Source organism: Clytia hemisphaerica, unplaced genomic scaffold (assembly GCF_902728285.1).
Source record: "Clytia hemisphaerica strain Z4C2 unplaced genomic scaffold, Clytia hemisphaerica genome assembly, whole genome shotgun sequence".
Taxonomy (NCBI): domain Eukaryota; kingdom Metazoa; phylum Cnidaria; class Hydrozoa; order Leptothecata; family Clytiidae; genus Clytia; species Clytia hemisphaerica.
In genome coordinates this window covers 297-72,385 of record NW_027104121.1, presented here as the reverse complement: position 1 = coordinate 72,385, position 72,089 = coordinate 297, and the positions used below count along the sequence as shown (strand labels likewise).

The window sequence follows — 72,089 nt, the reverse complement described above, 5'->3', positions numbered from 1 at the left end:
GATCATTCATAGAACCAATTTTTATCACTAGCCTAACAGAAAAAAATGGTCACGCTTTTAATTGTTTATTATGTTGTTGAGCAGGAAAATCAATATCATGAATTTAAATATTTCAAAAGTTAAATATAGTGCTAATTATATATAATAATGCAATACTGTAATTTGGGTAAGATATAATCAAACATTTGTAGCTCCACAAATAAGATTAAAATATTAAACAAATCAAATCAAAGGATCCGAAACGAAAAATTGTTTTTACTAAAGTTTCTATAAAAAATTACAAGGAATTCTCAGAAGATCTCGGAAAATCTACCCTTAAGGGTGGCACACGCCACCTAATTTGAAATAGACTTTAAATTAGACATTTAAAATCTATTGTTTTCATCTCATATTTACAATTTTGTGCTAAAAATAAAAGAATTTTTCGGACCAAATTATATTGACACATTAATCAATCATTCAGAAATAAAACTGAAGTAAAATTAACGTTGTAGCTTTCAGTTTTTCTTTTCATCATAGATCGGGGAGAGTGTCGGGATAGAGGATAGGGAAGGGGATCGGTAGAAACAAGCTATTCACAAATTCAATATACAGTATACTATTAACAGACTTCATATATACATTTTTTAATTTAACAAATAACCAAAATAAAAATACAGTCCTATTTTAATTAATACAGTATCTATATACTATAATTAAAATCACAATTATGAAAAAAAAATATTTGGAATGACATCAACAAAAATGGAAAAGTGATCGCTGTAAGGTGATGGCATCCACTTAGCAGGGTTGTTGCAATTGTCATCAAAAACGAGATCTAAGATATTTCCGTCGATGTGGGTCGGGTATTGACAGCGTTGATGAAAAATGTTTGGTGGCAAGACTTCATTCAGGTCATCTTTGTTGATAGGACCTTATTTGTTCTCATTTCTTGCATAGCTACTTTGACCTTTTTATTGACAACAACATGTTTCTCAGGATTGAAATTCAATAAGCGAATCCTTTCACTCGAAGTTGCTCGTAAAAGACAAGTGTAAAGTAATCCTGGTCCCACTGGTGCTAATCCTTTACCACTTCTTGTTGATTGATCTAGATCTCCACTGACGTATTCCAACGTACTTCCTTGTGCTTTATGAATGGTAGTTGCGAATGCAACAATCAATGGAACTTTGCTTGCGTGTTACTGAAATGTTATCTACTTTTATCATAAATGTCAAAGTTTCTGGCAAAATTGGAACACACGTTTTTAATTCACCCCGATATCTTTTAATTTGTTACCTGCGGAAGGGTTGTCAAATTGAACCAGTATCAATCCTGATGGTTTGTTATCTCTAATGCCTTGAATATATTTCACAATCCCTGTTGATCCATTTACCAATTTGTCCTCTATATCTTTGTTAATGGTTAGCATGACTTTGGCTCCAACATAAAATGTCACTTCTTTTGGTAGTCCTACAGTTTCATTGATCGGGACATTTCTGTTCAAGGTTACTTTTGATCTTGATTCATCTTTTGCAATTGAGGTATGTTTATTGCGATAATCATCACACCTTCTCAAGGACATGTCATTCTGTTGGTCTTTCAAATGATTTGTTAGATACATTTTCATAAAATCTCATTCAATTCATGAAGTGAAAACTCTTCCCACGCATAACTGAAAGGTTTAGGCTCGTAAATAGAATCTTGACCAACAGGGACTAGTTGAAAGAAATCTCCAATGAATAATATTGATACACCACCAAAAGATTATACATTGTTTTCTTTGACTTCTTGCAGCCTTAGATTTAAATCATTAAAACTTTTATCTCCTATCGTCGAAATTTCTTCGACAAATAACACTTTCAAATACTTGTACCTTTTTCTCAAAATGTTCATCTAATCCCCATTTAATTTCTTCTTAACGAAAAAAGCTCCCTTTCCATATATGGGTAATTTAAAAACAGAATGAAGAGTAGTTCCATCAATATATGCTGCAGCTTTTCCAGTGGATGCAGTAACAAGAACAGAAGGCTCTTTGTCATAGTTTTGTCCTGGTTCTTTCAAAATCTTTTTCAGTTATTCAGTTAATATTGGACCAAAAAGCTTTTTCCTACGCCTGCCCCACTACTTAATAAAAGTCTAAATGCATTCGGTTTCTCTAGAAGTGGATTTGTCTCAGCTAGTTTAAGAGCGATGACATACTTGAAGAGGTAGTTGAATAAATTTCGTTGCATTTCATTGAAGTTAGAGCACATGTTGTAAAATAGGTCAAGTGGCATATCCGGATTCCGTTGAGCTGTTGTAAATGGTACTGAGGAAGGCACGTTTATATCATCATTGCCGTCATTTTCATTATCCAAATTTATTAGATCAGGATGAATCATACCATAGTCAAAATCATCTTCATCTTCACTGCTATTTTCTGAATCCGAATTATCATAAATAGGCACATCATTAATGTCAATTTCACCTCTTACCTCAGTGAATTTTTCCTCAAATGTTGCAAAAATTACTTTAATAGCATCTTCACTTTCCCAGGGCATGTAAAGTTGGAGGAGTACCAAGAAGTATTCTTCTCTATTTTTAAGTTTACTGACTTTATGGTGACGCATCACGCAGGGGCGACTTCTCTTTTTCCAATTACATTTTTTAATGTGGTATTTTTGGGTAATCTGATTGAGTTTTCATGAGTAGCTAATTCATCATCTGTTTCATTTTGTTCTTCATCGTCTTCATTTTGTATTGGATAAGTGTATGTCGTTGAAAAATCAGCATAACACATACCTTTTAACTTATTCGGATGATTTTGGTACTTTTCAACCATATTCTTTTTGTACACATTTTTTGATTCGGATTCAAGTTTGGCTAGGTCAGAGGGACAACATCATTCTAACGCGCTTGTCTTTTGGTCCAGTTGGAATATGTCAATATTCGAGGTTCTTTAAGAGGGCTGACACTTCACGCTTTCTCAAGAAGACATTGCCTATTGCACGCAGTTTATCTTTAACAGCTTTTCCGGTTGCTTCTTTATGTGCCTTTTTCATAACTTCGCTCATAATTGCGTTCCGGTTTGCACATATAGGAAGTAATATATGCCAAAACTGCATACATATTTGTGACGTACTGGATATTTATGTTAGACTGTAAAAGGATAATCATAACAGTATTGTACGGGCCAATATTGGTTTCATTCGGCGCTCTCTTGTAAATCACGGTAAGTTTTTTCTGAACTTTATTCAAAGCAGAAAAGTATTCACTTCTGGTAAGATCACAAGATAACAATAAATCATCAAGAGTAACCTTTTGGAGATCAGAGCTACAGCTATTTATTTGATCAAGAACTTTATCGAGAACTCTTTTGCATTGTTTATACTCATTTCTATCGATCTGCTAACCCCGAATAATTTGAGTTTCTTCGCATGGGGGCCAAGGAGCTTTAAATATACATCGCGAACCCTTTTTCTTTCTACGTGTCGTATTATGGTGATGTTTTTGAACCGTGTTAACTAAATCGTGTAAATTAGGAAATTCTCCCTTATCAGGTATTGAGCAGGTGATGTATTTATCAATGAAATGAACAACTTCCTGATCGTTACTGCTGTCTTTCTCATTGATTTGAGGAGCATCTTTAATATGTACTTGTGCATGAACGTGCTCTAGTCCGGTTCGATGCTGAAACTCCCTTCGATCATAATAATTCAAAATCTGTCCGATAGGATGCATTCCGCTTATAAGCATTTTAGGAAACACTTTATTGAAAATATGGTCAATTTGTCTAGCTACTGTAACAGGATTCCTTTTGAAGTATTTAAGTTTTTTTCACTCCAGTCCATTTTATTTACATCCTCATCAGTTAGATTTTCACCATATTGCGTAGCAAGAACTTTTACAATGTTAGTCAATTTAAACAAAGCTGCTGTCCAAGTAACAAAAACTCCAAAAACTCTGCATTTGGCTAAAACATCTAACATCATATTATGACACCATTGAGGGGCTCCTCTTATGTTCTTGAAAGAGTTTTGGAAAATTTGGTCATTACTAATCATTTGTCTAATGTTATCAGGATTTCTTAATCTTCCTGCAGTTATATCACCTTGAAAATATTTTTGTTGTGAAAAGCTAATCGCACTGGCAACGTTCGAACTTTCAGTCCAATGTAATGCATTGAAAATATATTGTGGATCTGAAGCAAATCTATCATCAGAAGATTTCAATCTCGCATTGGCGTAATTTATTGGAGAATTGAAATAATTCTTTGCATCGGGGTAATGGCCTGGAAAAGCTAGAGTTTCCCAATCAGGTTCTAAATAAAAAGAGACAGGAATTTCATTTTCACAGGGGCGATATTGACAATTTGATCAGAAGATATTTCAGATGATAGAGACTGCCTGTGAGCAATTTCGACAGCTTCATTTGACGAAATCATTGCCCCATCTATGTTATACAATAAGGTTGGCTGTGAGGAACCTTTATAACTTATTAGTTTTTCAAGATCATTATCATTACCTTCGATGTTATCATCACTATCACTTTCATCATCCTGAGGCTTTACATTCTTATATGTCAAAAGTCTCCACAATTCTGGATCTGATCGTAAACTTTCGTCTTCCCATTTTGAATTTGGTACTACATTTTCATAGAATTTATTTATTTCGACTAATTTTTCTAATGTTTTAGCGACAGATGCGGGACGGATGTTTTGCTTATTAACGAAACTTTTATCTGTTAGTCGTCTTTTCAAAGCAAGTGATATCAAAAACTCGTCAATGCAAACTCTAGGTAATATCTTCTGAATTTTATCTAAATTTGCAGGTACCATGACACATTGTCCTTTCAAACCTTGTTGTCCACCTTTGTGCTTTGGAACTATGAACATAAACGGGATAATTTGAGAAATAAGCAGCATTTCTATCGGACATAAATCTTGTAATTCAGGTATTTGAGCTGACAGCTGAAGATTATTAGCTTGAGCTTGAACCGGTAATATTTCTTTTTTTATTGCTTTATCGCATGAAAAGCAAATCCAATAACTTTTTTCCGGGTCGCAATCTTTATTTGAAATATCACAAATTCTTCATATTCTTTATGGAGAAAGTTCTTACCATTTCCTTTATATTCCCACTTAATGCAAATGTGACACTTATTTGTCGGACCTTCTTTTATTGCAGAATCAAAATTTTGTTTCAAAATTTTAAACGCTTTAGTTAAAGTTATTAATGGATCAACCATACTAGCATTTTGAACTTTTTCAAACTCCTTTTGTTGTTGCGCTGTATTATAATTTCGGTAATCTTTCATTCTTTCCCGGGCAGATTTTCGGTCATTTTCCTTTTCAAATTCGTCTTGATTATCCCTGGTTCCTTTCATTCTTTTTTGAGCAGATTCTCTCTCTTGTTTCCTTTCAAATTCGTCTTGATTATCCCTTAAATTCTTCTTTCTTGCCTGGTCAGATTTTCGAACCTTTTCTTTTTCAAATTCATTTTGGTTATCCCTTAAATTTTTCTTTCTGGCCTGATCAGATTTTCGAACCTTTTCTTTTTCAAATTCATCTTGGTTATCCCTTAAATTCCTCATTCTAGCATGGTCAGATTTATCAAACCTTTTCATTTTCAAATTTATCTTGGTTATCCCTTAAATTCTTCATTCTAGCATGGTCAGATTTTCGAAACTTTTTTTTTTCAAATTCATCTTGGTTATGCCGAAAAAGTCTTTTTCTAGCCTGGTCACTTTTTCTAAACAACCTCTTTTTGACCTCATCCATATTATATCGTACATCTTTCATAGAGTTTTTCTTTGAAGAAGTTGATAATTTTCGCTTTCGCTTAACCGGAGTAAAAGGTTTATCGGGAGTGCTTCTGGTTTGAGTGCAGGAGTGCTTCTGGTTTCTTCTTGAGATTTTTTATCGTTGCCGAGGATTTGAAAGGTTTGTCTACAGCGGCATCAAGATTAGCGTGCGTGTCTTTAGAAGTTGGATTTTCATTACCAGAACTAGCTATGTCTGGAGAAGGAGAATGTCGAGCATCAGAATGGATTTTGTTTCCAATAGGTGTTGTGGACATCTCTCCATTAGTTTTTTTGTAAATCAAAAGGTACGGAACACTACGATCATCAACTTTATACTGAGAAAAAACATTCGGAGTGGGTACAACACTCTCATCGTCAACTCTATGCCAAGTTTCTTCGTATTTTACAACAGCAGTATAATGGCCACTGTGGTAAATGATTGCTTGCAAATGAAGCTTTCCCAGCAGAACATTCTCAAATTGTGTTTCAATGTTTAGGTTGGGGGCTAGCTTTTTAGACACGAAAGTATCCTGGTCAAATCCGAAAATAACTGATTGAATAACTAACACATTAGAAACATTGAATAAAGTCCTGAATTTTTTGGCAACTGTACGAACGGGACAGTGAGAACACTCGTACGCTTCTTGTAGAAATTCTCCATATGGATCATTAACCATTTTTGAAACTGCATTTTCAATAGAATTTCTACTGAGACGGTTTGGAAACTGTATTTGGCATATATTATCAGTGACTTCTTTGTTAGAGAAATTACCGCAAGTTTGACATAAAATTGATTCTGCAAATGATATACAGAAAATACTATCATTGGGCACGAACTGGTCTGCTGTTAGAGGATTTACTTGATTCAAAATAGGAAGCATACATTCTTGTGCATCAAACTGTTCTCGAAAAGTATGGTCATAATGTGGTAATTCTATAGATTTGATAAACTGATATGTTTTCAATGGGTTTTCAGAGGATTCGATTTTGGTGAAAAGCCCTTGATTGCAAGTTTTATTGGGCAGATTCGCGGAAGCTATCAACAGAATATAATACTTGAGTTACGGAATTGAAAAAGCAAACATTTTGACCCAAATTTTTCAGTCCCAGTGGTGTACTTCTTCCACGTAAATCATTGAATGGAATCAAAGTTTCATTATTTTTTGCATTTGACGGTTTAAGTGGTATTCCTTTAAAACCATTATTTTTATTGGGTGTAACTTTTGGTCTACCTCTACCCATTATTTTGTTAGATAAATAATAATAATAATAATAATAATATTGTTTTACAAATTCGCAGGCCACCGTGCGGACACATGGGCCTCTATGAATCGCTCATACATTTTGGGTTAATTATTTACATTGTTAATATAGACAGGTATGCAACAATAGTGACACTTTCAATCATATTCAAACTTTTTAGCTTTCCAGGCCACACTAAGGGTCTCTTTAAATTCTTCCACTGAGGATGAGTTGACTACTTTAGAAGGCAAACTATTCCACTGCTTAATGCCCCGATAGTATAGGGAGTTACTCTGCGGACCGCGAACACCATCGTTCCCAAAGATTACTACTAATTCAGAGTCGTGCGTTCTCATAGGTCTCCCTCGCTGGTTACATTTCTTAGGGATGCAAGATTTGTCATAGTAGTTTAGATGTTTAAAGATCTCAACCATGTCACTTACCTCGCGTCTGTATTTTAGACTAGTTATTCCGATTCTTTGCATTCGATTTTCATAGCTTAGCTGTCCACATGTCTCAACTGTTTTAGATGCGCGTCGCTGAACACCTTCTATCAATCTCGCGTGTTTTTTCAGTTTTGGTGACCAGATAACCTGGGCGTATTCTAAGTGTGGTCTGACAAATGTTACGTACAGTTTTCGAAACAGTTCTGGAGTGAGGTACGTGAAGGTCCGCCTGATAAGACCAGCCATTGAATTAGCTTTTTTCACCTGATTTGATATGTGTTGGTCAAAGGAGAGATTCTTATCGATGATAACACCAAGATCTTTTTCGAATGATACACGTTCAAGAATTTTATCCCCTAGTGTGTATTCGTGTACATGTTTGATATTATTTGGCTTTCCTAGGGTTAGCACATGACATTTGTTAGGATGAAAAGTTAATAGCCATGTTTCGGACCACTTTTGTAGTTGGTTAATATCGTTTTGTATTACTAGTGCATCCTCAACTGATTCCACTTTATTGACGAGTTTGGTGTCGTCAGCAAAAAGGAATAGTTTTGACTTAACGGATTCTGGTAGATCGTTGATATAGAGAACGAAAAGGGTAGGCCCTAGGACACTACCTTGAGGTACTCCACTGAGCACTGCTTTTTGCACCGATTCAACTCCGTTTACTTTGACAATCTGGGATCGATCCTTCAGGAAGTCTTTGATCCATTCAAGCAACTTGTTTTTTATTCCATATGCTTCTAGTTTGATTAGGAGACGTTGATGAGGAACTGAGTCGAATGCTTTTGCAAAGTCAAAGTATATTGCGTCTACGGCTTTACCGTTTCCAATATCTTCGGTGCAAGCATCTAGGTAGTTTAGTAATTGTGTTACAGTTGACCGGCGGTTGATGAAGCCATGTTGTTTGCTAGATAGTAATTTCTCTTGATCAAGATATGTCATAATATGGGTTTTGAGAATCTTTTCCATTATTCGGCAAACTATAGATGTTAAACTGATTGGACGATAATTTTCTGCTATGTTTTTGTTTCCTTTTTTATAGACAGGTGATACGTTTGCAAGCTTCCAGTCCTTCGGAAGACAACTCTCATTGAAAGATTTTGTCATTATCAGGAAAACGGTTCTGCGATGTATTCGGCAAGCTCCTTGAGCATCCTTGGGTGAAGCTCATCTGGGCCGAGGGATTTATTTGGATTTAACTTTTTTAGTTCTTTCCTTATAGTTTCAGTGAGTATGTTGATCTCAACTTCTTTATCCGTCCTAGAATCAAATTCAGGGAGCTCCTCGAGTGGCTCACGCGTAAAAACACTACAGAATTGGTTCTGGAGGATGTCAGCTTTACTTTTATCGTCATACTTAATGGAGTTTTCATCATTTGGATTCTCAAGCAGAGGGTGGATTCCAGATCTTGCCTTAAGGTTACTGTATGTATTTCCAGAATCTTTTTGGGTTTGTTTTGGACTGTTCGCTGATCTTTTTCTCGAATTCTCTTTTGGATCGAGTCAGGGCTCTTTTGGCGATATTACGGCTTGTTACATACTCTCTTCTATATCTTTCAGTGTCTTCATCATGTAGAGAGTTGATCCATTTTCTATGTGCTTTTCGTTTCTCATTAATTAGGTAACAAGTGTTTGAATTTAATGGGCATTTGCCTTTTTTGATCTTACTTGACAAGTCTTTGTTGTTATTGTTGGAAGTTGGCACATAAAGGTTTCGGAGCTCGATCATTTGCTTTAGGAACAGGTCCCAGCTCTCATTTACATTTAATTCTACTGACCGCTGGATGAAGTTGGTGGACCAGTTTATTTGGCTCAGATGGGTTCGCATTAGGTGGTAGTTAGCTTTGTTATATTGATATCTATTTAGTTCATCCTTGAGAGTGAAGTAGCCATAGAATTTAAAAAAGAGGACACTATGATCACTGAGATGGAGTGGGGCAAGATATTTTATCTCAGAGACTTGGTTTTCTTCCCCTGTAAGGATGAGATCGAGTGTCGATGGCCTATCGGTTCCACGTCGGCGTGTTGGTTCGAGGACATGTTGGTATAAGAAAGAGTCTCTTAGAGCATCGAGAAATCTTTCCTCGTTGCTATCTTCCTCGCATGGGGAAGACCAATGTTTCCAGTCGATCTTTCCGTAGTTAAAGTCTCCTACAAGACATAGGTGAGTGTATTTTGGGTTTAAGCAGAGATCTTTTATGAGCTTGTTCATGTTCTTGTTATTTTCATCGTAGTCGTTTGTTTCGGTTTTGGTCGGGCTTCTATAAAAGCAGCCAAATAACATTGTGTCTTTGTTCTGCATTGCTATTTCTATCAGGCAGACCTCTTCAAATCGAATTTTTGTTTCTATTTGTAGGATAAGGTGTTCAATGGAGTTGTGAACTAGTATTATAATTCCTCTTCTTTTTTTCATTCCAATATTTGTTTTATATGGTGTGGAGTAATTTTCGAAAGAGTAGTCTTGATCTTTTCTCTCGGAGACTCGTTTGGTGTTTACCTCAGTGATGGCAATTATATGTGGTTGTTCTGCGATTACAGTTTTTAACAGCTCATTTTTCTTTTTACTTGTCATTTGGTCAGCGTTTGTGTAAATTATCTTAAGTTCTCTAATTGTTGGGGTTGTTTCTGTAGGTTTGTTCATGTTTTGGTTTGATGGGTTTTCATTTGAGCTATCGTCGTTATCATTTTTGTTTGGCCTTATTGGCTGGTTGGGTTGTTGTCTGTTACGTTGGTTTGGCTGTTGTTTAGTGTCGTTTTTTTGTAAACCTTCTTTAGGTCGAATCCGTTTTTTGAGGATCCTCGGACTCTCCAAATGAACTCATTCGTGGTGAGATTACGATTTCGGTCTTTAGCCTGCTGGGACAGTTCTTTATAGCACTCGCGGTCGGATCTACAGAGGTCTTCCGTGATGCTCATGCCCTTATACTTTTCGTTTCCCTTTAGTGACGGGAGATTTCCCATTAGCTTATCTTTATCTTCCTCACTATTGAGGCATATCAATAGTGGACGGTTGGGCTTCTTCCCTATTCTAAAAACTTTCTTTATCTTAGAGGTGACATGAAGATCTTTTACTAATTGTTCACTCCATTCACAGTCCCTAGTATGATTGGGTGTGTCACTATTATCACATACCTGCTCTTGCTCTTTCATTCCATGCACAATGATGTTTGTACATCTTCTTCTCTTCTCCATCTCGTGGGCTATCTCTTCGTCTCTTGCTTGTTTTATCGCAATCTTGATTCCGTTTGTATCACTCGTCTGCTGAGAAAGACCAGATTTGGTGACTTCAAATTTCTTTTCCGCAAACTCAAGTGTATGCAGGCCAAAATAAACAAAACTTAAATCTTTCAATTTCAAAAGTATGTCTAAATATAATATTTTCAGATTTCGTATTCTCAGTATTTGTAATGATCGTAATAAGCGTAATGAGCGTAATGAAAGCCAAGAGGTAACTCTTTGGCATGATTTAAATACCCCTCCCCACCGCTTTATAGGTGACACCGGACAATAAATCAATCTTATCTACAATAATAAAATTATATATATATATATTTTTTTATAGTTATTTTTCTTTTTTTAATATATTTTTAACTTTTTTTTCTTATATTAAAAATAATCAGTATAACTAACTCTTTCTTCTCGAGCACTTTTCTTCTTTCTTCAAAAGATGTTTTGAATTGATGAAAGGGCGTTTGTTGTCGGTGATTTTTGCTCAAAAGAGGTTTTGAATCGATGAAATGGTGTTTGTTGTCGGTGATTTTTGCTCAAAAGATGTTTTAAATTGACGAAAGGGCGTTTGCTGTCGGTGATTTATGCTTTCTCTGAAACGACTGCTCCTTGAATCTGGAACTTAAATTTTCGTTGATTCGTTGCCAGAAATTTGTTATTGGTATTGTTATGGTGATATTATTAATTTTCTATATTGGTTTAATAAGTATATCTAGCTCTGAAACGATAAAAATTAGCAATATTATAGTGCTAGAATATAGCAAAATGTTAAAATGATTTCAAGTCCCTTTCAAGTTAAAAGAAGAGGCACACAACATCATTCAAATGTATTTCTTAACAAAAATGATAAAAATTTATAAGCTACTCTGAAAATATTTTCTCCAGTTCAACTCTCATCTCTTAAATCACTTCTTGTAAATATTAATGTGTTCTTTTACCTGGCGTGTTTTTAAAACTAAAAGGAGAATCTGTTCTCCATCAGCTGCTTGATAACAACAACAAAAAATTAGCTTCTTTGAAATTCTGTAAATTCTCTACGATGGAGTTTTCTTTTTGCTACCGCGAGAAAGATTTTTTATTAACCTAATGTCTGTTATCTATCATCTTTCTCTCCTTTCTTTATTAATCAAAAATCTATTCATTAAATGAGCAAAAGATCTTTACATACGCTCACTTTCTCTGTTGTGACAAGATTTTTTGTCTTTGGGTTTTTTGAATTTTTCATAACTAAAATTAACTTAGAGACAGCATATAATTTTTACATAACAAACTCTAGCTTTATTCAAGGTTTTTTATCGGGCATAAGTAAATTATGACCTGAAATATCTTTTTTTGGTGATTATCATTTCTGTCAGATTTTAGCACCCCTGTCTCACACTTTTTCCCTGATCGCACCGAGACACTTTCATCTTTTTTTTTTTAGTAATAAAAATTATAATTTGGATAAGAACATTGATCTATGCTTACAAATAGTGATTCTTATAGATAAAGATTCGTTTTTACAGCCAAAAATATTAAAATCTGCTTGAGCCAACTTCTACCTATGATGGTACCCTTTTTCATGCAAAAAAAGAGAAAAATTTAATGAACCAATTTTTTACCAAAAATTTTCAGTCCAAAAAACCCTATTTTTGGGCATTTTTGGGTCCAAATTGGCCCAAAAATTTTCTTTTCGAAAATCGGGCTCCGTCACATTTTGGTAATCACCATTTTTCACCTTTGTACTAACAATCACAAAATTCCTATGATTCAATCCCGAGAAAACTTAACAGATGTACGATGTAGGTAACAGATGAACGGACGGACTGACGGACGAACGAACACAGGTTAATTTATAGGACCTCCACCCCACTGGGGTAGGTCCAAAATCCTGGAAATCTTTCTCGGATTACCCCCTGGAAATGTTCGTCCATCCCCCCTGTATGGATATAAAATGGAATGGCCCATTCTTATAGAAGAAAGCGTGTAGTTTCTCATTAAGTTTCTTATTTGGAATGTAGGCCCGAACCAGACAATTTCTTTTCGATTGGGAGGGGGAGGAAAAATTACGTACTAACAAGGGGTTATAGGCGCATATGCATACGCTCACATACATGGGGGGAGATGCTACTCGACTTTTGACATTTTAGCCGGTCATATTCTCCCCCTATGGATAACGGGGTAAAAAAACTGCTTAAAATACCCGGTATGTATAATGAGTGAGCCAAGTGTAAAAAGTCAGACCCAGTGAAACTCTAAGTACCAATGTTCACGTCTATTAATTCTCACGCATCAGCCAATTGTTTTCAAATTGTCGGTATTAATATTTGCGCTTCAAGGCGCGAAATAAAAATAAAGAAACCTATTGAGATAAGAAACTTCTATATACTAAAAGTCAAATTTTCTATGAGCCGTGGGGTGGCCATTATGGATTTTTTTCCAAGTCTCTTTTTAGATCGAGCTCCGAGCGGGAAAACAGTACAGTGTTCTTTTTTCGAGGCGGAGTACGTTTCGTTTGAGACACGTCACCGGAAAACATGCCTACGGTTCCTTGCCGATCGGGAAACGTCGCCCGGTTCGGAAGCGTATCTTCGTTTTCGAAATTCTACTTTACTGGTAATTTTCGTAAAAGTAAATAAACAGAACAGCTACTTTGCTTTTTCTTTCTTTGGTTTCTTAATATTGATTGATTTATTATATATTTCATTTCAGCAACAGAAAAAAGTAATAATTTGAAAGAATTGTACATCTGGTCTCTCTGCTCTGGTCACTGGTGCCATCGTTTGTAAATGGATAGGGAATGGTGTAAATGCTAATGGTCATGGTATTCCTGTTTCTTAAAATAGAGAACATTTTGTTATGGATTTGTACGGTTGTTCTTCAGAAATTATTATGGGGCTTATCGCAACCAACCACCCTAACAAAATAAACAAAGACCAAAGACCGACCAATGGAAACATTTACTTTACCCCTCTTGAAAAATTGAGAGTGGCATATTTTTGCTGCTGCATGATATGGTAATACATCTAAGTAATTTGGTAGTCTTTATAGGCGGCAAACACAAATATGTTCGTTCACCCATCGACTCACTTTTTAGGACGATCGTCTGACTCACTTTTTAGACCGGCCGACTCACTTTTTAGACCCAACGAGGATATTTGTTATTACCGCCTTATACGTTTCTCTTCGATACTTTACTTTGGTTGCGGGCTGCGCTGCGCAAGAAGAAGCAGCAACAATGAATATTTGGTACGTACAATAGTGTAGATACATTATCATGTTGAAACGTATGATTGCATGGATATCATTGACACGACTATATATTAGACTTTTTCCTTATCACAATGTTATGTTGTTTAACCAAGAACTCTAGAACAATGATAAGCAAAATTAAAGATACACTTTCACTTTATTTTCCATCATTTTTATTATGTTGTAATTAGGAAAAGGTTATAATAGTTATTGACACCATCATATGATAAAATGAATCATTCTAATTTCATTCAGATTTATATACATTAAATTTATCACAAGCACCTCTTCAATTAACACTAAACCTCATTATGAAAATATTGACATTATCCTATCTTCCATTTCTTTGGGTTCCTTTTTAATATTGAGCGGCTGATATTTTCATTACCAGTTTTTTGTCCTCAATAAATTCATGTTTTCTGTGTAGTAAATGATTTTGGCCTTCGAGCTTAGCTTCTTTCTTCTGTTATTAATCATTATATGTCTGTATAAAAAGTAAAATGGTTAATCGGGAGGGAAAATAGGTAAATAATATGTGGCACATTTTTGTTCCTTGTGTTTTTGTTTATATTGGGAATCCGCCATTTTTCTTTAAATCTGTTCACATAGCAACGTGATAGACCGTATATTTTATAGCCCGCGCTTTTACGGAAGATATAACTAGCTAAGAAACTCCACGGATTTCTAGCCGTGAAGCTAATCTTTTTCCTTATATGGCTATATAGACCGTATATTTTATAGCCCGCGCTTTTACGGAAGATGTAACTAGCTAAGAAACTCTACGGATTTCTAGCCGTGAAGCTAATCTTTTTCCTTATATGGCTATACTTACTCCATATTTGGAAAATGTCAATATAGCGGCTTCAAAGTCAAAACACTGGAAGAGCCTCCATAGAAATCCAAGTTCATCTTCCAACGAAAAAGAAAAAATTCTCAAGCTGTCAAGGCCAAAAGAAAAAGAAGAATATCAAGATTTATTGCTGTAGTCAACCAAATTTCTCAGCTGCTGTTGGGTAAACATTTCCTTCCATTTCCATTTTCCTACATACAGGTATGTTACTTTTTTTTTAATTATTAAGTTATGTTTTTTTGCTTTCAATGGGAGATCATGATTATGCAAGGGCTCAGCACCAGTTCGGCCCAATTGCTGATCATCATGATGGCCAAGAACAAGAAGTAAGGAATGTATTCAGGAGAGTTGCAGATGATGCTGATATAGCTGATGCACGCCGAAGAAGAGGTGATCACGCAATCAATGCTGTAGGAATCATTGCTAATCAGCAACAACAACAACAGCTTCCTGCTCCTCCAGTAAATAATGATCGTATTTTATTGATTGATGGAGTTTTGGCAGTGCTGCCTGATGTTGCGAATGATGATGATAATGTAGTTATACCACCTGCTGGTGCAGCAGATGCTGGACTTGAAAACATAAGGAGACAGAATAATGCCGATCGTCAAAGAGTCTATCAAATGGATGAGTTACAAGAGCAAGGAGTCAGAAGAAGGAGACGTGCTAATTTGAACCACCAAAATCTGAATCAACCATTGCTCAATGCTGCACGTGCTCATATTTGGCAAGTTGTTGGCTTACCTTCAAGACATTACATTGGGGAATTTAATGTTCAATGTCCACACTGTAATGCAACCAAGTTCCCTGATGAATCATTCAATTGTTGTGTCCAGGGAGCGGTACGACTGCCCCCAGCCATGCCATTTCCTGATGATTTACGTGAGCTCTTTACATCTAATTCTGCAGAAGCAAAGAATTTCAGGAAGCTGATTCGTGTTTACAACAATTTGTTTAGTTTTGTTTCCATGTCTGCCAATATCGTTGACCCACCTGGACGGGGACCTCCCTGTTTCAGAATTTGTGGACAGATATGTCATAGATATGGTGCATTATTTCCTGATGACAATGCCCAAGCGTCATTCAGTCAAATTTATCTCATTGAGGCAGCACAAGCATTGAACAACAGAATGGCAAATCCTTCCGCTGCCGATTGTAATCGCAATACTATGGCTACCATACAAACTGTTTTACGCCAAGTTTCCCCTTGGGTAAGACAATATCTGTATATGAAAGAAGTTGAAGAAAGAGAACAGATCCGTGCTGCTGAGGAGAATCGTCCGACATCTGAAGTGAGGATGATCATGCGTTCTGATAATGATAACAGGCGTGGAAATGCACCAGTCAACAATGAAGTTGCTGCTGTTTTTGTTGGCGATGATGGTGCTCCCCCAACCACCAGAGATGTTGTTGTTTATCCCAGGGACCAACCATTGAGAAAAATTGATTATACATCACAACTCAATGATCCATTAACCTATCCGTTGTTGTTCCCTCACGGTGATCTAGGATGGAATACCCAGATGGCATACAATCTTGATAATCAAATACTAAATCGTCCTCGAAGAGACAGGGTAAGCATGAAAGAGTTCTATCAACATCGTATTGCTGTACGCCCTGAGTTTTCAGCACTTCATCATGCTGGTAAACTCTTCCAGCAATACCTGGTTGATAGCTATACAAAAATCGAAGGTGATCGATTACACTGGTATAGAACCAACCAGGCTACAATCAGGGCTGATCGCTACAGGGGTTTGCATGATTATCTGAATGATCAAGCAGAAGCACGCCAGGCCAGAGTTGGTAGGGTCACTATTCTACCATCAACCTTTGCAGGAAGTCCCCGTAACATGCATCAACTCTATCTAGATGCTATGGCAGTGGTTGCTGTATTTGGTAAGCCTGATTTGTTTGTTACAATGACATGTAACCCAAAATGGAGAGAGATTACGGAAAACCTTTTACCAGGCCAAACCGCAAGTGATCGTCCTGATTTAGTTTCCCGTGTTTTTAGTGCAAAGTTGAAGGCACTTAAAAACGACATTCTAACTAAAGGTATCTTTGGTAAAGGTAAAGTTTCTGTTCATGTAATTGAATTTCAAAAGCGTGGCCTACCCCACGCTCATATGTTGATTACTCTTGAGGATGGTGACAAAATACGTTCCCCTGAAGACATTGACAGTTTGATCTGTGCCGAGATCCCAGATATCAATGAGGATCCCGAATTGTATGAAACCATCAAAGCAACGATGATTCATGGTCCATGTGGTGCCATCAATCCCAACTCGCCATGTATGGAAGACGGTCATTGTAGTAAAGAGTATCCTAAGGAATTCAGCGATGAAACCATTATGGCAAATAACGGTTATCCAATTTACAAGCGGCGAGAAGATGGTCGTACTGTCACTGTTCGCAATATGGAGTTGGATAACAGGTGGGTTGTCCCATATAATCCCTGGGCTTCCAAGAAGTACAACTGTCACATCAATGTTGAAGCATGTACCTCTATTAAAGCTATCCAGTATTTATTTAAGTACATATACAAGGGTCATGATCAAGCACGCATTGAAATAGTGGAAGAAATTGAACACGATGAAATAAAGCAGTTTATTGATGCCCGCTATGTTTCAGCCCCTGAGGCAGCATGGCGTATTTTTGGTTACAACCTCCATGATTCCACCCATACTGTCATCCGGCTTGATTTGCATCTCCCGAATGAGCAAATGGTATATTTTAGAGAAGGTGATGAGGCAAATGCTTTGGAGAGAGCAGACCGCAAAAACACAAAGCTTACTGCATGGTTTGAACTGAATCGAACAGATCCAGGTGCACACGATAAACTTTACACAGACATTCCATACCATTATGTCTTTGACGCTCGAACAAAGAAATGGAAGATACGTCGAAGAAATGTAAAGTTAGTAAGTCGCATGTATAATGCTTCGGTAAGAGAGGGTGAGCGATTTTATTTAAGAGTTTTATTGCTTCATGTGGCTGGAGCAACATCATTTGAGGAACTTAGAACGTTCGATGGTGTTTTTCATCCATCCTTTAGAGAGGCATGTATTGCACGTGGGCTTTTGCAAGATGATAACCTTTGGATCACAACTATGGAGAATGTAGCACAGTATGGTACTGCCAGTAAAATCCGTAAGGTTTTTTGTATGATTTTGATCCATGGAGAGGTCAATAATCCTCCAGAAATCTGGGAGCGCTTTCACCTCGACATGATGCACGACTTCTTGAGAAATCATCAAGAAGCTATCGCCCAAAATATGGTACTTCAACGTATTGAAAGGCATCTTCAGCAATTCGGTAAGCATCTTGCTGACTTTGGGTTGCCAATGTTAGAAGAAGCATTGCCTGAAGATGATGATCTTAATCTCGACGAAATGAGACAACAAGCAAATTTGTTACGACCTCAACTGAATGCTGATCAACAAACAGTCTGCCAAGCAGTTATCAATGCTGTGGTAAACAATGATAGTGCACATCCAAATGTATTCTTTTTGGATGGTCCAGGAGGTACGGGAAAAACTTTCACTTACAACTTTCTCATCCGGGAATTGTTGGGGATGAACAAGAAGATTGCTACGTGTGCCTGGACTGGCATAGCTGCAATCCTACTAGATAAAGGTAAGACCATGCATTCCCTTTTCAAACTACCAGTCCCCATTCTGGATAACTCTACCTGTAATGTAACTGCAAATAGTGCACATGCGCGATATCTGCGTAGACGTGATTTGTTTGTTATTGACGAGGCCAGTATGATACCAAAATTTGCATTTGAAGCTATCGATCTCATGCTCCGAGATATATGCAATAGTAATGTTCCTTTTGCCGGCAAAGTAATTCTTCTAGGTGGAGACTTTCGTCAAACACTTCCAATTGTTAGACGTGGGGGTGCTGCTCAAATTGTCGAGTCTTGCTTAAAACGTTCCCGCCTTTGGCATTATGTGCAAATCCACTACTTGCGCCGAAATATGAGGGCTGCTGAGGGTGAACAAGAATTTGCCAATTTTTTGTTGCGTCTTGGGGGAGCTCAGTTACCTATAAAGCCAGATGACCCGTATCAAGGCTGCATTGAGGTCCCAAATCACTGTGTCGTTCCTTCACAGGCTGAATTGATCAACAGTATTTTTGGGAATTTGGATGTTGATTTTTCTAAACGAGCAACTCTCACACCCACTAATCTTGACTCTTTTCAAATAAATGATGGTGTTTTAGAAAGATTACCAGGGGAAACAACAACTTATTTCAGTTTTGACTCAGTCATCTCAGATGACCAGGATGAAATTGATCGTTATCCTCAAGAGTTTTTACACAGCTTAACTCCATCAGGCATGCCTCGACATCGCCTGAATGTAAAGGTAGGTGCCATAGTAATGCTTTTAAGAAACCTTTCCATGCAGGAAGGTTTGTGCAATGGTACCCGAATGATTGTTAGAAATTTGCACCAAAATATTATTGAATGTGAGATCATTTCTGGTGCACATCAGGGAGATAGACACTTTATTCCTAGGGTGGCTCTCGACCCAAATGATACTGGTTTGCCCTTTTCATTCAAGAGGACTCAATTTCCATTGAGACTCTCTTATGCCGTGACCATAAACAAAAGTCAAGGCCAAACATATGATAAAGTAGGTATACTTCTTGAAAAGCCTTGCTTTAGTCATGGTCAACTTTATGTGGCTTTTTCCCGGGCAAGATCATTTGAGAGTGTCAAGATATATATCAAAGACACTAATCATCAGGGAAAAGTTGGTCAAACTTTTTTCACAAATAATATTGTTTATAGACAAATTTTATAGTTTTTTGAGGAGTTGGCTTTAATGAAAGGGTTAAACAATTGAATATTTAATCTCATGAAAATTCTACCTAGACTTTTTCTTCTGGACTCTAACCAACATTCTATGATATAATGTACATTTAAATGAAATGGATTCACATTCTAAAGGCTCTCCAAATTGTTTCCTACATCTACATATAACAGACCCTTCAAATGCATTAAAATAAAAAAAATCAATCTGGAGAAGTTAAAAGTAACCGTTTACCCTTTCCTTAAAGTCATATTCAAATAATCAATTTGTTGAGGTGTGATTATTTTCTATTTCGTTTAATTTAAATCAAAGCTGCTTACTTTCTTGCTGCACAAATTTTATTCTGTTCCTTAACAAAAGATTTTGACTCTTTCAATTATTTGCTACTTTCACACAACTGAATAAAGTAAAATTGCCAACCAACTAATGCCATTTTAGATATTTAAATCATCATTTTATGACTTAATGGTTGACAAAACCATTTGAATGAAACACAATACAAATCCAAATCGTTACTTATTAATTATTTCGGTTTCTAAATATTAGCCAAAGGCTTCACGATCTAACATAATGTTTACCTTTCCGATTTTCAACAATAAGTTGATATGTCCATATGCTTATCGTACTATATAATGATGATTGTAAACTAAATTAACTTTCATATGACACCAAATTTGACATCAAAATAACAAATCAAAGGTAATAATAATAAAGTGGACAATATTTAACGTTCTCTGGATAGATAACTTTTTTTAATTTGTACGATAAAATTTGTGCAGTTAAGTCCTTTTGCATCGTTTATTATTGTTTCTGAGTTTCCACTATGAATGTTGATAATGTTTTCATAGTGTTGTAGTGTTATAACTACAAATTTTTGTAACATGCTGATAGTGTTTGTTACAGAGATGATTATACTCAATTTTTAAGTGTTGTTTTTTAAAAGAGTTTCCGCTATGAATGTTGATAGTGTTTTCATAGTGTTGTAGTGTTATAGCTACAAATCTTTGTAACATGCTGATAGTGTGTTTGTTTCAGAGATGATTATACTCATTTTGAAGTGTTATTTTTTAAAAGAGTTTCCGCTATGAATGTTGATAATGTTTTCATAGTGTTGTAGTGTTATAGCTACAAATTTTTGAAACATGTTGATAGTGTTTGTTTCAAAGATGATTATTCTCTCAATTTTTTTTATAAAGGGTTAATTAAACTTTGTTTTACTTTTTTTGTCGTTTAAAAAATCAGTTTTTAAGATGCCTATAAGCAGCTTTGTACCCTAAACGTTGTTGTACGTTTGTGTTTAGGGTGGGGTACAAAGTCCTATGGCTTATCCTTCACGTGGTGTACCCTGTTACACATCTTTAAAGCATATGTAATATGCCTTAAAAATGCTAACTGAAAGTCAAGGCTTAGAAGAACCTTAAAGGAATAAATTTTCGCTGAAAAGATTTCGAAAAATTTGGTGTATTTTGCCTGTCCAAATTTGAAATAATCAATGCTTTCTTCATCTTCACTTAATTAGTGATTTGCTTTAAGCAAAACTTAATCTCCACTGTAAAGTTATTTTTCATTTTTTAACTGAAATATGTTTACGCCAAAATTTGTTCCTTTAAGGAACAAGTTATTTTGTCCAACTTTAATATGAAAAATGTATGGAGATGTATTTATATGTATTTATCTCTTCAATACCCAAAGAGACATTTGAACTAACTTCTTTTTTTCTCATGTCTAAAATCTTCCCCAATGTAAAAATCACACTTTATTTTTAAGGCCTGTTTTATATGAATTGTTTTGGGATTACCATTAATTAATATATATCTTTTCTTTACAGACAAAAATTAAAAACAAATTAGAATTAAAAATCATGTCACAGACTAGGGATGACTTTTTAATGGAAGAAATTACAGCGGAAGAGAAAAGGATAAGGAAAATGAAAGCAGCAATTGAGGAAGATCGAGAACAACTGAGGAGTGAGAAAGTATGGCTGAGCGAAGAGAAAGAAAAGGTGGAGAGGGAACAATTAAATAATCGGAACGAAAGGCAGGAATTAGAAAGGATGAGAAATGAATTGGAGCAGGAAAGGGAATTATTAACGGTGGAGAAGGCAAGACTAGAAGAGGAAAGGAAGGTTTTTGATGATGAGAAGCTGGCCAACTAGAAAGACCTTTCAAGAAAGGCTTACGACCGCTATCGTGGCATACACGGCGGGCCACGGTCGACGAAATCTTTTAAACATTGGGTGGAGAAAGGTGGGCAGGATTCAGCTGGTTTTTTGTCGTCCTGGAGCGCGAAGAATAATTCTTTGCAGCTTGGAAATCAAACCCCCCAACACCAACACCATTATAAAATAGACCAAAAAGTCTTCCATGTAAGTCTTTCTGGAGAGGCAGCCACTGGTGTCAAGCTATGATCGATTTAACATAGCTTGACTGCTTACATGGAAAATTTTTTGTATTAGTCTTGCACATTTTAGTTTTTACCTTTCTGACTAAGCCTAAAATTCTCACAAAACCACTATAGCAAGAAGGACAAGATAGTTGCTTGAATATACTTTTGTTACTCCAACAAGGTTCCACTTGCAAGTTTAAATCTTTGATTATATCCCATAATGTATCGTTTCATTCAGAAAAATGTTTCCAGGATTTGAGTTCCCGTTGAGAATTTACAAAATGAAGTATTCAGATCATTCCCTTAAAAAAGGAAAGGTTTCTACTGTTGACAATTTCGTTTAGAGTTTGCAGTTAGGTATTTTACCAGATAAAGATTAAACATCATTGCCATATGCATAAATTAATCCCTGAAGATCGCTTATTTAACCTACCTTTGCCCAGTCTATTTATTCATAAGAGTTAGCATTTTATAGTTGCCTGTGCATCATACTCAGAGGTGTATAGATATTTCTATTATTTAGTTGCCTGTGCATGATACTCAGAGGTGTATAGATATTTCTATTATTTAGTTGCCTGTGCATGATACTCAGAGGTGTATAGATATTTCTATTATTTAGTTGCCTGTGCATGGTTCACACAGGGTTAGATATTTCTATTATTTAGTTGCCTGTGCATGGTTCACACAGGGTTAGATATTTCTATTATTTAGTTGCCTGTGCATGGTTCACACAGGGTTAGATATTTCTATTATTTAGTCGCCTGTGCATGGTTCACACAGGGTTAGATATTTCTATTATTTAGTCGCCTGTGCATGGTTCACACAGGGTTAGATATTTCTATTATTTAGTCGCCTGTGCATGGTTCACACAGGGTTAGATATTTCTATTATTTAGTCGCCTGTGCATGGTTCACACAGGGTTATAGATGACAAGTAGAGAATTAACAAAACAGTCAGTCACAACTTTGAAATAATATTGCTTAATTCTACTTAAAGTCTTTCAGGGCAAGATAGAAATCTTTATTATTACCTCGATATTCTTTGCAAAATCAAACATAAACTTTTGTATCTATACATTTCAAGGTTTATTTAATACGCCAATCTTTCAATGTCAATGTCCCATTCATATCATTGGAATCGTTAGGAAAAGGTTCTTCGATATTATTTGCAAAAATATACCAATTGTTATCAATTTAAGATTAATATGATTCATCTTTTTGTCATTTTCAGTAAGATACTAATTTAATGAATGTATTGAGTATTGTATTGGTATATGGTATGGTTGTATTGTTCCCGCTATACATAAAAGGTAAGTAAACATTTTTCTATAAGTTTAAAAACAGTGTCCTTTTTCTAACTTATTTTAAATAGGTACATTCCATTTATGTTTTACCTTTTCATTCATTATAGAAAACATGGCATGTGACGTGATAGCGTAACAGATTGAATATATGGCGAAATGTAAGAATAACTTTTTTTCTTCATACCTTACTATCCAATTTTATATTTTGTGCTCTTCGCCAACCTGTCAATAATATTTACAATCCAAAGGGCTTATGATGCGTTCAGCTTATCTACTCCTCGGCGGGTGCGACGCCGGGTGACGGCTAGTCTATATACTAAAAGTCTAATTTTCTATGAGCCGTGGGGAAGCCATTATGGATTTTTTTCCAACTTTCTTTTTAAATCGAGCTCCGAGCGGGAAAACAGTACAGTGTTCTTTTTTCGAGGCGGAGTACGTTTCTTTTGAGACACGTCACCGGAAAACATGCCTACGGTTCCTTGCCGATCGGGAAACGTCGCCCGGTTCGGAAGCCTATTTTTGATCGGACCATACTGCTTTCTAACAGTCAAAATAAAGATGGCGGCAAAAAAACAACTGGTTGCTACTGCTCATTTGCTCTTTTTCTTTGGGTTTTATGCTTTAATGAGTTGAATTGGATCATGATTTTTGTGTGATTGTTACAAGAAATGGACGATGATGAAGTTTATTGTTAATCTTTCCTGGATTTGATGCTTCGTTTGGTTTGGCATGAGAGATGCAATCTCTTCTCTTCTATTCTTGAAAAACAGGACATTTTATCAACTTTGATCATGCTAGGTATATTTGAAAAATTAAACCGCCTCACTTTGTAGACCGACCGACCGCCTCACTTTGCAGACCGACCGACCGCCTCACTTTGTAGACGGACCGACCGCCTCACTTTGTAGACCGACCGACCGCCTCACTTTGTAGACCGACCGACTCACTTTTTAGACCGACCGACTCACTTTTTAGACCAACCGACTCACTTTTTAGACCGGCCGACTCGCATTTTAGACCGGCTGACTCACTTATTAGACCGGCCGACTCACTTTTTAGACCGACCAACTCACTTATTATATTAGACCGACCGACTCACTTATTAGACCGACCGACTCACTTATTATATTAGACCGACCGACTCACTTTTTAAACCGACCGACTCACTTTTTAAACCGACCGACTCACTTTTTAAACCGACCGACTCACTTTTTAGAATCTAAACGTCCAAATTCACAACCAAAAGGTTTTTCACGTTTAAAATGCACGTTTAGATTATATATTCAAAGATAATCGACCGACATGATACAATATATCATTATCGGTCGACATTTTCTTCCACATGCGTTTAAAACGTGGAAAAAACTTTTGGCTGTGAATTTGGACATTTTCTTCCCGCTGTGCGTGTAAAACGTGGAAATTTTTGCTGTGAATTTGGACACTTTCTTCCACTTGTGTTTAAAACGTGGAAATTTTTGCTTTGAATTTGGACATTTTCTTCCACGTGCGTTTAAAATGTGGAAATTTTTGCTGTGAATTTGGACACGTCCCTTGCCATCCAAAGGGCTTTTGATGTGTTCAACAACACTCTACTCGGCGGGTGCGACGCCGGTGACGGCTAGTATTATACTAATTGGCGTATTCATTAAAACATGAAGTGTAACGCTTTTATAATTAGAGAGATGCTTTTACCCAAAAGGTATTGCATGAAAAAAAAAGTCCAACCATAGTATTTCCAGTGTTATATTAGGCCAGGGGTCGGTTAAAGCAGTTTAAAGCAGTTTAGAAATATTGTTTTAATTTTGCGTACCCCTTGTCAGCGTATAATTTCGGTATAAAATATTGCACTTTTAAAACACCAATGGGTCACTAAAGACAGGGTTATATTGTTAAATCGGTTGTCATTTATCTTATCGATTTATAGTTTAGCCCATGGACACGGACGAGCTTAGGGATTGATCGAGTTTTACTATTTTTCTTCTAAGGTGAATAAAAGCAGTTTGAATCACATAAAATTAAACTGAAACTGTTTTTCGTATTTATGTAGTTGTACTGATGGCTTAGTTGTACTGATGGCGTAGTCGAAAAGCGTTTTCTGAAACAAATTTGACTTTTAAATAAAACTATGGCGAATGAATTTAACACACATAAGGGAAAACCTTAGACGGACGGTTGCTTAGAAGGAGGGAGCGCTATATTTGATAGTCACACCGAAACTATTGTTTATCTGAGAGCTATGAACTCCAGAACCCTTTGTGGAGTTCGAAAGATAGTGAATTTTAATGCATTTGCTTATATGTAAGTAATGCTAAAAATTGTGGCTGTGTGTCTATAATTCACATTTAAAACGAATTTTGAAAGAACATGATGAAAAGCTAATCAAATTTTGCTTCGATTTTTAATCAAAGTTTTCCAAGCAAGATAACTGAACTTGGTTTTGGACACAAAATATATTCAAATCGCCGCCATCGTCTTTAGGATAGAGAAACAATTCACTCCCGACTACTTTTCCAACTTTTTTTCCAAGCAATTTCCTCCCGAGGCAACTTTCTCCTGAAGCAACTTTCTCCCGAGGCAACTTTCTCTAAGCTACGTTTAACATTGGTCATGAAAAGTTGTTTAATCCAGAAAAACTCTTTTAATTCTTAAAGCGGGAAAGCTAAGTTTGACAAAGTTTAACGTTTCCGTGTAATTGCGTATACTACAGTTAATGAGTAAACACAGGTGTCCTAGGTTTTCCACTCTTAGGGAAACTCTGAATAATCTTACCTCGTTAAACTCAAGAAAACCTAGGATCAACTGAGGTAACCGTAATTGAAAATACCTATTTTAACTACTTTTTTTGCGGTGACCAAATCCAGGCGATTGAACAATATCCTCAGAGAAACTGTCCGCAAATCTATCTTACTTTTCTGAAACGGGGATCTTTAACCATAAAAAGCAAGTGCTGATTGTCGCACTTTTTCCAGAAGTTTTATCAGTTGTTAGCGGGAACGAAACGGTCCCTTTCTTGCCAAAACCAATGGCAGGTATGAACCGAGCACCCATTAAAAACTGAAGTACGTCCTCGATTGTAATCTTCACAGTTTTTATTTCATCATCAGGGCTGCCAATTGGGTGATAGCTTACATTCCTACTTTGCCCATCTTCTAACTCGTCTAGAAATTGTTGCCAAATGCGATGTTATTCTCGTCTTTTCTCTTCAGCGAGGTTAGGGCTGAGAAGTCATAGATAGATCCAATTGCGCATGATATCAGAGCCCTTGATATGCTTTGCAGTACACACCAATTCTTCTTCAGGGAATCATCTCATTAGTGAGAGGAGGCCAGATAACAAAATTGATATCCAATTAAATTCTTTAACTGAAAAAGAGCTGAAGCACGCTCTCTCTTACGCGGATTTTTTTATGGCAGACTTTACTCTTATTCCTATTGACTTTGTGCCAGTATAATCGTTCGCACGCATACTGTACCTATTTGAATAAGCTTTGAAAAAGAAAGTTATATTCTTTCGTTGTTAACTATATTTCCTTGATATTTTACCTTTTTCCAATATCAATGTTGGAGGATATTATTACTCCGGCGCATTTGGCTGTTTGTAGCCCACTCTTTCTTGATTTTTGGGACAGCCCCCCCCCCGTGAATATGGAGGAGCTGCTCCTGTTGGCTTTCGTTTATAACGGGGTCGTCTACATTGACTATCATCCGTGTTGCCGAACATACGTCTTTTAGTGAAGAACTAAGAGAGATCAGAAAGTATGTAGGAAATAGGTTAGGAAATAGGTATACACTTTTTTTTATAAGGATTACATAAATGGAAATGAGCCTCACAATTCTTAAACATTTTCAGTTTTGAGCCTTAAAATATTCTTAAGTAATTCTTAAATTTCAAAAGGAGAGCAAGAAATCTTTTTTTTAAATTAATGATCAAAGTATGTATATTTTCCTTTGAAATAGTCTCAAACATGCGAAAAAGAAGAGGGGACGAATTATTTCAACAAAACGTTAATAAGTTTTCAACAAAACGTTAATAAGTTTTCAACAAAACGTTAATAAGTTTTCAACAAAACGTTAATAAGTTTTGTTTCTTTTACTTTAGGATAAAATCAAAACGATTAACATTTTTGAGGCTCAGATTATTCTTAAAAAATCCTTAAAATTTTGCAAGATTGAGCCTTGTGATTCTTATAAAAACTACAGTGTGCTATAATAGGTTTAATAGGATCATTGACTGTCTTGCTGTATCACGAGAAAATCAATTTCAATATTTGGTCCAAATCTAGAAGTTTCAGCTGAAATTTCAGCCTTTTTAATGGACCAAACACAATGTAAAATGATAATTATAGCACTATTCTACAAAAAGTTACTTTTTTTGTTGGTCGTCTTCATCTTCATTTTTCTGATTTTGATTTTGCACAATTTATACTAACCCTGTTTCCTCACAGACTACGAGATTAATCAGAAAAAGATGTGAAAAGTCAGAAAATCGCATTTGTCTTACACTGATGTTCCGCTTGTTACACTATTGCCACCAGACAAAAGGAGGTCGTGAGAGAGTGACTTCGCTCCCTGTCCAAAATGGATTAGTTCTTGAGTCAGTGATTTGCCACAATTAATTTCGTCACTGAGGCACATTAAAATCTTTGATTCATCTAAAATAATTACAATAACAATATTTCAATTTTAGTTCAGTCAGAGCGTTCAGTCAGGCGATAAAATAGCTTATTCAAAACGCTCTACAGGTTGACATATTTTGTTTACAAAGACCAGTGTTCTTAACCCGATTAACCCCAACCTTTGATTTTTGACATGTTTATTTTTAAAAGAGTATTTAGTGTTTATTCAACGTTTTGTACCTTCACCCACCTGTAGGAGTAACGTTTTTACCAAAGAGAGTTCACCTCTTATCAAATGAGCCACATATCTTGTCTGCTGATTCAGCACCAAGTCATATACATAAACAGTAAAAAAGCTGCCCAATGCTAATGGCTTGCTCCATTAACTGTTGCATTTGAAACACTTTATAGATTGGTCTCAAAAGAAAAATGGTGTAAGAAAAAAACACAACATTCTCTTGCTAGAGTTAACAGAGTAGACTTTTAATCTACAGTGAATAGTGAGTCATAGTCAAAAGCTTACTTTTAGATTCTTGAAGGGTGATTGACAGCAACCTTGAAACAGCAAATGCCACTGCAAATCGTGCAGGTTGTTCGTTCCCCCCAAAGAAACTTATATCGTTGTAGATTCTAAAGGCAATAAAATTTATTTAGATATTATGACTTTTGATACAGCATAAGTTGGGGGCGTACGTTGTGGGTTATTCGAGATAAGGCTATTTTCAGTTTGGGATGGCGGTAATTTTAGGAAAAGAGCACGGGAATGCGGTATTTCACATACCTTACGAGGACGGTAAAAGTCATTATTTTAAAACATACTGAGCATTAACTTCAATACAAAATTTGGCTTCTTGGATAAGACAGCGTTCAATTTTTAGCTCCCCATTCAAAAGATCTACTCCGTTCGAGCAAATGTGTCCTTTTGTAAAGGTTTTGTCTTTAATTTGAATCTGAAAATGAGAGGAATAGCAACAGTTTGCTTACATAAAGAATGGATTTTTCTGTAAATTGAAAAGAGAGACGTTGTAGATAGACGTTGTTGGAAACTAGTCTTGAAAGTCTCTCATTCAAATACCACTCGTTTTTTTGGATGAATCCAACTGCGTCAATCAAAGTGAAGCGCTTAGGATCTTCATAATCCTGTTTTAGGAATAATTCATAAGCTGTTAGCACATCTTTTGAGACAGAATTCGAAATTGTGCAACCATTAGACATTGCATCGCGGATTCTCATTTTGAAACATCTCCCAGAATCCCAAACGTCGCTGTCCAAGTTGATAGTTCTGAAAGTGACAAATTAAATCTGACTCTTTAATGAGGGTTAATCTTACATAGAGTAATCAAAATTGTTGAGAGGTGAATAAACTGAGGCTTTTCAGGCTAGTGAACCATCCTAAACACACCTTGAATAAAAAGAATTAATACGTCATAGTTTGGAAGGGAGTCGCTAGCCCCCTTCCGAGGACAACATACCCCCTTTCAAGTTTTTCCCCCTTTTTGGAGATATTCTAAATTGCAACGGTGAATCAGGGTGATTTTACGTGTGGAACATTAACATTAAGCCTGAATTGAGGAAAAACAGAAAACTCTGCTGGACCAACTAGTAAGCCAAAAACTGTCATGAAAGTGATCTTGCGAGCGAAAGCGAGTAGAAAGAAAATATTTCAAGAAATTTTGGAAATCAAGTCTCAAAATGCTTGTAATATTTTGCTGGCATGCCAACCCCATCCACCTTTTTGATCATTTCCCCCTTTCTAAGGAAAATTTGCCAGCCCCTCTCCTTACAGCCATTTTTTGTCTTGTTAAAGGGGGGGGAGGGGTGCAAACTATACACGCCAGAATAAATTCGTAGAATCTAATTTTGCGATTGAGGGTATTTTAGGTCTAAAACAATGTTATAATTCTATATGGTTTTGTTTCGGGATTTTATTTCACAAATTACACCCTAAATCGAAAATTTAAACTTTGCGAAAAATTTCTTCTTGCGAAATAGCTTCCCTAAATGTAACATGCTTACTTTCTGTGAACTTTTTTGTCACTTCCAATTGCTGAGCAGGAGCACACCCAGCCAAGGTGGTTATCGTTGTTATCGGTGATGTAACCGAGCAGGCGCAGCACTCCCTCAAAAAGCAATAGTTTTTTTTTTTTTTCGCCTTATAAAAGGTTTTCTTGTTTTCGACTAGAAATTCTACTTTCATATTTCCACCTTAAAAAAGAACATGATTATTTGAAATTTAAAGAGTAAAATGTTTTCCATCATAAAAAGAATACTTTAACACCCGAGATGTTCGGTAATTTAAAGGTCATAAAGGGCAATAAAAAACCTTTCCCTTGCTTAGTAAAGATTTTTTATTTAAACCAATGAAGTTTATCTTTCTCAGGCAAATATAGACTATATATATAGACTTTTCTTTGTTTTTGAGTTTACTTTTTTCTGAAATCTAGCGGTAAACACTATTTTCAATCTGGTGTTTGTACAAAACCACGCTGGCAACGCAACTTTGGTGGGATCTAACTCGCTTCCAATGATGAAAATGATTCAAACCACACTAAAAGAACAATACAGAAAGCAATACGAGTCATTTTATTTTCACGTATAAGGTATATGTGTGTGTATGTATGTATGTATGTATTTATTTGAAGTCAATTGTGTACAAAGTTCGACTTGATCATTTGGCGCAGGTAACTCACCTGCAGGGAGATTTTTCCCTGTAATGCAGGTTTGGCCTGATTGACCAGCTTTCGGCGTATTATTTAGGCAATAATTTCGCGCGTATTTTGATAATTTCGATGCGCGCACATTAATTTATGGAAAAAGCTGACTCTGCAGAAAAAAAGCTGGTTTGGAAAACGTAAATTACCCATAGGTTTTGTAGAATAAACCAATGCCCTTGAAAAATCAAGTGAAAAAAACCAATGTAGAAATAAAAATTTTCCAAGGCTGGTTGGAAGACATGACTTTTTGGGTGGGAGATTTTAATTTTCCAAACAGTTTGGGAATTGAAAAAAAGGTCAAAAATCGATGTGAAAATACATATTTTTGTAAATTTGATACCTTGGGTTGAAAAACTAGACCTTTTGAGTCGGAAATTTGTGTTTCTCCCAAACATCCATGTTGAAAAAATCCATGTGGAAATTACACTTTTGTGAAATTGAAACTTTTTCGATTGCAAAAGTAGACTTTTTGGGTTGGAAATTTGTGTTTCTCCAAACAGTTTGGAAAAGTTAAAAATCCATGTGGAAATTACATTTTTGTACCATTTTCGGCGCATGTCCTTTGAGAAAACCACAAGTGGTTTTTTGCGCAAAACTGTTTTGATGTATAGCTAACCTAGATATTAGGCTATAATGTGAGCAGTCAAGCTGTAAGTTTCCGTCAGGTGAGGCGTCCCTTCGAAGCGGCCTCGGTCAATCGCAGTGAGTTTGCACAGTGAAGCACATAGGGTACTTGATATAAGAACAATAACGAAAGATTGTCCGTGAGCCATCGAGCCTAAGCTAGCGAGTGGCTGTTCACAAAAACAAAAACCTTGTTTGAGATCTCTTTTTCCACATCTCTGTCATCACTTTTTGGATTTTGGCTTTTTTCAACCTGGATTTTTTTAAATTCCAAGCCATGAAAAATGCAAAATTTCCAACCTTGGAAAGTGTCCCAAGTTTCCAGGTTGGATTTTCCATTGGATTTCATCTATTTTCCAACTAAGAAATCTTGAAGTATCCAACCTTGGAAATCGAAATCTTTTTCCTGTGATTATTTCATGAAGCGAAATCTCATCCAATTTAACTTTCTCTTTGGAATCTCGACATCATCAACTTCCTGCTCACTGTTACTACTGCTGCCGCTTACTTCCTCAATGTTTGACCGGTTAATTCTACTTGCAGTTGCTGCCGCTGTCCTGGGTCGGTTCAAGAGATAAGGGTGACCTTCTGACGTAACATAATTTTTATCTGATTTGATCAGGTAGATGAAAGCATCCTCATAACAAGTGTGAAATTCCTTAAAGTTACATTTAACAGTTGGGTATTCCGATTCAAGTGAATTTTTAATTTCAATAAAGCGTGTACGTTTGTACAATTTTATGACGAATTGATAGTGAGGGTTCCCATCCTTGTGACTTTCTCTGCATACTAGCCATTGCTTTACATTACTGTCTCCTCCGAAAGCATCTAACCAGATTTGAGCGAAGAACTCACGTGTTGAAACAACTGATAGGTCTACCTTACTGTAAGTTAAAACGTATGTTTGTCTCCAAAGCTCTCCACCAAGGGGGTCCCTTGATAGACTTGATTATTCCTAGGCATAATAACTTTTGTGAATTTGTGTACTGTAAATTCTTTTAAAAGAATAGTGACTTTGCTGACGTCAAATAAAAACTGAACGGATGTGTTGTTAAAAGATGTAAATATAGCGGAGAAAATTCAGAAAAATCTAAATCAATCAATCTAAATCAATTTACGACCTTTGCAGCCCATCTGAATGTGTTACAAGTGAAGAAGGAAGATCCAAAGTCACACTTGAATGTAAGAAGTTTAATCGAATCGTGCACTACATTTGTTCAAAGCTCCCCGTCTATCAAATCCAGTTACGTCTAACATACAAATCGAGAGGTTTTAATTGTCAAAATTGTGTCGTGATCACTCCTGATCTATTGGAACAGGTCAATTCATGTGAAACATCAACAGTTTCAGAATTCCGAAAGGAGATAAAAGCTTGTGAGAACATAATGAAAGCCCAGGACGTAGAAATCACTCAATTAAAGTGTGTTAATACTATGATAAGCGAAATAAAGGATAGCTTTGAGACAAGAATGGCAACAATAGAAAGAAGATTGAAGAAATATTTGAGAAGAAAGGAGAAAATAGATCACAAAGCTACGCAGCAGTCGCGTCGAGGCTAATCGAGAAGAACATAGGAAACTTATTTCGAAGGGAAAATCAGGAGGAACGACAGATTCAATCCACGGCATGCTATTCTTCATGGTGTTGACGAATCCACTGAAGATTCAGAGGAGTCAACCAAAATCTACGACAAAGAATATCTTCATGAAAAAGTCTTACCTATGATGCTACATTTAAGGAATATAAAAATCGAAGAAACTCAAAGAATCGGAAAATTTTCAAAGGAAAGAGAAGATGAAAAACGCTATCTACCAATATCTACCTATCTACCAGGTTTTTATTTGACGCCGGTTAGTCAACACGCATTTTGTGTAGTTCTTCAAAAATGGTTGAAATTTAGCAAAAACATGAACGAAAAAACCGACAAAAAGTAAGAAAAACAACCATTTGAAGAAGCTAAACAAAACCAAACATGCACTCTCACCTCCTGCTCAGATGACGATGATCAAAACCGTCTAAAATGCCGAAACTGCCACCGTATGGTACACTATGAGTGCACACAATTACCGCTTTACCAGCTGCAAATTTTTTCCAACATTTATAACGAACAATATCTATGTCAGAATTGCGTGCGGATAACACGATCTCTAATGAGTAAAATAGGTGAGAACTCATATCATATGATGCAGAGGGAGATTGAGAAGAAGGACGGCGTCATTAAAAAGCTCAAAAACCAGCTAGCCAAGAACCGCAGCCTTAAGAACGATATCGAAAACATCTTAACCAATAAGATGACTGACTTTGAAATAAAAACCAAGCAGATTATAAAACAAGAAATAAAGGAAACGACGAAATATATAGAAAAAACATCAGAAAAAAACATACGCTGAAATAACTAAGAAACACAAGGCTAATTTCAAATCAGCAGTGAGAGAACACCAACAGGAAAATAAGAATGAAGAAAGAGACATCGAATCAAGAAAACGAAACATTATTATACATGGTACATAGTATGAACCCCCCCCTTTTTTAAGGGGGGGGGGTCCGACTTTTCAAGGGAGGCTTTATAGGGGGGATGGGCAATTTTCCAGTTAAAATGGCGGGTTTGAGCTTATAGGGGGGATCAAATAAAAATGGGGGGGGGGGATGGTAACTTTTTGGTTAAAAAAAATTTTTTTTTATGTTATATAAAATTTAATATCACATTATTTCGACTTATCTGATTAATTCTCACTGCACTCTGTTTTGAATCAGATTTTGTTTTTCCTTGTTTTTTAACTATTGCCAATAGAAATGTTCGAATTTTGTGTTCGAATGAAAACGTTCGAATTTTGTGTTTTCACCAAAAAGTTCGAATTTTGAAAACGAAATAAAATGTAAACAAAAACGAAAATGGTAGAAAAGCAATGAATGACTAGCGAATGGAGCAATTGGATCACTTTTTGTGGTTGTTGATGTATTTCTTCTAAAGAGAAGATATATTTATTAACGTATGAAAGGTCTGAAAGTATTCATAGTATATGATGCTAGTTTAGCATGTAAAGGCATTATAGTCATTGTTTTCATACCTCTAATTAAAACTAACTAACTTATTAACTATCTAACTTGTGTTTCATTCTCAAAGTGAGATAGAGAAAGAGGATAGATACTTTTTACTTCATGTGAGATTGACAAAGGTTTATTTCATATTTTCTAGGTAAAAGAAATAAGTTAAAAATGAGTACTAATCCTAAAAAGAGAAGAGCAGAAGTTAGTGGTTTTTCTGAGACTGCAACCCCAAAAAGACTAAAACACATGAACAAAGTGCCACACAAAGGAGATTGGAGACGAGACAGGAGGTTGAGAGTTAAAGTGAGAACTGCAACTATTACATGGAGTATGCTGTTGTCAGACATCGACAGCTTTACATTAACTACTCCAGTCCCATGTGGAATGGAAGATCTTTTACAGAAGCTTCAAACGGCTGCTGGGCGAAACTTCGACTCCTTGCCAGGCTCAGTTGCAGAATATTTCGAAATCAAAAAGGAAAATTTTAAACTTGGCCAGTTTGATATCACAGTGTCTTTTTCTGGTAAGGTTCAAATTTGAATTTTATAGAATGTAGTGTGTCTGGAAAAAAGGGGAACAGAATTTACACAAAACAAACTCCTCATAATTTATGCCAATTTTTATGTCAAAATTATTAAACCTGTTCCATTATACCTCAGAAATTTTTCTGGACACACCATTTATATTATACTAGGCATTATTCATAAATCACTATCAGCCTTTAGAGTTATAATTTTTCATCTTTTTCTGAATATTTTTAAGTTATATCTTTTTATGTGTACTTTATTTGCACTCTAATATAGCTTCTTTTATTGCTCTTTGATGGATAACTTATATTTCAGATGAAAAGAAATACGAAGACTTCTACCAGTTGTACTGAGGAGGGAAACCTTACCGAAACTCTGGAAGAAACATGTGGATAAACTATCTGGAGAAATGAAAGTTGAAAATTTGATGTCAGAATGGGACAGTTTAGGACTTTTGTGGAATAATATCGACACTTTTGGTTGCTTGTTGCCCAATGTTTCTACCCAGTCTTCTGTCATAAATGCAAGACGATTCTTGGTGCGACCAAGGCTGCATTATAGCCAATGTCATGAAGTCAAGGAAGCTGTCGCAGAGGTAAATATTTTATGCAGCTGTTTAATATATTCACAATATTTGTATAATTAGATATGACTGCTGCATCTTATCTTATGATTATCAAAGGGCTAATAATAACTATAACAGTCTCAATATAAATATTTTTGTCCCTTAGAGTGTACATGCAGGAAAAAAGAAGAAAAAAGATTTTATCCCAATAAATGAAATGTTCAAAACAAAATCAACATTAAAAGGTAAATGGTCGTTATTTAAAGTGAATAGACTCTTCAAATTCATGATCACTAAATTTGGCTGGGGGTGGTGTTTGTTCACTCAGTTTTTTATTTCAGTTTAAATTTCCAGTACTTAAATCTATGTTTCAGAAACCGCATCGTCATCTAAGGAAAATAAGAAGGCAAGCACACAAAAAGATGTACTAGTTGCAACTAATACCGCTTGTGACTCATCTCGCAGTAGAGTAAATCTAAAGTTGACTTGCGGAAAGAAAAGTGTTTTTGGCAATGTAGGACAAATACTAGACCCTGTAATCAACTTGCATCACGTACCTGAAAATAACCTAGAAAAACTGTACATCAGGGAGCAAATAAGTACATAAGTAATATCTCAACCGTTGAATTTTACGACAATGCAATTGGTGCTGTCACAGACTATCATCAATTGTTGGAGCTGCCCCATGCACAGCACCCACCGAGGGTAAAACTGAATCTGCACAACATAAACGATGCTCATGATGCAATTTTGAAGGTATTATCTTTATTTGACTAAATATTAGAATGTCTTTTTTTATAAGATCCGATGAAAGTAATTAGACATGATCTAGGATGAAATATATTTATAAAATAATTCCATTATTGTGAGTTTTTTAATTTTCGTTTAGAAGTAAAGCAGTTTAGCATCTATAGCCAAAAACTTCTTTCCTTTTAGACTTACAGACTCAAGAATAATGACAGAGATAACCCATATAGAGTTCTGGAAAATGCCTCTGATTTTGGCTTCCTTCATGATGCAACCTCTCATTGGGTCAGAGAACTGAACACAGTCATGCTTCCAGTTGTTAGGGAATCTGACTGTCAGATATTCAAAGTACCATTCTCCTTTAAACAAGTTTCTGGTTCTTTCAGTGGAGAAAAATTGGCACAAGAGCTCGTGGAAGAAATAAGTAATATAAAGTCTGTGAAAGGGAATGCTGCTCAGATTATTGAAAGAGAGTTGAAGAAAAAGTCATCACAAAACAATGAGTTGTTGAAAGAAATCAAGATTTACATAAACAGTTAAAGGTTATATATAATCTCAACAGTTTGAATTTTACTTAGAAATTGGATGGGATATCTATGAATATATGCCTTTTTCTTGTAGAACAATTTTGTCTCAACTTGTGTTACCCATTAAGTTTAGAGATTAGGGTTTTGATTTTGATAAGTGATATTCTATATCTACTAGCTAGTCAAATAATTTTGCAAATTGATAGTTAATGCAAAAATTAAAATTTCGCTTCAAAAATGTGAGCTTTAAAGCAAAATAAAATCCTTCTTGATTTCAGATTGCAGCTGAGAGCCTCAATCTGGACAAGCTAAACGAGGTGCAAGATGAGCTAAAAAAGCTGACAGAGGAACATCCTAACATAAAGGAACTTGCAGAACGACAAAAACAACAACATGAAACAGATGAAGAAATATCAATTTTATCGGATCAGACCATAATTCCCACACCACCACCTTACTTTAAAATTTGTAAATTAAAGGAAATAACAGAAAACAAAACCATTACACTGGAAGCTGATCCTGAAAACTTTCCCACAAGTATTTGTGGTGATGGATGCTCAGTCAACCTTAAAGGTTCTCGTATCGTTGAAAACGACTTTGGTATTAAGTCACCGCTATCGAAATGTTCTTCACACATTAGTTATGGCTCAATCAGAAGATTGTGTACGTCCGAGACCATGTGTCAGAAAGTTGCAAAGGCTTTGTATGAAAATCTTCGAAGTCTTTTGAAGCATTTTGTACACAGTCCCAAAAGTAGTGAACTTTTAAGCGCTGCACTGAAAGCACTTGAACAAAACTATGTTCACATTCTAAATTGGGGCTCAACAAGGATGTTTGGCTTCCTGGATGCCTGTGTCAATTCTTCAAGTATTATCGTTCCATTCCTTGATACAATTACATCTTGCAATATTCGGCCAGACGAAACAAAATATGTTGCCAGCCCTAAAGGTGAAATAAACTATTGTAATCACAAAATGGAAGTGGATTATTTTCTTTATCATAGTTCAAAACTTATAACTTGATCAGAAGGGTTTGATAATTTGCCTTTGGTTGTTGACTTTAGTTTCTTTTTCTCGTTTTCAGGGGTATACCAATTGCAACTTTTTGCTGATATCCATAAAACGTATGCTGACCATTATTTGCATCAAGTGGATAGTGACACAATTCTCATATGTGAGTGCTATGATGTTGCCCAGAAGGTTGGTGAAAAATTCGACCAGGGAGAAGTGTTTCCCACACCAAAAGCTGACAACTTCAGAGATACACTCACGCTGGATGATTTCCAAAATGTCATTGGCCAGCTCAAAATTGATGAAAACACGCACACCTTCACTTTAAACAAAAATATGACTAAAAACCAAAGCTTGCTAACTGTAAAAGCTGATCTGTTGAAAGCCAAGAAAGAGATTCTAAAATGCCTAGCTGACAACATTCGGGATCAAAACAGTGAAGAATCATTGGCTGCTATGTTCAGTGCGTTCAATCTCAAGTCCACTGAGGACTTCGATTCAAGATTGCTCAAAATCTCAAACTTGTATGGAATTTATGGACTGGACACTAACCACACCATGAAGGAGAAATGGTATGAAGTCATCTTATTAATAACAAATTGATTGATGTTCCTCATGATGATGATTATAAGTTCTATTAATGGTTTTTCTTTTTCCCAATAATTTACCTTGGTTTTAATAAAAACAGATAAGTTTGGCTTCTCAAGGCTTCTTCTAGTAAACAAACCTCCCAGTAATTTAATCAGTAATATTAGTTGATTTTGCTTTTTATTTGTCCACAAGGTTTGATCATGAAATTGTTATCAAATACTGTAAGCGTCTTGACTGTGCAAAAGCAGATTTACTACAAGAATTCAGCAAAGCATTCCCAAAAATGAATAATATGGCACAAGAGTTACGAAAGGAGAAAGAAAAAGATCAACAAGGGAAACACCCGGTAGTTAGTTTGGAATTAGAGAGTAATACGATTATCAAAATATCATAGAAAGCTAATCCCAGTAAAATTTGAATTGTAGATGATTTTTTAAGAAGGTGAACAACTAAAATCTATATACTAAAAGTCTAATTCTCTATGAGCCGTGGGGGAGCCATTATGGATTTTTTTCCAACTTTCTTTTTAAATCGAGCTCCGAGCGGGAAAACAGTACAGTGTTCTTTTTTCGCGGCGGAGTACGTTTCTTTTGAGACACGGCACCGGAAAACATCCCTACGGTTCCTTGCCGATCGGGAAACGTCGCGCGGTTCGGAAGCGTATCACCCTTTTCGAAATTCTACTTTACTGGTAATTTTCGTAAAAGTAAATAGAATAGCAAGCAAGAAGCTCAACAGCTATTTTGCTTTTTCTTTCTTTGGTGTCTTAATATTGATTGATTTATTATATATTTCATTTCAGCAACAGAAAACAGTAATAATTTGAAAGAATTGTACATCTGGTCTCTCTGCTCTGGTCACTGGTGCCATCGTTTGTAAATGGATAGGGAATGGTGTAATGGTCATGGTATTCCTGTTTCTTAAATAGAGAACATTTTGTTATGGATTTGTACGGTTGTTCTTCAGAAATATTATGGGGCTTATCGCAACCAACCACCCTAACAAAATAAACAAAGACCAAAGACCGACCAATGGAAACATTTACTTTACCCCTCTTGAAAATTGAGAGTGTGTGGCATATTAATTTTTGCTGCTGCATGGTAATACATCTAAGTAATTTGGTAGTCTTTATAGGCAGCAATCACAAATATGTTCGTTCACCGACCGACCGACCATTCGACCAACCGACCGACCGACTGACCACCGTGCACGCAACACGACCGGACCGACCGACCGACTCACTTTTTAAACTTCCTTATCACAATGTTATGTTGTTTAACCAAGAACTCTAGAACAATGATAAGCAAAATTTAAAGTTACACTTTCACTTTATTTTCCATCATTTTTATTATGTTCTAAATAGGAAAAGGTTTATAGTTATTGACACCATCATATGATAAAATGAATCATTCTAATTTCATTCAGATTTATATACATTAAATTTATCACTAGCACCTCTTCAATTAACACTAAACCTCATTATAAAAATATTGATATTATCCTATCTTCCATTTCTTTGGGTTCCTTTAATATTGAGCGGCTGATGTTTTCATTTTATACTGTACCAGTTTTTTGTCCTCACTAAATTCATGTTTTCTGTGTAGTAAATGATTTTGGCCTTCGAGCTTAGCTTCTTTCTTCAGTTATTAATCATTATATCTCTGTATACAGTAACTATACTGTAAAAAGTAAAATGGTTAATCGGGAGGGAAAAATAGGAAAATAAACTGTGACACATTTTTGTTCCTTGTGTTTTTGTTTATATTGGGAATCCGCCATTTTTCTTTAAATCCGTTCCTTCACATAGCAACGTGATAGACCGTATATTTTATAGCACAAAAAGATGTACTAGTTGCAACTAATACCGCTTGTGACTCATCTCGCAGTAGAGTAAATCTAAAGTTGACTTGCGGAAAGAAAAGTGTTTTTGGCAATGTAGGACAAATGCTAGACCCTGTAATCAACTTGCATCACGTCCCTGAAAATAACCTAGAAAATTGGGCTCTAGGTTTGGCCTTAAAAACTGTACATCAGGGAGCAAATAAGTGCATAAGTAATATCTCAACCGTTGAATTTTACGACAATGCAATTGGTGCTGTCACAGACTATCATCAATTGTTGGAGCTGCCCCATGCACAGCACCCACCGAGGGTAAAACTGAATCTGCACAACATAAACGATGCTCATGATGCAATTTTGAAGGTATTATCTTTATTTGACTAAATATTAGAATGTCTTTTTTTATAAGATCCGATGAAAGTAATTAGACATGATCTAGGATGAAATATATTTATAAAATAATTCCATTATTGTGAGTTTTTTAATTTTCGTTTAGAAGTAAAGCAGTTTAGCATCTATAGCCAAAAACTTCTTTCCTTTTAGACTTACAGACTCAAGAATAATGACAGAGATAACCCATATAGAGTTCTGGAAAATGCCTCTGATTTTGGCTTCCTTCATGATGCAACCTCTCATTGGGTCAGAGAACTGAACACAGTCATGCTTCCAGTTGTTAGGGAATCTGACTGTCAGATACTCAAAGTACCATTCTCCTTTAAACAAGTTTCTGGTTCTTTCAGTGGAGAAAAATTGGCACAAGAGCTCGTGGAAGAAATAAGTAATATAAAGTCTGTGAAAGGGAATGCTGCTCAGATTATTGAAAGAGAGTTGAAGAAAAAGTCATCACAAAACAATGAGTTGTTGAAAGAAATCAAGAATTACATAAACAGTTAAAGGTTATATATAATCTCAACAGTTTGAATTTTACTTAGAAATTGGATGGGATATCTATGAATATATGCCTTTTTCTTGTAGAACAATTTTGTCTCAACTTGTGTTACCCATTAAGTTTAGAGATTAGGGTTTTGATTTTGATAAGTGATATTCTATATCTACTAGCTAGTCAAATAATTTTGCAAATTGATAGTTAATGCAAAAATTAAAATTTCGCTTCAAAAATGTGAGCTTTAAAGCAAAATAAAATCCTTCTTGATTTCAGATTGCAGCTGAGAGCCTCAATCTGGACAAGCTAAACGAGGTGCAAGATGAGCTAAAAAAGCTGACAGAGGAACATCCTAACATAAAGGAACTTGCAGAACGACAAAAACAACAACATGAAACAGATGAAGAAATATCAATTTTATCGGATCAGACCATAATTCCCACACCACCACCTTACTTTAAAATTTGTAAATTAAAGGAAATAACAGAAAACAAAACCATTACACTGGAAGCTGATCCTGAAAACTTTCCCACAAGTATTTGTGGTGATGGATGCTCAGTCAACCTTAAAGGTTCTCGTATCGTTGAAAACGACTTTGGTATTAAGTCACCGCTATCGAAATGTTCTTCACACATTAGTTATGGCTCAATCAGAAGATTGTGCACGTCCGAGACCATGTGTCAGAAAGATGCAAAGGCTTTGTATGAAAATCTTCGAAGTCTTTTGAAGCATTTTGTACACAGTCCCAAAAGTAGTGAACTTTTAAGCGCTGCACTGAAAGCACTTGAACAAAACTATGTGCACATTCTAAATTGGGGCTCAACAAGGATGTTTGGCTTCCTGGATGCCTGTGTCAATTCTTCAAGTATTATCGTTCCATTCCTTGATACAATTACATCTTGCAATATTCGGCCAGACGAAACAAAATATGTTGCCAGCCCTAAAGGTGAAATAAACTATTGTAATCACAAAATGGAAGTGGATTGTTTTCTTTATCATAGTTCAAAACTTATAACTTGATCAGAAGGGTTTGATAATTTGCCTTTGGTTGTTGACTATAGTTTCTTTTTCTCGTTTTCAGGGGTATACCAATTGCAACTTTTTGCTGATATCCATAAAACGTATGCTGACCATTATTTGCATCAAGTGGATAGTGACACAATTCTCATATGTGAGTGCTATGATGTTGCCCAGAAGGTTGGTGAAAAATTCGACCAGGGAGAAGTGTTTCCCACACCAAAAGCTGACAACTTCAGAGATACACTCACGCTGGATGATTTCCAAAATGTCATTGGCCAGCTCAAAATTGATGAAAACACGCACACCTTCACTTTAAACAAAAATATGACTAAAAACCAAAGCTTGCTAACTGTAAAAGCTGATCTGTTGAAAGCCAAGAAAGAGATTCTAAAATGCCTAGCTGACAACATTCGGGATCAAAACAGTGAAGAATCATTGGCTGCTATGTTCAGTGCGTTCAATCTCAAGTCCACTGAGGACTTCGATTCAAGATTGCTCAAAATCTCAAACTTGTATGGAATTTATGGACTGGACACTAACCACACCATGAAGGAGAAATGGTATGAAGTCATCTTATTAATAACAAATTGATTGATGTTCCTCATGATGATGATTATAAGTTCTATTAATGGTTTTTCTTTTTCCCAATAATTTAGCTTGGTTTTAATAAAAACAGATAAGTTTGGCTTCTCAAGGCTTCTTCTAGTAAACAAACCTCCCAGTAATTTAATCAGTAATATTAGTTGATTTTGCTTTTTATTTGTCCACAAGGTTTGATCATGAAATTGTTATCAAATACTGTAAGCGTCTTGACTGTGCAAAAGCAGATTTACTACAAGAATTCAGCAAAGCATTCCCAAAAATGAATAATATGGCACAAGAGTTACGAAAGGAGAAAGAAAAAGATCAACAAGGGAAACACCCGGTAGTTAGTTTGGAATTAGAGAGTAATACGATTATCAAAATATCATAGAAAGCTAATCCCAGTAAAATTTGAATTGTAGATGATTTTTTAAGAAGGTGAACAACTAAAATCTATATACTAAAAGTCTAATTCTCTATGAGCCGTGGGGGAGCCATTATGGATTTTTTTCCAACTTTCTTTTTAAATCGAGCTCCGAGCGGGAAAACAGTACAGTGTTCTTTTTTCGCGGCGGAGTACGTTTCTTTTGAGACACGGCACCGGAAAACATCCCTACGGTTCCTTGCCGATCGGGAAACGTCGCGCGGTTCGGAAGCGTATCACCCTTTTCGAAATTCTACTTTACTGGTAATTTTCGTAAAAGTAAATAGAATAGCAAGCAAGAAGCTCAACAGCTATTTTGCTTTTTCTTTCTTTGGTGTCTTAATATTGATTGATTTATTATATATTTCATTTCAGCAACAGAAAACAGTAATAATTTGAAAGAATTGTACATCTGGTCTCTCTGCTCTGGTCACTGGTGCCATCGTTTGTAAATGGATAGGGAATGGTGTAATGGTCATGGTATTCCTGTTTCTTAAATAGAGAACATTTTGTTATGGATTTGTACGGTTGTTCTTCAGAAATATTATGGGGCTTATCGCAACCAACCACCCTAACAAAATAAACAAAGACCAAAGACCGACCAATGGAAACATTTACTTTACCCCTCTTGAAAATTGAGAGTGTGTGGCATATTAATTTTTGCTGCTGCATGGTAATACATCTAAGTAATTTGGTAGTCTTTATAGGCAGCAATCACAAATATGTTCGTTCACCGACCGACCGACCATTCGACCAACCGACCGACCGACTGACCACCGTGCACGCAACACGACCGGACCGACCGACCGACTCACTTTTTAAACTTCCTTATCACAATGTTATGTTGTTTAACCAAGAACTCTAGAACAATCATAAGCAAAATTTAAAGTTACACTTTCATTTTATTTTCCATCATTTTTATTATGTTCTAAATAGGAAAAGGTTTATAGTTATTGACACCATCATATGATAAAATGAATCATTCTAATTTCATTCAGATTTATATACATTAAATTTATCACTAGCACTTCTTCAATTAACACTAAACCTCATTATAAAAATATTGATATTATCCTATCTTCCATTTCTTTGGGTTCCTTTAATATTGAGCGGCTGATCTTTTCATTTTATACTGTACCAGTTTTTTGTCCTCACTAAATTCATGTTTTCTGTATAGTAAATGATTTTGGCCTTCGAGCTTAGCTTCTTTCTTCAGTTATTAATCATTATATCTCTGTATACAGTAACTATACTGTAAAAAGTAAAATGGTTAATCGGGAGGGAAAAATAGGAAAATAAACTGTGACACATTTTTGTTCCTTGTGTTTTTTTTATATTGGGAATCCGCCATTTTTCTTTAAATCCGTTCACATAGCAACGTGATAGACCGTATATTTTATAGCCCGGGCTTTTACGGAAGATATAACTAGCTAAGAAACTCTTTACGCTTCTCCAGATATCTAGCCGTGAAGCTAATCTTTTTCCTTGTATGGCTGTACTTACTCCATATTTGGAAAATGTCAATATAGCGGCTTCAAAGTCAAAACACTGGAAGAGCCTCCAAAGAAATCCAAGTTCATCTTCCTACGAAAAAGAAGAAATTCTCAAGCTGTCAAGGCCAAAAGAAAAAGAAGAATATCAAGATTTATTGCTGTATAGTCAACCAAATTTCTCAGCTGCTGTTGGGTAAACATTTCCTTCCATTTCCATTTTCCTACATACAGGTATGTATACAGGTATGTTACTTTTTTTTTAATTATTAAGTTATGTTTTTTTGCTTTCAATGGGAGATCATGATTATGCAAGGGCTCAGCACCAGTTCGGCCCGATTGCTGATCATCATGATGGCCAAGAACAAGAAGTAAGGAATGTATTTAGGAGAGTTGCAGATGATGTTGATATAGCTGATGCACGCCGAAGAAGAGGTGATCACGCAATCAATGCTGTAGGAATCATTGCTAATCAACAACAACAACAACAGCTTCCTGCTGCTGCTCCTCCAGTAAATAATGATTGTATTTTATTGATTGATGGAGTTTTGGCAGTGCTGCCTGATGTTGCGAATGATGATGATAATGTAGTTATACCACCTGCTGGTGCAGATGCCGGACTTGAAAACATAAGGAGACAGAATAATGCCGATAGTCAAAGAGTCTATCAAATGGATGAGTTACAAGAGCAAGGAGTCAGAAGAAGGAGACGTGATATTTTGAACCACCAAAATCGAAATCAACCATTGCTCAATGCTGCACGTGCTCATATTTGGCAAGTTGTTGGCTTACCTTCAAGACATTACATTGGGGATTTTAATGTTCAATGTCCACACTGTAATGCAACCAAGTTCCCTGATGAATTATTCAATTGTTGTGTTCAGGGAGCAGTACGGCTACCCCCAGCTTTGCCGTTTCCAGATGATTTACGTGAGCTCTTTACATCTAATTCTGCAGAAGCAAAGAATTTCAGGAAGCTGATTCGTGTTTACAACAATTTGTTTAGTTTTGTTTCCATGTCTGCCAATATCTTTGACCCACCTGGACGGGGACCTGCCTGTTTCAGAATTTGTGGACAGATATGTCATAGATATGGTGCATTATTTCCTGATGACAATGCCCAAGCGTCGTTCAGTCAAATTTATCTCATTGAGGCAGCACAAGCATTGAACAACAGAATGGCAAATCCTTCTGCTGCCGATTGTAATCGCAATACTATGGCTACCATACAAACTGTTTTACACCAAGTTTCCCCTTGGGTAAGACAATATCTAAATATGAAAGAAGTTGAAGAAAGAGAACAGATCCGTGCTGCTGAGGAGAATCGTCCGACATCTGAAGTAAGGATGATCATGCGTTCTGGTAATGATAACAGGCGTGGAAATGCACCAGTCAACAATGAAGTTGCTGCTGTTTTTGTTGGCGATGATGGTGCTCCCCCAACCACCAGAGATGTTGTTGTTTATCCCAGGGACCAACCATTGAGAAAAATTGATTATACATCGCAACTCAATGATCCATTAACCTAACCGTTGTTGTTCCCTCACGGTGATCTAGGATGGAATACCCAGATGGCATACAATCTTGATAATCAAATACTAAATCGTCCTCGAAGAGACAGGGTAAGCATGAAAGAGTTCTATCAACATCGTATTGCTCTACGCCCTGAGTTTTCAGCACTTCATCATGCTGGTAAACTCTTCCAGCAATACCTGGTTGATAGCTATACAAAAATAGAAGGTGATCGATTACACTGGTATAGAACCAACCAGGCTACAATCAGGGCTGATCGCTACAGGGGTTTGCATGATTATCTGAATGATCAAGCAGAAGCACGCCAGGCCAGAGTTGGTAGGGTCACTATTCTACCATCAACCTTTGCAGGAAGTCCCCGTAACATGCATCAACTCTATCTAGATGCTATGGCAGTGGTTGCTGTATTTGGTAAGCCTGATTTGTTTGTTACAATGACATGTAACCCAAAATGGAGAGAGATTACGGAAAACCTTTTACCAGGCCAAACCGCAAGTGATCGTCCTGATTTAGTTTCCCGTGTTTTTAGTGCAAAGTTGAAGGCACTTAAAAACGACATTTTAACTAAAGGTAAAGTTTCTGTTCATGTAATTGAATTTCAAAAGCGTGGCCTACCCCACGCTCATATGTTGATTACTCTTGAGGATGGTGACAAAATACGTTCCCCTGAAGACATTGACAGTTTGATCTGTGCCGAGATCCCAGATATCAATGAGGATCCCGAATTGTATGAAACCATCAAAGCAACGATGATTCATGGTCCATGTGGTGCCATCAATCCCAACTCACCATGTATGGAAGACGGTCATTGTAGTAAAGAGTGTCCTAAAGAATTCAGCGATGAAACCATTATGGCAAATAACGGTTATCCAATTTACAAGCGGCGAGAAGATGGTCGTACTGTCACTGTTCGCAATATGGAGTTCGATAACAGGTGGGTTGTCCCATATAATCCCTGGGCTTCCAAGAAGTACAATTGTCACATCAATGTTGAAGCATGTACCTCTATTAAAGCCATCCAGTATTTATTTAAGTACATATACAAGGGTCATGATCAAGCACGCATTGAAATAGTGGAAGAAATTGAACACGATGAAATAAAGCAGTTTATTGATGCCCGCTATGTTTCAGCCCCTGAGGCAGCATGGCGTATTTTTGGTTACAACCTCCATGATTCCACCCATACTGTCATCCGGCTTGATTTGCATCTCCCGAATGAGCAAATGGTATATTTTAGAGAAGGTGATGAAGCGAATGCTTTGGACAGAGAAGACCGCAAAAACACAAAGCTTACTGCATGGTTTGAACTGAATCGAACAGATCCAGGTGCACATGATAAACTTTACACAGACATTCCATACCATTATGTCTTTGACGCTCGAACAAAGAAATGGAAGATACGTAGAAGATATGTAAAGTTAGTAAGTCGCATGTATAATGCTTCGGTAAGAGAGGGTGAGCGATTTTATTTAAGAGTTTTATTGCTTCATGTGGCTGGAGCAACATCATTTGTGGAACTTAGAACGTTCAATGGTGTTCTTCATCCATCCTTTAGAGAGGCATGTATTGCACGTGGGCTTTTGCAAGATGATAACCTTTGGATCACAACTATGGAGAATGTAGCACAGTATGGTACTGCCAGTAAAATCCGTAAGGTTTTTTGTATGATTTTGATCCATGGAGAGGTCAATAATCCTCCAGAAATCTGGGAGCGCTTTCACCTCGACATGATGCACGACTTCTTGAGAAATCATCAAGAAGCTATCGCCCAAAATATGGTACTTCAACGTATTGAAAGGCATCTTCAGCAATTCGGTAAGCATCTTGCTGACTTTGGGTTGCCAATGTTAGAAGAAGTATTGCCTGAAGATGATGATCTTAATCTCGACGAAATGAGACAACAAGCAAATTTGTTACGACCTCAACTGAATGCTGATCAACAAACAGTCTGCCAAGCAGTTATCAATGCTGTGGTAAACAATGATAGTGCACATCCAAATGTATTCTTTTTGGATGGTCCAGGAGGTACGGGAAAAACTTTCACTTACAACTTTCTCATCCGGGAATTGTTGGGGATGAACAAGAAGATTGCTACGTGTGCCTGGACTGGCATAGCTGCAATCCTACTAGATAAAGGTAAGACCATGCATTCCCTTTTCAAACTACCAGTCCCTATTCTGGATAACTCTACCTGTAATGTAACTGCAAATAGTGCACATGCGCGATATCTGCGTAGACGTGATTTGTTTGTTATTGACGAGGCCAGTATAATACCAAAATTTGCATTTGAAGCTATCGATCTCATGCTCCGAGATATATGCAATAGTAATGTTCCTTTTGCCGGCAAAGTAATTCTTCTAGGTGGAGACTTTCGTCAAACACTTCCAATTGTTAGACGTGGGGGTGCTGCTCAAATTGTCGTGTCTTGCCTAAAACGTTCCCGCCTTTGGCATCATGTGCAAATCCACTACTTGCGCAGAAATATGAGGGCTGCTGAGGGTGAACAAGAATTTGCTAATTTTTTGTTGCGTCTTGGGGGAGCTCAGTTACCTATAAAGCCAGATGACCCATATCAAGGCTGCATTGAGTTCCCAAATCACTGTGTCGTTCCTTCACAGGCTGATTTGATCAACAGTATTTTTGGGAATTTGGATGTTGATTTTTCTAAACGGGCAATTCTCACACACACTAATCTTGACTCTTTTCAAATAAATGATGGTGTTTTACAAAGATTACCAGGGGAAACAAAAACTTACTTCAGTTTTGACTCAGTCATCTCAGATGACCAGGATGAAATTGATCGTTATCCTCAAGAGTTTTTACACAGCTTGACTCCATCAGGCATGCCTCGACATCGCCTGAATGTAAAGGTAGGTGCCATAGTAATGCTTTTAAGAAACCTTTCCATGCAGGAAGGTTTGTGCAATGGTACCCGAATGATTGTTAGAAATTTGCACCAAAATATTATTGAATATGAGATCATTTTCGGTGCACATCAGGGAGATCGCCACTTTATTCCTAGGGTGGCTCTCGACCCAAATGATACTGGTTTGCCCTTTTCATTTAAGAGGACTCAATTTCCTTTAAGACTCTCTTATGCCGTGACCATAAACAAAAGTCAAGGCCAAACATATGATAAAGTAGGTATACTTCTTGAAAAGCCTTGCTTTAGTCATGGTCAACTTTATGTGGCTTTTTCCCGGGCAAGATCTTTTGAGAGTGTCAAGATATATATCAAAGACACTAATCATCAGGGAAAAGTTGGTCAAACTTTTTTCACAAAAAATATTGTTTATAGACAAATTTTATAGTTTTTTGAGGAATTGACTTTAATGAAAGGGTTAAACAATTGAATATTTAATCTCATCAAAATTCAACCTAGACTTTTTCTTCTGGACTCTAACCAACATTCTATGATATAATGTACATTTAAATGAAATGGATTCACATTTTTAAAGGCTGTCCAAATTGTTTCCTACATCTACATATAACAGACCCTTCAAATGCATTCAAATAAAAAAAATCAATCTGGAGAAGTTAAAAGTAACCGTTTACCTTTTCCTTAAAGTCAAATTCAAATAATTAATTTGTTGAGGTGTGATTATTTTCTATTTCGTTTAATTTAAATCAAAGCTGCTTACTTTCTTGCTGCACAAATTTTATTCTGTTCCTTAACAGAAGATTTTAACTTTTTCAATTATTTGCTACTTTCACACAACTGAATAAAGTAAAATTGCCAACCAACTAATGCCATTTTAGATATTTAAATCATCATTTTATGACTCAATGGTTGACAAAACCATTTGAATGAAACACAATACAAATCCAAATCGTTACTTATTTATTATTTCGGTTTCTAAATATTAGCCAAAGGCTACACGATCTAACATAATGTTTACCTTTCCGATCTTCAACAATAAGTTGATATGTCCATATGCTTATCGTACTATATAATGATGATTGTAAACTAAATTAACTTTCATATGACACCAAAATTTACATCAAAATAACAAATCAAAGGTAATAATAATAAAGTGGACAATATTTAACGTTCTCTGAATAGATAACTTTTTTTAATTTGTAAGATAAAATTTGTGCAGTTAAGTCCTTTTGCATCGTTTTATTATTGTTTCTGAGTTTCCACTATGAATGTTGATAATGTTTTCATAGTGTTGTAGTGTTATAACTACAAATTTTTGTAACATGCTGATAGTGTTTGTTACAGAGATGATTATACTCAATTTTTAAGTGTGGTTTTTTAAAAGACTTTCCGCTATGAATGTTGATAGTGTTTTCATAGTGTTGTAGTGTTATAGCTACAAATCTTTGTAACATGCTGATAGTGTGTTTGTTTCAGAGATGATTATACTCAATTTTGAAGTGTTATTTTTTAAAAGAGTTTCCGCTATGAATGTTGATAATGTTTTCATAGTGTTGTAGTGTTATAGCTACAAATTTTTGAAACATGTTGATAGTGTTTGTTTCAAAGATGATTATTCTCTCAATTTTTTTTGATAAAGGGTTAATTAAACTTTGCTTTACGTTTTTTGTCGTTTAATCAGTTTTTAAGATGCCAATAATAAAGCAGCTTTGTACCCTAAACGTTAAGATATGTTGAACGTTTGTGTTTAGGGTGGGGTACAAAGTCCTATGGCTTATCCTTCACGTGGTGTACCCTAAAGCATATGTAATATGCCTTAAAAATGATAACTGAAAGTCAAGGCTTAGAAGAACCTTAAAGGAATAAATTTTAACTGAAAAGATTTCGAAAAATTTGGTGTATATTGCCTGTCCAAATTTGAAATAATCAATGCTTTCTTCATCTTCACTTAATTACTGATTTGCTTAAGCAAAACTTAATCTCCACTGTAAAGTTATTTTTCATTTTTATCCGAAATATGTTTACGCCAAAATTTGTTCCTTTGAGGAGTTTAAGTTATTTTGTCCAACTTCAATAGGAAAAATTTATGTAGACGTATTTATGTATTTATCTCTTCAATACCCAAAAAGGCATTTCAACTAAATTCTTTCTAATTCGATGATTTTTTTTCATGTCCAAAATTTTCCCCAATGTCAAAATCAAACTTTATTTTTAAGGCCTGTTTTATATGAATTGTTTTGGGATTACCATTAATTAATATATATCTTTTCTTTACAGACAAAAAAAATAAAAACAAATTAAAATTAAAAATCATGTCACAGACTAGCGATGACTTTTTAATGGAAGAAATTACACAGGCAGAGAAGAGGATAAGGAAAATGAAGGCAACAATCGAGGAAGAACAAGAACAATTGAGAAGTGAGAAAGTATGGCTGTGCGAAGAGAAAGAAAAGGTTGAGAGGGAACAATTGAAGAATAAAAAGGAAAGGCAAGAATTAGAAATATTGAGGAAAGCGTTGGAGGAGGAAAGGGAATTATTTATGGTGGAGAAGCAAAGACTAGACGAGGAAAGAAAGCTATTTGATGATGAGAGGCTTGCCAATAAAAAAGACCTTTCAAGAAAGGCGTACGACCGCTATCGTAACATACACGGCGGGCCACGCTCGACGAAATCTTTTAAACATTGGGTGGAGAAAGGTGGGCAGGATTCAGCTGGTTTTTTGTCGTCCTGGAGCGCGAAGAATAATTCTTATAAGTTTAAAAACAGTGTCCTTTTTCTAACTTATTTTAAATAGGTACATTCCATTTATGTTTTAGAAAACATGGCATGTGACGTGATAGCGTAACAGATTGAATATATGGCGAAATGTAAGAATAACTTTTCTTCTTCATACCTTACTATCCAATTTTATATTTTGTGCTCTTCACCAACCTGTCAATAATATTTACAATCCAAAGGGCTTTTGATGTGTTCAACAACACTCTACTCGGCGGGTGCGACGCCGGGTGACGGCTAGTAATAACTATAAGTAAAAACCTTTTCTCTCTTGATACCTTGTATATGCATAACTTAAATTTCAGTACACAAAATGGAAGGAATTTGTTATGATCAATGACATCAGTTACCCATCTTTATGCCGACTTGTGCGAATCATGATTAGTATTCCCCCAATACTGGCTGGGTTGAACGAGGATACAGTGTTCTGGAAATGATCTGCCAAAAACGAAGAAACCAGCTGAGTACAGAATCGCTTGGCAATATCTTTTTCTTGGCGCTGTTAAAGCTTCCAATCAAGAAATCGTCAGATTACGAAAGTAAAATCAAAACATTGAACAACAAATAGTCTTTTAGTCCGTTTTTAGCATCTTTAACAATTGCTTGATATTAAATCGATGCAATATATTTCAATATTTGATTCAAAAAAGAAAAGTATGTTATTAATTGATATAAGTATTTTATTCGCACACAAAAGAGAAACTATATTATATTTTGATATTCACTCTTCATTGTTCTTAAAGTGTGGTTTTCACTATGAGTTTAACGTGTGATAGTATTGTGTATAAGGAAATGTTGAGATAACTCAACACTTAGTGAAAACTATGCTTAATTATAAGTGTTTTTATTATTCTTTTGAATATATTAGCTAGAAAACATAGGTCTATAAAGGTTTTAAATGTTATCATATGATATTATTTTATATATTGTTATTTATATACCCAGAGTATTTTATCCAAAAACGAAAAAAGTAAAATTTATTGATATTTTAGAAAAATATTTACTCTTCCTTTTTGTTCTAAGAAGTCTATACAAAGCAGGAATTTCTTATAATTGTTATGTTTCTAGTCACAGAGCCAAGCTAAAAGTTCATGCAGTCTTCTAGAAATTTCTTAGCTGATTATTATAGCTAGTTTTACTGCTTGCCTTGAAATTGTATTACTTATAACTTTCTCCTGATGTAAAAACTTTCTCTGGAAAAAGTTAAGCCTCTTGGCACTATTTCAGAGGGCAATTAAGAACTCAAGGGTGCATAAGTAACTATTATATTGATGAAAGTCTTATTTCTTATTTTTCCTAGTTTTACTATTACTCTAAGGTCCCGAATAGTAGGGGGGGTCTGAATAAAAGGGGGGGTCCGAAATTTTTGCAAAATATAATAAATGGGGGGGTCTGAATAAACGGGGGGGTCTGAAAATATTTAGGTAAATAAAGGCTAAAATCAGGCTATTTAGAGCAAAATAAGGGTCCTTCTCTTTGACAGCTGAAAATATTCTTAAAAACTAATAAACGGGGGGGTCCTAATAAGAACGGGGGGGTCCGAAATATTTTCGAAAATTAATAAGCGGGGGGGGGGACGTCTATTCGGGACCTTAGAGTATTAGTTTACTGTTTATTTGCTAGTGTTTTCAAGTTCATTGACTATTGGTACGAATTCACACTGAAAAATATATTTCATTCATCAAAATGCTGGGGGCTCGGACCCCTGTAAATGGTGCGGGATCAAAAAAATTTAAAAATAGGGGGGATACCTTTATAGGGGGGATGAAATATTAATGGGGGGTTCAGACCCCTCTGCACACTATGTGGAATGGTGGAATTAAAGGTAGATAAGAAAAAGGAACAACAGGAACAAGACAAAATAGATATTGAAGGTATACTAGGTAACATTAGCGTCCAAGATATCAAACCGTCCCACCATCGCATTGGACAGAACAGAAAAGGACTACATTGGCGTCCAATCAAGTCGATCTTAAAAAGTATGGAGGAAGAAGAACGGATAATGCAAAATCTGCATAAGCTGAAACGATTCAACGAAATTGGTGGCTTTAGCGAAAGAAAAAATTATTAAAGATATGTGCCAAAAGGCGAAAAAAATGAATTTAAAAAGTGATGATTTCGTTTTACATGTAAGAGGAAGCCCTAGAACAAACCTTCGCCTAGTTCGAAAACCTAGGACAAAGACCAAAACAACGTCTTCTCTGTCCATAACTTCTGACGATTGGACGACAGATGAAGAATTAGACAATATTTTATAAATCTAAACTTATTTCGTAGAGGTCGATAGACCTGTGAAATATAATTCTATGAATATATAATAATAAAAGTCCGATTTGCAAACGAAGAAGACAAAAATACCATGTTAAAAGCAATCACCAAAGGAGGATTACCCTTATGATTACCCTTCCGGGTGACAGAAGATCTTAGGGAAAGGGAAGACAATCAAAGAGTGGTATATCAAAGCCCAATAAATGAATACTTAAGGAAAATAAGCTATAAGGTACCTTATCGCCCGCCCCTATTAAGCTACTGCTCAATGTTTTTCATTTTTAGCCCGGCCCTGATTTAATTCAGAACTCTGACGCCAGCCTTTATTACGCCAGCGACGAAAAAATAACGCCAATAAGGGCCGATAAGGTAGTTGAAAATCTAGTGGGGATTTTTGATCGATTGGTGGATATCTCTAGGTTTTAAGTTGAAAAAATATGTTTGACCGTAAGAACCCACGTGACGAAGGAAAAAAGATTGATCCGCCATTATGGATTCAGAGGTACAGAAGATCAAACTTCTTCTTATTTTTTTGGTTTTAACTAACAATTTGGTTGGTATACAAGGCCTACCGAAAGTTTTTCTTTAAAATAATGATGTCATCAAATATTTGAAATTTTTTAAATTCCTTTACCAAGGTGCTTCCTTGGTCCAAATTTAAGGTGTTGTTTTAAGTGTGACGTCATACAATATACTAGATATAGCTTACACTAACTGCCACCTTTGAAACAATATGTTTAAATATTATTACTATTATTTATTTATTTGCTTATTTTTATCCTTTTATTTCTAGACGAAGGAACCTTTTATTTTAGGGAAGTCGATTTTATGAAGAAAAAAAAGTTCTGTAATGGGAGATTAACTTTCTTTAAAAGTGGCAATTACAAGACAATAATTCGGCGTACATGGGGAATAAAATATAAGCATAAAGTTTGGTTACATGAAGAAATAAATGTGAAGATTTTCTTTTTTTCTAAAAATAACAATGTAAAGAATCTATCTAAATAAATAAAAATGATGGGTTAGTTTTAAAAATGACAATATAAACAATCCATCCAAATAAAAATGATGGGCTAAGCGGCTTTTCTATATGCAATAAATCTAAATAAGTACAAATCACAACAATGACTCCTTTATAACTGCTTTAAACTGCATCCCATTAAACGAACCCTCCCCAATTTCTTGCTGGTTACCTTGTAAAATATATATAGGGAAAAGTATCAAGAATCTTAGTGCGGAAATGGGAATCTTATACAAAACAACGGTACCACTGGAGTTTTTAATGATTCAAAATTAAAATCCTGATTAGCAAAAGGTATATCAAGATCGATGAAGTTCGATATTGAAGATTGATTTATTACCTTGTTGCCCATTTCCGACGGCTTATTAGCAGACGCCCACGCTAAAAAGCTTAAGAGCCATTTTTTTTAAATCTTCAGCATAAAGAAAGTGTGATACCTCACCCTCCTAATGATTGTAAGGGATCGTTTAGGCTAGAGCTGTTGCGCTAGCAATTTTAACTGGAACCATTTGAGCAACAAAAACATTGATTGAACTTGATCGAACTACGATATAAGTAATCAAACTGAAGATTTTCCGGTAAAGTTCGATTACTGTTCGATCAGGTTCGGTAATTAAACACCTAACCGTTCGAATTCGTTCGATAAAATTTGATGGTTCGATAACGAAAATCGGTTTGATAGGGTTTGGTTGACATCGCCTGGGCTGGCATCGGGGAGGAAAAGCTGGAACTTTTTCTCAACCAAACTCATTGAACACCAATTATACTTCATCAGATAAAAAACTGACTGTTTGTCACAACTGGTTAACATTTAACACGTAACTATCTGGTGAAAAAAGGAAAAAAAAGATCATACCTGTGCTGTTTATAGTTTTAGTGAAGAAGAGGGCTATGTGTTGATGTTTGCTGTTAGTGTTGTTATTGATATTGATTGTGGAAAATTAACTCTTTTTGTACTACTTACTGAGCATTATCAATTTATTGGTGTATTCACTAACTACACAAACATAAAATACTTAGTAGTAAACGAATAATAAACCTCTTTAAATACTCTACAAAAGACCAGAAAACATGATAAAGATTTATACAGCAGCAGCAAGCTTCAAAAGAAAAGCATGTGCAATCAAGCAGCCTTTAAAAAGTTCTCACAATGAATGTTTACAAAGGCTTGGTTACACTTCTTACACTAACGTATGTTAATTACGCTCCGCTGCGCTCCGCTGCGCTCCGCTCGGTGGCAATAACGTAACATAGTGTCAGCCTCGTGACATTTATGGTAGCCCCCAGGGCTCTCGACCATCGACCATGTGTTCCTCAAAAAAGGATTATTTAATGTAAATTTTGTTGCAGTTCGAAGGTCAAGATAAAAGAATTTGTTAATTTAATATAAAAACACTGCACTGTAGGCGAAAATTTTCAGCTTCATGAAATTTAATTTGAGTAATTGAAGCCAACCATTAAGATGAAGTATTCAGCCCCACGTTAAATGATGAGGTTTCAGCTCCCCAAAGTACTTTAGGTTCCCCAAATATTTGAAGCATCTTTAGCTCCCACCCTTTTTAGGCTTTTTGGAGGGTTAACCCCCTTCAACTAGCAGGGGGGGCTGACGCTATTCGTAATCTATATTTGGTGAAAAGTTTAAGTTTATAAAACTTTTGATATAACAATCTCGATTCAAACTTGTACACTTTTTTTGAAACAAGAAAGTAGAGCCTTATTTGCAAAAAAATTGCAATAGTCAAGCCATAATTCTCTTTGAGTGCAAAATTAACTTTTTGACATGTGCGCAAAATCATGGAAAAATCTATACGCAAGAAAATGTTAAGGTATTGTATCTCAGCTTTGAAAAATAGTCATAAATTTGCAGGTGATGCTTAGGACCATCAAAAGTACCTTCAAGCCAAATATCACAAATTTTCTAATATCTCTATAAGACAGCAACAACGGAGGCGTCATCTGAGGCAACCTCCGAGTGACTTTTGGTGTCACTAACGATTGAACTTGGTTGCTCGAAATTCTCACTCACTCCATCTAGACGGAATTAAAATCAAATATGAATTCTGCTATACAATAAAGGGAAACGGTGGGGAAGCCTATACATGGAGTAGTTTTGATAGGCAATTTTTATTCAGTCCAGAAGGAAGAAAGGGAAAGAGAAATTTTCTTCTTTTGTCCTACTAAGTAAAACTTCCAGATATATTGTACTTTCAAAAAAGTGCTCTCGTTCTGAGAGTCCTTTTACCTACAATGGGTAAACAAAAAATACCAATATTCTTAAAGATTTAATGATTCAAACTTTGAGGAAAACTCAAAAACCTCACTTTTGGGCATATTTTGGACTAAGTTTGCTCAAAGGATTTTTTTTAAAGCGAGCCCCGTCACATTCAAGGGTTTATGGTTACACATTTTCGCGCAACAAATAAGCAGAATTGAATGAGCCAATAAGAGAGAGAAAAGCTAATAGGGAACGAGTGAACGAACGGACGGACAGACGGACGGACGGACGGATTGAAAACTTTTGTCATCAAACTCTTGACATGTTACGATCGGCATAGCGAAGAACTAAATCAGTGAAACTTAAATCGAAAAATTGACTACTAGTCTAAAACCAAATAGATATATTAGTAAGTTCTCTAGAATATACTTGCCGTTTGTCTGAGCACCATTACGCCCGTCGAAAGACTAGTTTGAAGACCATACCGTCTTTCGTAACATTTTCTTTTCAAGAAAACATATCGAAAAACTCATATCACAAGATAAGTGATTTATTTCTCAAAAAAAGAACCTATTACCTAAAAGATCATCCATTTGTTATTCTTCAGTGAGCGTCCTTTGTCTTTGGCTACGAGAGTCCGTGCGACTTTGGTTACTTCGACAGTAGCCTGGATATCCAGGCTGTAAACTATTTCACAGTCTAGTTTTAGATATTTTTATGTTCTGGTTTACAGCCTGGTCTCCCTAAAGCGATTTGCATTCTCTTTAAGAGAATGCAGTCCGCTTGCTTGCGCTCACTTCGCTAAAGCCGTAAGGGCCAATCTACACAGCGCAGAGCAATTCTAAAGCAAAAATAGGATATTCCTCCAGAACGGAAGACTATGATTGTCAAATTCTTTTCATTTGGGAAGAGAACCTCTGCATACAAAGCAAGAAAATCTGCGAAAAACAATGTTAAAATATATCTAGATCTGACGAAAAAACGTCTCGATCTGTTGGATGAAACTTCACAGTGTATCACCGAGTACTCCAATGTTAATTTCGTTTTTGCCGACATAAACTGCAATCTGGTTGCAAAGTTGAAATCTGGAGAATATAAATTTTTTGAAAATATTTCTTCTTTCAAAAGAATCCTTTCTCAGTGAGAAAGGCTTGATCTTGTGTTATGATTTGAACATCTCTTTAACAAAAAAACTCAAAAAACTTTATTTCTTGCCACTTTAACACATTAAAAATGCCTTTTTTTTATCTCTGTTGAAGTAATTACATTTAATTGCTTGCACTTTTTCCCCGTATTTCTTTTTCATAATTATATAGTTATGGAATCATTTTTTGTGTTTATGCAATTATATGTGTGTTTCTTTATGAGCTATGTTTGGAATTTAATGTCTGGTAAGAGGTTTGTTGACATCAGAATCTTGTTATGGGAGTGAGCTTGCAGCAGTATAGAGCGTGCATTGGTTTATTTAATTCAACGAAGTTTTCGTTGTGCTTGGGTTTGAGTTTGCGTTTTGATTTAAATTTCCAAGTTATCCCAAATTTTATACCCTTTAGTTTCTACCTATTTTGGGTGCAGCATTTTTATATACTTTTCAAACTCCGCCTTCTTCTCCTAGGGGGTGACATTGAGTCGAATCCGCGGCCGGTGGAGAGGGAAAACACCTTGTCTGTTTGTCATTGGAATCTAAATAGCGTTTGGGTTGATAACTTTGCGAAGATTGCTCAAATCACAGCTTTTTTAAATGTTCATAAGTTTGATATTTTTTGTGTTGGTGAATCCTTTCCCGATTCTTCTATCGAGACGGACGATCTAAGGCTAAAGATTGATAACTATGAACTCCTTAGATCCGACCACCCTTCGAATTTTAAAATGGGTGGAGTGTGCCTATATCGCAGAGTTGGTATTGGCCTGGGAATCCAAGCTCATAATTTTAGAAAAAACAAAAAATACCTCACCTCTCAAAGTTCTTAAATTATAGAGCTTGGTGCAGGTAGATTAGTCTGACACAGAATGTTATAAACAGTCTGTGTGTGAACCCTTGTTGACAGAGTTTCTGAACTTTGGAAACCCAGGCAAACACACATAATCAACTTACCATATAAACTCTTTCACAAGCTCTAAAGACTTTCAAAACTACTAAAAACCACATCAAAAACAAGCCACATGTATAGAAGGAAACAGCCATTTTGTGGAGTTCGAAAATAATCTTGTTTTTTTTCATTTGTTTTCCTTTTTTTCTGCAGAGTCAGCTTTTTCCATAAATTATGCGCGCGCATCGAAATAATCAAAATTGCGCGCGAATTACTTGCTATGTAATACGCGAAAGCTGGCCAATCAGGCCGAACCTGCATTGCAGGGACCAGCAGCAAAAATATCATTAAAACTAGGACTGTGAAAAAAGTTTAACGCTTGGTCCCAGGCTAAGTTTGTATCTCTGTTGAGGAAAGACCTGATCTGTCCTCTCTTGATGAGTGTCTTGTTTGCGAAGTTCATCTTGGTACTAAAAAACTTTTTCTTGTCTTCTCTATCGTTCCCCAAGTCAAGATGCGGATTGAATTGCAGACTATGAGCATATTCAATGGGAGGAGACAATTATAAATATAGCAACATTTCTTCTGCTGGCAATCTACTTGGTGATTTTAGGGAGGAATTCGGAAATGGTGGGCTGGAGATACAACAAATTTCCAAGGTGAGGACATTAGCGATGTTGCCTTACAGCATGGTTTACATCAACTTATTGACGAGCCGACTCACCTTCGTCCCGACTGTTCACCTACTTGCATAGATCTTATTTTTACATCTTCTCAGGCTCTTGTTTTTGACTCCGGGGTTTTGCCTTCACTCCATGCCCGTTGCCACCACCAAGAAACCTTTGTAAAACTTAATTTTCAGGTTAAATTCCCTCCAGCATACAAACGAAAAATTTGGGATTTTACTAGGGCTGATGAGAGGGGAATCGTGCTTGCTCTAAATGCCATTGAGTGGGATACCTCTTTTCGAGGTCTAAATGTGGATGAGCGTGTTGCCCTTCTTTCTGAATATATATTAAACTTTTTTTTCTAATTTCGTTCCCAATAAAATAATTACAATCAGGGATAAGGATGCGTTGTGGATGACTCCTGAGCTTAAACAAATGCTCCTCGACAAAGTTAAAATTTATCGCCGGTGGAAAAAGCGGGGGAATCCCTTGGATGAACAGGCACTCGATGACATCTCCAGAAGATCTAGACTGGCTATCAAAGAAGCCAAGGAAAACTATTTTACTAGTCTTGGCAATTCTCTTAACGATCCGAACATTGGAAGTAAGAAATACTGGTCTGCCCTTAAACAATTTTTAGGCATGCGCAAAACACCAAAAATCCCACCCATACGTGAGAGAGCAGAGACATCCTCGTATCTGATGTTTCTGAGAAAGCCAGCATCCTTAATTCTTTTTTCGCCGAACAATGTTCTCTTATTGAAACTGGCAGTGTTCTGCCAGCTGAACAATTCCTTACCGACTTGAGGTTGGAAAACTTAGAATTTGACGAAGATAAGATTGAGTCTTTAATAAAATCTTTAAACATAAACAAGGCTCATGGATGGGACGATATTTCTACACGTGTGGTTAGGATTTGCGGTAAATCTTTAGTCAAACCTTTGTGCAATATTTTCAATCTTTCAATCCACTTAGTATCTTCCCTTCCGAGTGGAAGAAAGGCAATGTTGTTCCTGTTTATAAAAAGGGGGACAAAAGCATTGCTAAAAACTACAGACCAGTGTCTCTTCTTCCAGTGTTTAGCAAATTATTTGAAAAGTGCATTTATGATGTACTTTACAAGTATTTTGCAAGCAACAATCTTTTTACTTCGTGCCAGTCAGGTTTTCGGGAGGGTGATTCTTGTGTCTCTCAGTTGTTGTCCATAACGCATGACATCTTTACAGGGTTTGACACTGATCCACCTTCGGACACGAGGGGAGTGTTTCTTGACATTTCAAAGGCATTTGATCGAGTCTGGCATGAGGGTTTAATTTACAAACTCCAATCCTACGGGGTAACTGGTCCCTTACTTTCCCTTTTGAGAAATTTTCTATCAGGTAGGTATCAGAGCGTTGTTTTGAATGGGAAAACCTCTGAGTGGAAACAAATCAAGGCAGGAGTTCCTCAAGGCTCAATTCTTGGTCTTTTGTTTTTTCTAATCTACATCAACGACCTTCCCAACAATCTCCAGACCAAGGCTAAAGTTTTCGCTGATGACACGTCTTTATTTTCATTAGTGATTGACCAACTTTTGAGCAGCGAGGAATTAAACAGAGATCTTGCAAGAATGGGCTCGTCAATGGAAGATGTCATTTAATCCTGATCCCACAAAACAATATGGAAGTTTACTTTTCCAAAAGGCTCTTACCAGCTAATGCTCATGTTTTATCTTTCAATAATACTGACATAAGAACTAGTGAATGTCAGAAGCATCTAGGTCTTATCTTGGATTCCAAACTCTCATTCAGTCACCATTTAGACGAAAAAATAAAAAAAGGCCAACAAAGGTATTGGCCTCATTAACAGACTTCGCAAACATGTACCAAGAAAATCTCTGCTTACTTTATACAAAATTAGATTGGACCACATTTAGACTATGGGGATATTATATACGACCATCCTGGAAATTCGACTTTTGTTCGTAAGCTTATATCCATCCAATATAATGCCTGCCTTGCTATAACAGGCTGCTTTCGTGGAACGTCTCAAGAAAAACTTTATTCTGAACTTGGTCTCGAGAGTCTTGCTGATCGTCGATTTAGTAGGAGAATGATCTTCTTCTACAAAATTTTAAACAATTTAGCCCCCTCTTATTTACGTAACTACTTACCAGCAAGACTTGCGGCACCGGGTAATCTAAGAACAAGAAATCCTATTTGTCAACTTAATATTCGAACTGAGCGTTTCCGGAATTCTTTTTATCCATACTGCATAACACAGTGGAATATTCTGGCTGGACGTATAAGAGATATGCCTTCAGTATCTACCTTCAAAAAAGCAATCCTCGAGTTTCTAAGGCCCAAACCTTCTCCTGTTTTTGGAGCTCGTGACAACCAGGGTGATCCTTCTCAATCGTCTTCGAGTAGGATTAGTCACCTCAATGAACATAAATTTAGGACACGGTTTTCGTGACACCTTAGATCCATTTTGTGCGTGTAGAAACAATTCCATCGAAAACTCTCAACACTTTCTTTTGCACTGCTCTGTTTACTCTCAGGAAAGACATCTTTTGTTCAACAAACTTCTGAACCAAGACATAAATATTTATCCACTAAACCCTCCTAAGCTCTTCAACCTTTTGTTGTACGGTGATCCAGAATTACCTTTCAACATAAATAACATAATAATTAATCTTGTCATTGAATTTATTCTCGACTCTGAAAGGTTTAGTGGTGCCTTACTTTAGTTTAATGATCTTATTACAAAGCTCTATAATATTTTTTAATATTTGTGTTTATCCTTTTAGTGATGGTTTTCCCTTTAAGTTTTTTATTTTATTCAATAGCTTAGTACCCTTGGCACTTAGTGCCTTGCGGGGGGATGAGCTATTTATTTTTTCTGTGTTTGTTTTTGTAAGTAGTATATGTTCGTAAGTGTAATGTAGCTTCTCAAATCATATAAAAAAAATAACTTTCTTGCAGGGATGTCACTTTTTACAAAAGTCAGTAACTCACCACTATTAGTGGTATGCTAGGCTAGCCGAAAAGTAGCTAAGAGGAAAATTGATAAAGGTTTGTGATTTATTGTAAATCTTTGGACAAGTTTGCATGAACTCAATAATTCAATGAACTTCAATGTGTTACAGAGATATTTATTTATTTTTAGAATTTGAGACTGATTTGGACTCCATTGCTACTGGTAGCCCTACGTCCTTACCAAAGAGGTGAGCAAGGAAATTTGATTTTATAGTCTTTGAGTTAATGTGTGACAAGGTTATAGGAGATTAATTTGCTTTCTTTTCAAGAATATCTACAAAGTGAAATATTAGAAAGAATCTTTTCTCATATTATTTTAGACATCACATAATTGAGAAAGTTTCTTAGTAATACTAGAACCACAGTTCGTTCGATCAATATAATCGATTTTGATCCTTAGATAGGCTCTTAAGGAGGTTTCAATAGTTTTAGCTATTGTCAAGACAGAATCAGCAAGAGCTACTTAGATCCATTGAGGACAACTTATCTAAGTAGTGAGTTGTTTTAGCTTATTTAACTGAAGTGAGCAAAAATTAAAGTATCGCTATTTTTTTTATGAATAGCTGAGAACCTGATCCTGTTTAAATTCACCAGAACTGCCAATTCCCCCAAAAGGAGCAATGCAACGAAAATTAGCTACACGCTTTTTCTTTTATAAGAATAACTTCTATAAGAATATCAGGGTGAGATTTCGAGTTTAAAACAATAGGCCTATTGTTTAGAACAATAGAAAAATAAGAATAATGCTCACCCTCAACCAAAGTACACTATTCTTATAAAAAAAAGAAGCGTGTAATGTATTGTTCATTGAAAAATCAGTGAAGAATGTTATTTGAAATACATCAATCTAAAATTTGATCCCGGTACTAACTTGCGCAATTTAAAACATATCTCTATATTTATCTTTTCATTTATAGATTGCAAGATAAAAGAAATCAATGGAACCAACAACTCCCAAACTTGTGAGTAATGATTATACATAGAAATGAAAAAAATGACGACAGGAGTTTTTTTTCGTTAATTGATTAGATCCGTCGAAATGTTTCAGTTACAAATAAAAAGATGCGACGGTGTATACGGGTCAAAATCAAAGGACAATAAATGGAAAACGGTGAGAAAATGAAAGGAGCATAAAAGTAAACAGAGTCAGTTGGTGGAATATCAACAATTATGTTCTCAATGGCTATGTTTTATGTGGTAATATCTTACAATGCCAGACATTAAACACCACTTTTGTACTAGGAAAACAGAGGTGATATTAAATGTCCGGCATTACTACCGATACTACCACATGAACCATAGTCATGAAATTCATAATTTTTTTATTTAATGACTTTCAACATGATACAAATAAAAATTGATCGCAAGAAATAATTCAAAATGACTAAAGAATAAATTGGTAAGGAACAGAACATAAGTATCACGCAGTAAAAGAAATAGATTAGAATTACTTGATTAATTTAGAGTGAACTCATGCTACAATTAGCGAATCCTTCCAAAAGCCACATGCAATGAAAAACTTAATTTGAATATAGGTAATTATGGGTGTATCCTTACCATTAGAATTTGCTGCATACTCATCATCTGTGTAAAACAAAGCTTCGTTGTACAACACGTGAACTAGTACCAAAAAATGCGACGCATTCGAGACACAGGAGGTATCATGCCAGCAAGCAAACGAACGTGTTCGGTGTAGATTTTTAAGATAAGAAGCATCTTTAATGTCGTCCAGCTTTTCTTTCAATCTCACCTCCAATTCGAATTTTAAATTTTCCATCGTCATTTCGTCATAATACAAGTCTGGTTTCACCCTCATATAATTGGAATGTTTCGCCAGCAGCTTTTCTCTGATATCATCCAAGACAAACTTCCGACCTGAAAAAAGTATCTGAAATATATACTTTCTTGGCTTTGGGACTACTCTAATAGCAGTACTCCAGGTGTTTAAATTTAGCATGATAAATGAAAGAGAGATAAAGAGAGAGAGAGACTTCTTTTCAAAGGAGACACTAATTCACCTCCGATAGATCTGTATAAATAGATAAGTACCTGAGATTTCAATTACTTCCGTTGTAACCACACCATCTTTGATTATTAGGCGTTCGTATTGTTGTGGAACGATCATCTCACCAGCCTTGTATTCTCCCTGAGCGTTGAAAAGATGGGGAAAAAGTTCTATAGGCAAAACACTTATAAATATATTTGACTATTCCCTTAGCATGGGGTTAAGGGTTAAAGAAGGTTAAAATATTTTAAAACATGTAACTCCTTCACAGGCATCGAAATAAGGAATAGAAAGTGCATCGCAATTTTTTGATAAGCATGATTTTCTATCCTAAAATGGATCAATTTTTAATTTTTAGCTTGTAAGTAATCCAAAAACGTATCGCGAATTACTCTAATTCGATCCCTGCTTCATAACAAAATAAAACTCACAGATTCAATATAAGAACGCATCCGATTTTGAATTTGTTCACTCGATTCATATAAGGGCACTGCTATGTTTGTATCAAGTATCCTGAAACATTGGAAGAAAATAATTTTCTATAATGTCAATGTCAGACAATACCTCATCCTTATAAATGTCTAAATTTGATAATTTTTTAACAGTTTTGAGTCTGATGATGATGATGATGATGATGATGAATTATCCCCACACAAGTTTATTCGTCACGAACACGAATGTTATATCTATCACCCTTAAAAGTAAAAGAAGTTTCTGTGGAATATGTCTTTGCACCAAAAGTCACTGTATGTTCCACCAAATAGATCAAAGTACAAACAATCACTAGCCAAAAGCTTTACAGTAACAAGACATAAAAAATGAGGAAAACATACTTTCTCTTTGCCCGTCTGAACCTTGGACCCCTATTTAAGGCTTTTTCAAATTGGCTCATGTCAATGTCTGATTGGTCCAAAATAGCTTCCATGATTTGTCCACGATGTCCAGGCACTTTATTGGTGATGCGATGTTTCAAGTTATAGCAAGCTTTTTGTAATTGATTGTTGTTCTTGGAGGAAAACTTTTAACCTGAAAAGGCAAAAAAAAAACATTTTTGAAGATTACAGAAAATCTTTAACGGTGAAAATTGAATTATATCAAAAAATTTGAACTGTAATATCCAGGGAAAGAGTGTAATACATTATCAAATACTTTTTCATCGAATACGTAGTTAGCAATGTTCCCAGCATGATTCAACACGGAACGTTTCTTTTGTTTGGTTGTTCTGTCCAAGCAACTTTGATAGGTCCCGTGTGACGTTAGTTTTCGATTTTCATCATGGGTTGCATACGATGTTCGTGTACCAAGAACTCTACAAAGAGAATACCAAAGATTTCTTCAAAACTTATTGTTAACTTGAAAGGATAACAAAACACTGGCATGATAAAAAATTGTATTAATAGTTTAATAAACATATTGGTATTTCTTAGGCAACACTTGGTATCCTCTTTTTCAAGTAATCAGATACCCTGTTAATAATCAGGATGAGACATTATTCTGCTTTTGTATGTCTTTAACAACTTCTTTGATAATGGTTTTGCGAGTCTTGAAAAAAGAAAAAAGTTGAATATTAAAAAAAATAATTTCTTTCTGAAAACAAAGACTAATAATAGCTAAAGCCTTTGCCTTTTTTGGAAGTTTCATTCATATTTTAGCTGTACAACAAGTCTTTTTCTAGGTCTAATCTAAGCCTGTAAGACTTTTTTTCCTTAAATAACATCGGAAGGTTGAACAACTGGCAATTGATTACCTTAAAGAAAAAAAATGTGCAAAGTCTGGCAAAGTTTTTTTTGGTGGGAATTCAATTTTGCGAATGGACGAAATGAATTGAAAATTGACAGATCTTTTCTAGACGATTATGACAGGAATTTTTCAGATTTTTGGCCAAGTCCATAAAATTTCTTCCTTTACGGTACTGTATTTGGATATTTTGAACTGAAATATTTACTTCAAAATTCTGACAAACAAATACAATTATAACTGCTCTCTTTAAAATATACCTCTCCTTTCGTTTTCTGTCCCTTACAAACTATGTACTGGCTATCAAAGGTAGCACCATAATCTTTCCTGTACTTGGAATTCAGCTGCTTCACAATCTTAGTGGTTTCTGTCTGTATTTCCTCCTTTGAGGACCTAAAAAGACCAGCTTCTTCGGCTCTTGCCCTTACAGCCGCACTCTTAATGGGAAAGGTTCTCAGCGCAGATCTCAATACGTCATCTTATATAAAGCCTTGTTTGCAATTGAAGATTGTATGCCTTTTCTTTTTCCCATCACAAAGCTTATCCCACTCCAAAACACTAAACTTTTCTAAAACTATAGCTTTATCAGCAGCTGATTTATCTTCCAAGATCAAATACTTTCTGTTTGATGTTGACAAAGTTTCTACGATATTTGTTAATATCAATCTCTGATCCAAACATTGAGTTAAATCTGCAATAACAAAAAAAAGTAAAAATTTAACACATTTCAAAAATAAAAATGATTTTTGGGTCATAAATAGAAAAACTTGAAATGATTTTTTCTCTACAAATGGCAAACCTTTTTCTGAAAATGGGATTGCTAACTTTTATCTCAATGGAAAGTTTCATGACAATGAAATCCTTTAAGTGGAATTTCTTTTCGAGGGGTCAATAAATAAAATTAAAGAGAAGCCTGGGGAATGACATATAACCTCTGTAAATGCATCTCGTATGGTAACTTAGGATCATCGATGCTGGCTCTCTCTCTCTCTCTCTCTCTCTCTCTCTCTCTCTCTCTCTCTCTCTCTCTCTCTCTCTCTCTCTTCTCTCTCTCTTCTCCTATCTCTCTTCTCTCTCTCTCCTCTCGTCTCTCGGCTCTCTCTCTCTCTTCATTCTCGAGAGAATGGTCCCTAAATCAAAAAAATTTGATGCTTAAAAATAGGTTAATTTCGGACGTTGGAAACCTTTCGGACCCCTTTTTTTTTGCTTCATTTCATGCATTTAGAGTCTCGTAATTACTTTTGATCAGAATATACCGCTTTCGTGAATTTCGTATTCCTGTATTAGCGTATTTGTCAAAAAATTTCAATTTAGGGACATTGACCATATCTATTTACCAGAACATGCCACAAAAATGATATTTAACACGTGATTATGTATCAGGGAAGTAACCCTTTTCATCCCATTTCAACCCTATTCTACCTGCAATTTAAGTTTTCTCTCCGTGGAATTCGAAAAAAATTGAATTTTAAAGTGCTCGGGATGTTATATGATACTACTGCATGTTCCCGTTGTGGTGTGCGATTTCGATGTCACTTGTTTTTTTTCAATTTTCCTTAATTTTGACACCAAAAAGGTATTTTAATTTAGGTTTTTTTTACATATTCTTGTATTAGGGACCGAATAGCAACTTTTAATTGCAATTTTTACACTTTTCAATTTTTGGTCTCAGGATCCGCCCCCTAGACATGAAAAATCATCCCTAGATAAAAAATTTTAATTTAGGGATCATATTCGAAATATTTCAATTTAGGGATCACTGTCAGCAAAATAGAGTACTTGTTTGTCCGAATCAGGCATTTTTTCAAAACTTGAGAAGTGATGTCCTCAGATTTTCTGCAAATTGAAACTAGGAAAGATATTACGGAGTTATTCAAAATAAAGATATTATGGATTTAATCAATTCTCAGTCAAGTCACGGCACGTGCAAAATTTACCGTATTTTTTCCCACATATATAGTACCCCCTAAGAAAACATCAGTTTTGGTTATTCGGATTCGGATAGGAACTCTGAATTTTTCGAAATGTCTGGGCCAAATAATTTTAATAATAGCCATTTTCGATTTTCGAGAAAATTTGGGAAAACACTTTTTTGCTGACGTCAGCAAAAAAATGTTTTTCCTAAATTTTCTCGAATTCGCGGCGTAGGTCTTTAGAAATTGATGGCTCAGCACTTTTTGCAAAGGTATTAATGTAAGGAACATAAAAAAAAAATGTCAAAACTAGGTGGAAACATCAGGCCGTCGAGCATTTTTATGATTTGGCAGGTTTTTTGCCGACATGTCGGATTTTTTTTTTGCAGACACAATCTTAAAATGCCGATAAATCTACAAATACTCATTCAATCTAATTCAAATTTGGATTTGAATATCTTTCTTTTAGAAAAAAAATGCAGATGTCAGCAAAAATTAGCGAACTTCGTTTTTTTCTTAAAAAAGTGCTTACGTCATCATTTACGTAGAAAAAAACTTTCCAAATGAAAGACATTAGACTACTCTAACTATTTGCCAAATTTGAGAGGATTTGTAGAGAAATAAGCATTTCAATTTTATGCTGACGTCAGCAAAAAATATTTTTTCCTGGTTTTTCGGGAGAATGCCATATTGAATTTTTGGCCCAGCACTTTTTGAAAAGATTTTAATATGGAGAAAATGAATCAGCAATAATAATTCGTCAAAAATTAGTGATATCTGTGGCGTCACCTGTTTTCTGATTGGACCAAGATATTTGCACAGGCCGTAACTTGCCTCTGGAAACCTCGGGTAAATTAAGGTACGTCCAAATTTACCTTAATTCTTTATCACCGTTTCCACTTATCAGATCATATCACTTCATACATCGATAGAAGCGTATTGATGTGTAGATCACTGGAAGGTCTGTGCCTTAATTAATTTTTCACCCATACAAGCAAAAAATAAAAAACGTTGACGTCAGCAAAACTTGTTTTTTGAATAACTCCAGCTAGTTTGGCTGATGCTATAAACATGAAATTCTGACCAAAGTTTCACATCATTAAGAGGATCATTTTTGCATGAAATGTTTTTTTTCAAATCTTGCTGACGTCAGCAAAAATTAGCAAAATACAAAATTATGCATTAAATCAAAATTTTTGAAAAAAATGATGACGTCAGCATGAATTAGCCATTTTCATTTTTCCTCAATTTCTGCTGACCTCATCAATATATTTCAATATATTTCATAAGATTTTGGTTTAAAAACTTAAGGCAGCTAGAGTTGCTTCCATGGTAAGAATTTGATGAAGAATAAGCAATCTGTTGATCTTTTAACAAAACGAATCGCAAATACAGTTAAGAAAAGTTAACCAACTAACATTTTCTAAAATGGATTTTCTGCAAAACGTATAAACTATTTCCCATAACTGCTGATCTAAGTAAAGCTTCGAAGATTTCACTGTGCATATTGGTGTATCGAGTGACCCCTTCACAATTACACCCCTGTGTCACAGACCCGGTGGGACCCCTGCCCTACTGGAAAAATAAGGCCAAAACTCGTCCCCGGTGGAGGAAAACTCCTTAAATTTCGTCCCCATTGGGAAAAATGTAGTATTACTATCCCCACCGTAAAGTTTTGATCTGAATTTGTCGTCCCCACTGGATTTTTTGGATTGAAAACAATTGAAATAAATATCCCCAGTTATATAATTTAAAAGGAGTTTTTCTCCCCACTGGGATATTTGTTCATATTAGTTCCTAATTCTATCCCCACTGGCTATGAAATTTCTACCGGGTCAGTGAGACAGGGGTGTACAATTAAAAGAAATTTTTTGTAATCTCTCAAAAATTAGGACCCATGCCAGTACTAAGCAATAATGAGATTGTTGTAATGGTTGATTGGTCAAGAAAGCGCTTATTTAACATACGTTAGATATTGGCTATTTGCAATATTAACTATTTACACAATTACATCTAAACTTTTAATTCAGTTACAGTGCAATCTCGAACTCGCAAACGACCAGAAAATTTATTCGAAATCGAAAATAAAAGTTCGAGATTCCACTGTATATCAAAACAAATAAAAAAAATAGTATAAAAAAGATTAACTGTCAATTTCTAACAATTCTTCTCGCTTCCTCTCGAGGTATTTGATGATGCGCTCTCAAATAGCCCCAGAGGTTGATCCATTCAGATTGGCACAGCGGACAACGTTTTCCTCGCCGAACTACTTGAACTCTTCTGATATCTATCTCCACTGAGTTCCGTAAGAGTATCTGCGATTGTTGGTTAGAAAATGCAAATCTGCGCGCTTTTTTGTAAAGAAAAAGACTCGGCCTGGAGTAAAGTGAAGTTTTAAGCGAAGTCGGAGCGTAATAAATCTTTTAGTGCTATCTTTTAGTCTAAATCTCATTTAATATTCATTCGTCGGAGCGGATGAAAACATCAAAGGGTTATATCCAACCGCTTCAGATCATTATATTCGCCACATCCCTTTAGAGCAAAGCATGGTGAGCGCAAAATATTCATGATCTGTTCTGTTATGAGATTAGATTAGCCCCGATCGAAAAAAAATGCTAAAGCCCCGATGCAAAAAGCCTCCCTGATAAAACAATATTTTGAATTTTGAAACCCGCCCGGGCGAAAAAAAAATACCTTAAAGGCTTAAAGCCATTTTTTGAAAAGTCCAACACCCCCCCTTCTTAAAGCAACAAAGGTACTAATTTAGGCACACGAAAAACATTCGGTTGCTTTTCTAGTACTTATTTTCGCGCAAAGGGTAGATATTTTGTCATTTTTCACCTTCGAAGGCCCTATTTAATGTGGTTTTGGATTGGCAAAATAACATTTACTAAAGTTTTCTATAACAACTGTATTAATTTTCGTGTTCTCTGTTGGCGCACAATTTCGGTAAAAAAATACGCGCATTTTGGGTCTCTGCGCGAAATTGCGCGAAAACTAGAACGCGCAAAAATTAGTACCTTTAACCCATTCCAGACGCAAGAAATGAAAATTTTGAAGAAAAAAATCTCAAATTATTCGCTCGACCGTCTCGCTCATGCAAGACGATCGGTTTGGTTATCTGATATTCCGATGGTGTATTGGCGGCCGCCCACGCTGAAGCTCTGAAGGAGCGGGCCAATATCACCTATCGGAGACCTATAGTAGTCATCGTTTGATGTACCGCATCACAGTCGTGTCTAGCTGTCCTTACACTTTTTGCTTGACTATCGGTTGCATTTAGCATGAAAATCTCTGCTGCCTGAGAAACCTTACAGAAAAATGAAAAATGGTAACCCACAGGTTCCAGATGTTAAAATTTTCCCGCCCTTCAGAGCTTTAGCGTGTCGGAAGAAAATTTCTACATCGAGTACCAGATAATCGGTTTGGTGAAAGCGGCGCCCAAACTCGTCCTTTTTTGTTCAAGATTTTGTGCTCTTTCCAACAGTAGCTGAACCAATTGCTGAGAAGGCTAAATTTTTGAGATATGGTCATTTGAAATTTAGT

The 72,089-nt window shown here is 35.8% G+C and overlaps 2 protein-coding genes and 1 long non-coding RNA gene across 3 annotated transcripts; 2 read left to right on the top strand and 1 right to left on the bottom strand.

Annotated features, from left to right (window-relative positions):
• The first annotated feature begins 15,013 nt into the window (after window positions 1–15,013).
• LOC136813515 (uncharacterized) lies at window positions 15,014–21,740 on the top strand. The gene is made up of 2 exons (XM_067070035.1): window positions 15,014–19,135; window positions 21,414–21,740. Exons 1-2 carry the CDS (start codon window positions 15,014–15,016, stop codon window positions 21,738–21,740), a joined length of 4,449 nt encoding a protein of 1,482 aa, XP_066926136.1.
• A 24,310-nt stretch (window positions 21,741–46,050) lies between these two features.
• Window positions 46,051–51,739, top strand: LOC136813526 (uncharacterized). The gene is made up of 3 exons (XM_067070045.1): window positions 46,051–48,928; window positions 51,171–51,533; window positions 51,711–51,739. The coding sequence occupies exons 1-3, from the start codon at window positions 46,051–46,053 to the stop codon at window positions 51,737–51,739; spliced, it is 3,270 nt and encodes a 1,089-aa protein (XP_066926146.1).
• A 12,878-nt stretch (window positions 51,740–64,617) lies between these two features.
• LOC136813521 (uncharacterized) lies at window positions 64,618–65,366 on the bottom strand. Its single transcript, XR_010847485.1, has 3 exons — window positions 65,325–65,366; window positions 64,938–65,034; window positions 64,618–64,763 (listed from the first exon to the last, which is right to left on the bottom strand). It is a non-coding gene; the product is annotated as an uncharacterized lncRNA (long non-coding RNA).
• Between the last annotated feature and the right edge of the window lie 6,723 nt (window positions 65,367–72,089).

Coding starts and splice junctions, on each gene's coding strand:
- LOC136813526 (XM_067070045.1), top strand. CDS start 46,051: ATGGCATACAATCTTGATAATCAAATACTAAATCGTCCTCGAAGAGAC. Junction 48,929..51,170: donor AAACCTTTCCATGCAGGAAG/GTTTGTGCAATG, acceptor TTTTCTTTACAG/ACAAAAAAAATAAAAACAAA. Junction 51,534..51,710: donor AAAGGCGTACGACCGCTATC/GTAACATACACG, acceptor TTTATGTTTTAG/AAAACATGGCATGTGACGTG.
- LOC136813515 (XM_067070035.1), top strand. CDS start 15,014: ATGGGAGATCATGATTATGCAAGGGCTCAGCACCAGTTCGGCCCAATT. Junction 19,136..21,413: donor GACATCGCCTGAATGTAAAG/GTAGGTGCCATA, acceptor TTTTCTTTACAG/ACAAAAATTAAAAACAAATT.